Here is a 60,948-nt window from a genome sequence, read left to right on the forward strand (position 1 = left end):
GAAGCTGCTTTAGCAAGGAAGAGATGTGAAAATTACATTTGCGTTCAGTGGAGATAATGAGGCCTAGAATGCCAATAGAAAGAAGTTGAGCCATTGAGGTGTGCAAACTGAAGGATGTTGATTAATATAGAAAGGAATCAGGGTGGAAAATGGTGAATCATGTGGGGAGAGAACAAAGTGAAAGAGCAATATTCTGGAGAATCATGAGTGATTAGAAAATGATCAATGGGGGGAATCATTAAATACAACACAGGTAGAGATAGGAATTTAAAAGGAAACCAGAGCGTCATGAGGATATATATCTTTGGTGGAAGATCATAAAAAGGCCACTTGTTTATGTGAAGATGTGAAGATATCTGAGGAAATGACAAATGAGTCATTAAAGTGGGCAAGCGTTCGAAGGTACGCTCACATACAGGTACCAATGCATTACCAGTGGACTGTCTCAGCTGGCAATCAAGGATGGCCAGAACTGATAAGGTGATGGGTAACTTAAGATTTGGCAACATCTTCTATAATTTTCTTATGGTCAAATGTAAAAGCAATTGGGCGATGGTTTGTAGAGTAAGAGGAATGGCTTTTCTTAGTCATAGGATAAACATGACCAAATTTCCAAACAGAAGGAAACATAAAGTTGGAGCAGGAGTGTCCGTAGGAATGAGAAAGGACTGGGTTCAGAGGTATATATTATAAGCACAATATGAGAGATGCCACTCGGACCTCATCTGAGTCCAGGAAGTGATAAGACAGATACAGATACAATTCTCAGAACACAATGACTGCTGTTCATGAGGTGTTTGTGGTCAGTCGCTTGTCTGACTCCTGCAGACCCATCACCATGTTTTAAAACAATAAACCAAATACCCTAATGAGAATTCAAGAAAAGATTATCTTGAATGAAGTGCACTCTTTCTCCCTGGAGGGGTATACTGTACTTGAATAATCCAAGGAAGTGTTAGGCTGGCAAGAGCCTAGGCATAGGGACACCAAGGGTACTGCTGAAGTTTAACCACAATTTGTCATTGTGAACACTGACTGTTAGGGTTATTAGAAGTTCAATACATAGAAATTTCTGCATAGAACATGGTTACTCCATTCTGCAGTCCTTCCGCCTTACCCCCTCCCTTGCCTCCTTCAAGACCGATCTCAAGACCCTGCTCTTCGACTGTGCTTTTGATCTCCCTGTTTCCCACCCCCACCCCCGCCCTCCACACTTCCCGACCCCCAGCTCGGATTCAAAACTCTGTCTGTCCAGCGTCTTGGGACATCCTCCCAATGTGAAAGGCACTACACAAATGTAATTTTTTTGTTATTGTTGTTATTTGGACTAGTTGTAATCTGTATCTGTGTCACTACTACCTGTTTTTACAAATCAATCTTTTTTTTCAAATCAATCACTGAGTCCTGAAGCTCAGTGGTTCGTGCACTCGCCTCACAAGCAAGAGACCTGGGTTCGATTCCCAGCAGGGCGAAATGTTGGGCAAGTCTCCTTACTCTGCATGCCTGATAATAATCCCTCAAGCAAAAATCAAAAAAATAATAATTTGGTCTCTCAATCCACGACTGTTTGTGGGACTCTGCTGTGCGCAATTGGCTGCCGCATTTCGCAACAAATATACAGTCAATTCACTTTACAGTATATTCTGTGAAGCACTTTGAGATGTCGAGAAGACGTAAAAAGTACTATATCAAATGCAAGGATTATTATTATTATTACTATTATCTAAAAGGATACAAATTGACTAAAAATTTTGTGGGCAAAACGCAGCAGCCAATTGCACACAGCAGTGTCCCACAAATAGTCGTGGATTGAGTGACCAATTTTATTATTTTTTTCTTGAGGGATTATTATCATTTATGTGGAGTAAGGAAACTTGCCCAAGGTTTCATCCTGCTGGGAATTGAACCCAGGTTTCTCGCTTGAGAGGTGACTGCTCTAACCACTGAGCTACAGGACTCCCTGGAACAAGAAACAAAGGAACTGGAAAGTCATAGAAGTGCAAGGGCAAGAAGCCAAGATGACCACAACCCAAAGACTGCAATCTTGCCAGCAGGTCAAAGCAGTGACTAGACAATGAAAATTTAACAACACCCGAGAAACCAAGAGATTGGCCTGACTTCTCTCATGACGTTGTTTTACGTATTGTGGTCTGGCGTGTGGGTGGATGCTGCTAACTGAAAGTTCGTGATAATATAGCAGTTACTGGAATTGTGGAGTGACTAAGCTCAGCTGGTCTTGTTTAATATAAGATAATACTTGAGGTGAACGTTTACTCTAGATGCTGCTACAAACTGTGGAGTCCTGTAGCTCAGTGGATAAGAGCACTCTCATTGCAAGCGAGAGACCTGGATTCAATTCCAGGCAGGGCGAAACCTTGGGCAAGTTTCCTTACTCCAAATGCCTAATAATAATCCCTCCAAAACAAAACAATAATAAATTGGTCATTTTCAATCCACGACTGTTTGTGGGACACTGCTGTACGCAATTGGCTGCCGCATTTCGCCCACAAAATATACAGTCAATTTACTTTACAGTATATTTTGTGAAGCGCTTTGCGACATCTACAAGATGTGAAAAGCGCCATAACAAATGCAAGGATTATTATTATTATGATTATAAACTCATCTGAGAGCTGTGATTTTCTTTTGAAGGGGGGAATCCTCTATTTCCCCCCTTCTGCCCCAAAGGTTTAAATATAGTTCAAAGAGAAAACGTTGGTACCAGAGGTCTTATTTGAGTTCAGGAAATGAAGAATCCAACAGAGAAGGTGACATTAAAAGTGGATGTTGCTCATAATTAAACTGAAGTAGCCAATGATTACATAATAATAGTAATTCTTGAGTTTGATATGTTGCCTGAAAATGTTATTGAGACATTTCAAAGCGCTTTCCCCTGCTCTCTGGAACTTCATCTCTGAGTATTTGCATCTTGCCCCTTCCTTTGTCTCCTTCAAGACCTTCCTCTTTGATCACGCCTTCAGTCACTTTATCCCCCACCGGCTAGCTCCTGCCCAGCTCAGATGCAAACTCTGGACTGTCCAGTATTTTGGGATGCCCTCCTTACTTGTAACTTTCTTTTCATTCCTTACTCATTCCCAGTCCTTCTTCCTACAGGATTTCCCAGTGCAGTATTACAACTCCCTTAAAAAGATTCTCGAGTTCAATATGGGGAGAGGGAGTATAGTTATTGTTAAAGTATTAGTGAAATGACGTGTCTAGAATGGGGAGATCAAATGTTAATTTTGGACAGTGGACAGCTACATATTTAGGGCAGCAAGTTTATTTTCATTAATTATTAAATGTATGGCTATTTAAACCACAATCTCTCAGAGGAGAACCAACATTGCAGACACAATCACTATTACGTATAATCTTTCCTCTATTATGCATGTTGCAGCTGGCGCCTCAGGTTGGACTATAAAAAGAATGACCTGAAAATTTATCAGCAACTTCTCAAGAGTCACTGATAACTGGAGACACAGCAAACCAGTAATGGGAAATTTGCTTTAAGCGAGTCAACCATCTTCAGGCAACATAACGTCACAGAGCAAATACCAGTACCTCTATAAGCACTGAAGCCTTCTTCAGCTGTGAAGGCAGCAGATGTGTGCTGTATCTAAAGATAATACATTACCCTTCTCCTATATATGAAGAAGAATATTACTGCAATACATTTGCACCATACACAAACTGTAATAATGAAATGCTAGCCTGCATTTTACAAAAACTACAAAGGATGTTCAGCACGGAAACAGTTCAACCAGCCCATGCTGGTGTTTACACTCCACATGAGTCTTCACCCACTCTTTACACCTCCTAAATCCTCCAATTCTCCTCTCCTTCATGTGAAGGTCTAATTTCCTCTTAAATGCATCTATACTAACTGATCCAAACACTGCTTCAGACAGCAAGTTCCACAATCTCCCTACTCTCTGCATGAAGTAGTTCCTCTAATTTCTCTTTTAGATCCCCCTAGTCGCTATCTTATATTTCTGTCGCCTGTTTACAGAGTCCCCAACCATTATCTTAATGAAATTTCCCACTTTATTATTGAATTATTCTTCACTAAACAGCATTCCTATTTGGTTCATTTTTAGAACTGGCAATATATCAAATTTAGAACAGCTACTAAAATAACATTCAATCAAGAAAAGCTCATAAGGTCCAAAATATATAGAGCATGGTGAACAGTGTATTGAAATTCAATTCTGAAATGGTTCAAATTTGACCAGTTTAGGCTAAGTCTCCAAACACCTAAATATGAAGACAAAGTGCCCTTGATTCATTGTTACAACTCTTCTTCCAATTATACAACACTCTTTATTTAGAGCAATGTTACAAGGACAGTGCTCGAAACCGTGTTGGGGTGGGGAGATGAAAGGGAGAGAATGAGTGGACCTTGACATGGTCATAGAAATAATTTTTTAAACAGCTTTTAAAGACATATAGAGAGTGGGGAAGTCGAGATGGAGAAGCAGAGGGTGGGGCATAATGCCGACCAATGGTGGGACAAAGTGGCGGGGGACATACAACAGGTTTGCCAAGCAGAGGAGGTAAGCAAAGCCACTAGTGGCCTTACAGAAGGAATATGCCTGTATTCTCAGTAGACAAATTTTTACAAATAGACAAATATTGGCCTGCAATGAATGGAGAAAAATGAATGGATGCCACCAGTGAAGAACGGATGGAATGATGTGAGGGCAAGCAATTAGCTAATTTTTAGATATGAATAATAATATTCCTTATACTTAACATAGAACCTTTCACGTTGGGAGGACATCTCACATTGCTTCACACAATGTACTTTAAGTGTATTGATTGTAAAGTGTATTTTGTAGGCATAATGTATATTTTGCATTTTGTATATGGAAAATATCAAGAGAAAATGATAGAGACAGTTATTTGAATAAAATAACGAGATGAATTTGAGAATAATAATCATATAATAATCCTTGCATTTGATATAGCGCTTTTCACGTCGGGAGGACGTCCCAAAGCGCTTCACAGAACACACTGTAAATTGACTGTATATTTGTGGGCGAACGCGGCAGCCAATTGCGCACAGCAATGTCCCACAAACAGTCGTAGATTGAAAATGACCAATTTATTATTGTTTTGGGTTTTGGAGGGATTATTATTAGACGTGTGGAGTAAGGAAACCAAGGTTGCCCAAGGTTTTGCCCTGCCTGGAATTGAATTCAGGTCTCTCGCTTGCGAAGCGAGTGCTCTAACCACTGAGCTACAGGACTCAGGACAGAATAATTATGATTAATATTTCTACTGTTTTTTTAAACATCTGATAGTAAGTGGGGACAGAAAGAGTTGGAGCAGAAATAAATACTGTAAATAGATGTGCAATAAATGTTTGGTAAAATTGCTTGTGGATCATCAGATGATGTAGACACTTAGAATTGAAAAAAGATGAGGCAAATTGGATAGAGGAACTCAGAGTATATTGTGAATATTTACTTAATACACTGTTAAGCACTCTGAGATGTTGCCCTGCGTGAATGGCGCTATATAAATGCAAGTTGTTGCTCTTGTATCGCATGTAGGGCTCATGGCCTCAGTTCCAGAGTAGGCAAAATTCCCCTGTTATCCTGTTTGAGAAGACTTGACTCACATATTTTTCACAATACAATTGTAGCGATTTAACTACATGTGGAAAAAAATAATAGGCAGTGTACATTTAAACAGTTTTCTGTGAAATAATAATAATAATTAAGTCACTCAATCCATGACTGTTTGTGGTGCACTTCTGTGCACAATTGGCAGTCGCGTTTCGCCCATAAAATATAGTCACTACACTTTACAGTATATTCTGTGAAGCACTTTGAGACGTCTCAATGATGTGATAGTAATAATAATAATAATTCTTGCATTTGATATAGATCCTTATCATGTCTTCAAGACGTCTCAAAACGCTTTACTGTAAAGTGAATTGACTATTATTCGTGGGTAAAATGCAACAGCCAACTATGCACAGCAGTGTCCCACAAACAATAGTGGATTGAGTGACCAAATTATTTTTTATTTATTTTGAAGGGATTATTACCCCCGGAAAAGTGATTCGCTAATCGACTAACAACCCGGTTACTACTGGGCTTTTTAGTGTGGGCTTCTGTGCATTTCTCTCCACCACAATCTCATGATGATCTCTCCCCCAAAATATCTCTCCCCAAAAATGTCCCTCCCTGTACCCCATGTCAAGCCTGTGGGTGTGTGTCTCCCCATGTGTTTGCTCACTGTTCCTTTCACCCTCCTCCACATCCCCCAGTGACCTTGTGTCTCATCACCCCCCACCCCACCACCCCCCACCCGGTATCTCCACCTAATGGTCCCTATCTCTCTCCCGCCCTCCCCGTTGCTGCCACACATGCCTGGGGAATGGCGGGGGAAGTGGAGGGTCTGGCCGCTAGCGGACGCCACTCCCCACAGTCTCGGTGCCAGAGAAGGCGCTATATCAAATGCAAGGATTATTATTATAAATATATACACTCCATCATAAAGCAGTATTGTGGAAATTCATCAGACTGTAGAAAATATCTTAATATATGGTATCCGGTTAAAAGTTTTGTTATTCTTGTTTCCACCCTCTCAGATGGATGAAAGGATGTGTTCAATGCTATGTTACCGATTGCTCCCAGAGGTAGTTAGGATTGACTTTCCAGGAAGACTTTGAGAACATCCTATTCATTCAAAAGCAATCAAGCGGAGAGCCTTGCAATTTACCAGCAGACCAAACCGTAAAATCTTCAAATAATATATTTTGTGAATAAAATAATTTAATACTCTGTTGAAGCTAAACACATTATTTTACTTATTTATATCAAATATATTTTGGTTGTGCTGTGAAGTGCTCTCTGGTCTTAAGTTGATTTTCCACATCCTGTATTTAATTCTGTTCCAAACCACTCTTTTGTATTTTTAATGGCTATTTCATATTACCAAGATTGTCTCTGGAGTCAAACCTGTCTCTGGAGAGAAGGGGTAAACTACAACAGCAGTTTTACTGACTCTGGAGTCTAAATCATGCTACAATGGATTTGTAATTGGATCATCTGTTTGTTTGGGGTGAGTGCTGTAATCTAGATTGAGAGCTCTAATCTACATTGAATGCTATAATTTAGATTGAGTGCTGTTGAAGGCTATAAACTGGGTTGATTTTAGCACCTCGGGACGTCCTCCCGACATGAAAGGCGCTATATCTAGGTCACATGCTGCCATATGGGTCGAGTGCTCTAATTTGGGTTCTGGGCTGTAATTTTGATCAATGTCAGTAATCTAGGCAGGACTGTAATCGGGGTTCAAGTCTGTAATCTCAACTGATGCTGTGATATGGTCTGAGTGCTGTAATCTGGGACCAGGACTGTAATCCGATAGCCAGTTCACTGTTTTGATGAAAAGTTTAAATGCCATGATATTGGATCATGAACATGGAAGGCAATAAATTACTGGCTCTCTGAAACAAAGAATGCATTTGCATGACCTAATAGAGGTTTTCAAAATCATGAGGGGATTTGATAGGTTAGAAAGGAAAAAACTGTTTCCACTGGTGGGTGTGTCGGTGACTTGAGGTCACAGATTCAAAATAGTCTCTAAAAGAAGCAGAGGGGAGGTGAGAAGAAATTTTTTCAGGCAGCAAGTTGTTCGAATCTGGAACGCATTGCCTGAAAGGGTGGTCGAGGCCGATTCGATAACAGCTTTTAAAAACGCGGTGGATGGGTATTTGAGGAGGACGGGTTTGCAGAGTTATTGGGAAAGGGCTGGGGAGTGGGATTGACATTACATTGCTCTTTTCAAAGAGGCGGCACAGACTCGATGGGCCGAATGGCCTCTTTTTGTGCTGTACGATTCTATGATTCTATGATTGGACTCCAGATTCTCCGATATGAAAAAGATACTAAACTAGTTCCTGGCCATTACTTTTTTTGAGGCAACATAACTTGTTACTATTTAAGAAACCCTCGCTGTTTGTGTATTATTCAGCCTAATAACATGACATGATAATTATATGAAATAATAATAATCCTTGCATTTGATATAACGACTTATCACATCTTCAAGACTTCTAGAATTCAAAATCCTCACTCTCACTTTCAAGGCTCTGCATGGCCTTGCACCCTCCTACATCTCTGACCTGCTAACCAGCTATCAGCCTTCCATACCACTTCCGTACCATTGGCCCCCACCCTTTGGAATCCCATCCGACAATCCTTCGCCTTGCTCCCTCCCTTGCCTCCTTCAAAGCACGACTCAAGACCCTCCTTTTCAACCATGCCTTCAGCTGCCCTCCTACCTCTCTGCCCTCATTCAACCCACCCCTGCACCCCCCTTGCTCGGGTCCTGATCCTTGACTGTTCAGGGCCTTGGGACGCCCTTCCGATGTGAAAGGTACTTTACAAATGTAAGTTTGTTGTTGTCTCAAAACACTTCACAGGATATACTATAAAATGAGTTAACTGCATATTTTGTGGGCAAAACGTGACAGTCAATTGAACACAGCAGTGTCCCACAAACAGTTATGGATTAAGTGACCAAATTATTATAATTATTTTTCATTTTCCTTTTTTAAGGAATTATTACCCCATGAAAAGCGGTCCGTTAATCGACTAACAACCAGGTTCCTACTTACTGCTGCGTAAACAGAGGCATGATATGTGTATGTCAAAATATTAGGGTTGGAAAAGCGTTCCTCAGGAGAACAGTAATGTTACTGATGTCTCGCCACCAAAATAAATCACTTTACTGTGTAAACTGTGTTTTCTGCAGGGGGACACTGATTCATGTGAATTGACCCTGAAGTGATCTGAGGTCTGCGATTGGCAGCCAAGTGCAGTTAATAATAATAATAATAATCCTTGCATTTGATATAGCACTTTTCACGTCGGGAGGACGTCCCAAAGCGATTCACAGAACACACTGTAAAGTGAATTGACTGTATATTTGTGGGCGAACGCGGCAGCCAATTGCGTACAGCAATGTCCCACAAACAGTCGTAGATTGAAAATGACCAATTTATTATTGTTTTGGGTTTTGGAGGGATTATTATTAGATGTGTGGAGTAAGGAAACTTGCCCAAGGTTTCGCCCTCTGCCTGGAATTGAACTCAGGTCTCTCGCTTGCAAAGCAAGTGCTCTCACCACTGAGCTACAGGACTCCACAGTTCCAGTCAGTCAGTTTGCAACACATCTAGGATTCACAGATCCTTTTGCAAATCTTTTAATTTAAATTGGCTCAGAGGTGGTTAACAAATCTCCAGCTCTATGTCAACGGAGTAGAAAAAAATAATAAACCTGAGGCTTAAATTGTCTAAAATGGGCCAAGCAGATATTTTTAAGAGAATTATTTAAGAGAGTGCGATAATAGCTGATATGTTTGCTAACAAAAACTACTGCACCTGACAGAAATTTTCTGAGACTTGATAAAGTGAGATTGTAAAAACTGCAAGTTCTCTCTTTCTTTAGGGTTAAATGGACTGTGGAAAGAGTGGCCTTTTTGAGTTAAATGGCCTTTTCTCATTCAATGCGTTTTTAGATTAATTCCTGTGTTTTGTGCTAGAGCTAGCAGAGTTTTGATGATGTAGTTTATAAACCAACAGACTGAAATATTTAATTACATCAATGATTTGACATAACTAAATATTTCAACCTGGCGGTATTAATATTTCAGCCTCCCCTCTAACTCTGCGACCTCCTAACCCCCTACCATCCTGCTCGCTCTCTCCGCTCAGCGGGCTCCAGCCTGCTTCACATTCCCCACTTTGCTCGCCCCACTATTGGCGGGCGGGCCTCTGCCACTCTGCCCCAACCCTCTGGAACTCCATCCCGCAGTCCCTCCCCGTCCCTTGCCTCCTTCAAGACCCATCTTAAGACCCTTCTCTTCGACCATCCATTTTTCAATCTCACTGCTTCCCACCCTGCCCTCCAGCTTCCCCATCCCCCAGCTCGGGTCCAAAATTCCATCTGTCCAGTGCCTTGGGACATCCTCCTGACATGAAAGGCGCTTTACAAATGTAATTTTGTTTTTGTTGTTTATTTGCATATTTATTGTTTTGTTTCCACTATGAGTCTGAGAATGGGTCAATCAGACGACATTTCTGTGACTCATTCCTTCAAGGGAAACAAATAGGTAGTTATGGTGCAGCAAGAACTTGTCTTTGTTTTTTCAAGCACTTTAGATTGTAATAATGTCAGAGAATGTGCCCTTTTGCCCAAACTGCACATCCCAGCTGCTTTGGCACAATAGTATTGCCCAAGGGAACCCTGCACTGAACTCAGCCTGAAATTAAAGTTACCATCAGTTGCTTTTGCATGTCTGGCGATATGTGAGCAGCTTTTTTAGTTTAAATATTTTGAAGACTATGAAACTCCCTCTGAATGACTCCACATGCCTTGTGCAAACCATACACTAGGCTGCAATGCTGGTCAACATGTATTACAGTTTTAAGTTGATCATTGGTGCTGTAACCAAATGATTTAGCTCAGATGGTAAAATCGTGTAAATTTTAACATTATTTTTTCTATTATTTGTATTCCAGACAACACTCATTTTCACTTCATTAGTCTTCACAAAGTGGCAACACAAAAACACATTCTGGCAAAGATTTCTTATTTTTTAATCACTAATTGGTACTTTTTATTCAATTTATTCCCTTTTTTCCTGCTTATTTTGTAAAATAATACTGTGAATTAATGTTGGTTTCCTTTCTGCCTTTCTGTTGCCTGCTCTGTGAACGTTTAGGTTAGTGTTCCGTCAGCGGCCTACGCATGTTAGCGAGGAGTTGCTAAGAAATGCAGCACTCGTCTTAGACCAGAGAAAGAATAAAATATTTGCAAACATTACCAATGGATCTGCAAGTAATTAGACTTGCAATGTGTGCCTTGTTAACCAAAAATGAAAGTAAAACACACAAAACAATTTTTTTCTGTCATTTAGACCACTCAAGTGAAACCTTGACAGAGTTCTTACAGCTGTTACTTAAGGACTATGCCAATAAGATGTGACTCACAGATCACAAAATTATCTCATTCATTGTCAGTTTGGCTCAGTTGTTAGTAGTCTTACCTCTGGGTCAAAGGATGCGGGTTCGATCCTCACATCATCACTATGCTGATGTTTGAGACTGGCACTAGTGCAATACTGGTAAATGCTGCATTGTCTAAGGTGCTGTCCTTGTGGAGTCCTGTAGCTCAGTGGTTAGAGCATTCGCTTTGCAAGTGAGAGACCTGAGTTCAATTCCAGGCAGAGGGCGAAACCTTGGGCAAGTTTCCTTACTCCACACAGAGCCTAATAATAATCCCTCCAAAAACCAAAAACAATAATTAAATTGGTCATTTTCAATCTACGACTGTTTGTGGACATTGTTGTGCGCAATTGGCTGCCTCATTCGCCCACAAATATACAGTCAATTCACTTTACAGTGTGTTCTGTGAAGCGCTTTGGGACGTCCTCCCGACGTGAAAAGCGCTATATCAAATGCAAGGATTATTATTATTATTATTTTTCATTAAATCAAAGCCCCATCTGCTTATTTGGGTGATGTTAAAGCGCAATTTGAAAAGAGCATAATTTGAAAAGAGAAAGGAGTTCCTCTTATCCTTGGGCCAACAATCCCACAAATAAAAATGTGTACAAACTGGCTGATGTGTTTGTTGAAAAAATATTGTCACTATACTTGATCACAATTACCTGTGACACACTTTCAGACATTCTTATGTTTAAAGGCACTATATCTTGTTCTAAAATTATTGCCAAAAAAAGTTAATTATTTTTTAAGCATTACTCATCATTGTCATCAGTCCAGGAGTTCTTTACAATTGCATTGGCACACAAAGTTGTATCATGTGAAAAGTCATCAAATAGCTGTCCACAGGAACAAAGTCCTGTTGGCTTCTGCCAGTCATTCTTCTCAATGAAATGTCACTACACTCATCCCAGCCAATAATATTTCTCCCTTGGAAAGAGCATGCCAAAGAAATTAGGCTATTTTAAAAGTTTCAAAAGATTGGCATGCCTTTAAGTGGTACTATTGATGCATTTACTACTGTGAAGTGTGATTGAGCAGAAAGGACATCACAGATCAATTTAGTGATAATTCAATATTTATTCTCCCCGGTGCTCAACAGAAAGGTTACCAAACCAACTAGCAGTGCTCCTCACTACAAACCATGATCATTGGTCCATAGTTGTGGCCAACCTATGGCCTGTGGGCCAGAAGTGACCAGCGGGAGGCATCAAAAAGCAGGCCTCCGAACATTTGCACGAGTCTAGGTGAGTCTGTGTTCGATCGGTAACGTGTTTTCATTTTTTTCCTTGATTAAATATTTCTTGATTGATGGCATAAGTCAAGAAATATTCAATCAAGAGCATTTATTTTGCTGGCTGACCATAAAGGTTGGCCACTGCTGTTCTATATTGAATTCCCAGTGCAGTTCTAGCGGATAGTTGCATTTGTCAGAGACACCATGCTTCAGATGAGACATTAAACCCAGGTCCCATCTGCCTGTTCTGATTGATATTAAAGATCCCATGGAACTAATCAAAAAGAGAAGGGAGTTTCTTCCAGGATTCTTCAAGGAGTTCTTAATACGATTTCACAGAAAACAAGCTTCAAAGTTAAGGCTGTATTCAACAATTTACCAAATTGTGGATGTTCCGAAATGATAGATATAGAGTAAATCTAGATCCAGATAGAATTTCTCCCTCAATTAGGCTAAATGCATATTGCACAGAAGGTCAGCTACTACATCACACAAAGGCAGTAAAAGTTGGGAATATGGATCTACTTGGCTCACTCTTGTATACCTCTCTTTTTTGGTCAGTGGGTGTCTGATACATGAGGAAACCCATCACTATGCTTAAGAGAATCCAAACCAAACAGAATTCCATGCATCCCACCTACACATGGACATTCCATAGGTATTTGTTAGAATAGAATGCACACTCTCTCGCTGGAGGGACATATCCTGCTTACTTAATTCTGGATATTATTAGGCACAGGTTGGCAAAAGCCAAGGCTTGGGGACCCCAGAGTGCGTTGGGTTGCCCTGGAGTTCTGTGGACCTGCCTGGCTCAGGAACAGGATTACCAAGACTGCCACAGAGGATGGGCTTCATTCTGACATTTCATTGCTAAACTTCACCTTGGAGGCAGTTCAGTGCCAAGGAGCTCCCCAAAGATAGCATATCACCCAGCAGTCAACTAAAGAGCTGTGCTGGTAAAATGTTGACAATGAGCCAGCTGGATGCTTGCCTGTTGTTAGTCAGAAAATTGTGTAAGCACAGAGAAACCTATCAGATAAAGAGATGGGGAGAAAGAGAACTAAATTATTAACACTGCTAGACTATTTTCTCTTTTAGTTCTATTGAATGATTGCTCTCATGCCCTTGGATATATTCTATGAGATCTATTCTATGTTTTGTTCGCTTGCAAGAACAAAATGTTGAAAAAAATTGCATTTTACAACACGGTGCTGATTGAAAACTGAGGCTAGTGCCTGCAGAAACAACATAATCCATTAACATTCATGGTATTTAGTTACTGGGGCATTTTACCATCTTGTGTTTGAAGTGGTCCCAGCACCAGCCTTTGATTATCAATGTTGCATCAGCTTTTGAATATTAGTAAATATACCCAACAATGCTGTCTTACCATTTTCACTCCACTGAATTGCAACCATTCTTAAGGGAGCCGCTATTTTGCACATGCTGAGGAAATATTTTGTAAAACATAGCCTATTATCCATTTCCCCAGTATACTGGATAAAATAGTTGTGGAAAATAAGATAAATCTCACACTAGTTGCTCAAAAGTGCAACGTTTTTCCTACAATAATATTTCTCATTATAAAACCACATACAGTATTCCATTATAAAGATGTAGCAAAAGGTGCTGTATTTGTACCATAAAGCCTTCAGGAATTCAAGCGTTCTTCAAAACCTGCTTTCTATCAGAACATTGTAACACGATTCCTTAAGAAAATTAGGCCACTCCACACTAACGCATTTGAAACCTACATCAAGTGGGACTAATACATGCTCAGTTTGTTTAGCCCAAAAAATATAATGTTAAAAAGCAGAGTTAAAGTTGCACATGTATTCCAAGTACAATTTTGAGTTGAAAATGTTGCTGGAATTCATCAACTCTTTGCTTATTCCATACTCTACATTCTGTATTCATCACATCTTTAATTATTCTATACTGGTGGGAAACGGCCGAAATATAACTCAGTTAAGAGATGTGTGGAGTTGTTGGATAAATCACCAAAACATTTTAACTGGATAATCTGAATAATTTGCTTTAGGTAGTGACAGAAGAGAAGAAATCTCCCTATTTTCCACCACTGACACTGAAACTCCATTTCAGTTAAAAAAAAGGGTCCTCCAACTTTACCAAACGTTTTTGGTTCAGAAAGTCAGAAAGTTCTCATGTGTCAGAAAGACTAATCAAGCTTCCTATATTCCATTCAAGATTTAAAAATCCTCATTTCAGGAATAAGGAGCTGTTCTATCATGTATAGGAGGGATGCTTGGAATTCTCAGTTTGGTCTGGATACTCTTAAGCATGGTGATGGATTTCCACATGTGTCAGACACTCACCTGACCAAACAAAATCTGTACAGATATGTATGAGAAGAGGAAGCAGTAATTTCCCTCTGTAATTGTGTGAGTGCCTACACAGTGGTAGCCAACCCATGGCCTGAGGGCCAGAAGTAGCCTGCGGGGGCCGTCAACAAGTGGTCCACTGAACATTCGCTTTAGTCTAGGTGAGTCTGTTTTAAATCAGTGTTTTGTTTCCAGTTTTTCTTGATTGCATATTTCTTGATTTACATTAGTAAAAGTTGCCTTATAGTATTGCCGACAACACACACAATAACTAAGGTACCAATTTAAAGAATCATTGGTTAGATTAATATCAAAAGGTATAGAGAAATAGCGGGAGCATGGGACTCAATAATCCTTGTATTTGCATTTGCTATAGCGCCTTATCACGTCTTTGAGACGTCTCAAAGCGCTTCACAGAATGTACTGTAAAGTGAATTAACTGTATATTTTGTGGGCGAAACATGGCAGCCATTTGCACACAGCAGTGTCCCACAAACAGTTGGATTGAAGTGAGCAATTTTTTTTCAGAAATTATTACCCCAGGAAAAGCTATCGGGCCATCGACTAACCACCAGGTTCCTATTTACTGCTAGGTAAACAGAGGCGCGTGGAGTAAGGAATCTAACCCAGGTTCTCTCGCTTGCGAGGCAAGTGCTCTAACCACTGAGCTATAGGACACCCAGGATAGTAGTTCCTGAGAGCAATCACAGGTACGATGAGCCTTCTCTGCTCTAACTGTCTTTAGGTCTATGGTTCTTCATCATTTTAATAGAAATCATCAGTATGTGATGAAACAACTTCATGACTGAAGCAGTTAAGGGGTATTTGGATAAGAAGGAACTTTTAATATGTTTTCTTTCAGGTTTGTGGTATTTTTCTTTTTTTGCATCATATGTAAGAATTCAATCACACCCACATTAATTAATAGAAAGACTTGACCCAAACTTGGTCTGGTGGGATTTAACAAGCCATAGTTATCGTATTTAACAAATAACTATGAGAATAAGTAACCGCAATGATTAATAGCACTAAAGCCTCAAATTATGGGCCAGTTCGATAATCCTGGTTGTCCTCATTTCCCCCTTCTTTTTAAGTGTCTGCCTAAACGCAGCTCTTTATTCCTGAAATAAGAATTCCTATCTCGATTGGCACATAGGGAGCCCAGTAAGTTTGCCTTATACATACAAAAGTCTTCAAGGAGCATTGGCTTCCTGGAAAAAATGTTTGTAAACCTTTTGCATTGTTTCTAAAGAAACAACAAAATTGGGGTCTAATTTGTGGTATATCTTATTCGAGATTCTTTGCTCCAAAGCAATTTGCTTCCCTGATTTCCCACACTTGGGTTGAGATGGAAATGCTAATGCGACTCCTTGTTAGCTTTAATTCTTGGCCCGAGTTAACTTTGTTGATCTCAGCCAGTATAACTAACAATAGAAACACTACAACTAGTCTCTGTGCCCCTGGGCTAGGGAGGATAAATATCAGTTCAAAATGTTGGTTGTGGTGCAATGATATTCTGGAAAATGAATTTGAATGGGCATCAAAACTAACAGGAGGCAACTCAATTGTAATGTTTGGTTCAATACCTACCCTATCATCTCTCACTGGCTAGGCTTACACATAATGATTGGATGAGGTGCAGTCCTGGAGAACAGCTAGCATCTCACACCATGGGAATCATGTCCGTACTTGATGAAAATAATATCCCTTCAATATTTTCCTTCAAATTAATGCCTTCAGGGTGGATATCGTAATTTACAGAATACAGGGTACTGGATATGAATTGTAAAATATGTGTTTACTACACCAGATGGTTGCTCTAACCTCTGCCCTTTCTTGATTCCACGTTTCCTGTCCACCTTACCTATGTCTTTCTTTAACTCCAAATACAATATTTACATGACTGAATGTATATCGTTAAAGAGTTCAGTCTGAGACTGCTGCAATATGAACTGCCCACTGAGGTATTGTGTGTATGTGTATGTGGGAGTGGGGGAATCAAGAGGAATTCATATCCTTCTGTGTAAATGAGTTGTAGGTTGAATTTCCCTCACCCACTCCCCGTCTCCCCCACCATGTAAATCAGACACAGATTGCAAAGTAATGTCTGTGTCCTGGTTACCTCTTTGGTTCCAGAGCAGAAAACATTGCAACATCACTCATTGCTCTGTGCATATGTTTTCACTTACCAGGGTCGCTGCCATACATTCCACTCAACCTACTTTAAATTACACACACTTTTACAAATATTCCCTTTTACCCCATTCTCTCCCAATGTTAGGCTCCCTCCCCCCCACCTTCACTTTATTATTCTCCTTATAAGGAGATGTCAATGCAGACAGTGTCTTTGCACGCCCTAGGGTTATCCGAAGGCAGCAATCCATCTGTAATAGAAATGGGGCCCCCTCTGCCAGACTTGAATGAGGAAACCAAGTCAAGGACGTGGCTTTATGAAAAAGGTGCAATGTTATATAGAGTACTGGGCATCTGGGAGTGAGATTCAAGGTCAGTCGGTGAGCTCAGAGAACATTACAATTGCATCAAACACCAATTCACAAGTTCCATCCCCATGACCACAACTGGATGAGGCAATCTGATGATTATAATGATTGAAAGAATATTATTTTAAAATAAATGTCATAGATTGTATAGAGATGGGCAAATCCTGCTTTGATCGTGGCTTTGTTCCTATTGAGTCACTTCTGTACATTCTCGAGCACAGACTGTATTTAATGGCACACAGTAAAAGCTATTAATTTTCCTTTTGGTTAGCCAGATGTCTAATACATGTAGTAACCCATCACCATGCTTAAGAGTATCTAAACCAGACTGTGATTTCCACGTATGCACGCGACCTACACATGGAAATTTCCCTGTGTCTGGAATGGAACATAAACTATCTCTCTAGAGACATGCACCCTACTTACCTAATTCTAGAGAGTATTAGACACAGCTTGGCAAGAGATAAAGACTGTGGTGCCCAGATCATTGGATGTTTGTGTGTGGAATTTAACTAGCTAAAACTGTGTAGCTTGCCATTGAAGGCACTACCCTATTTTCTCCTTTGACTTCCTTGCCCTGTCCCCCCTCTCTGTTAGCCCTTAAAAGCGTCTCCTTCCCAACATGCCCCAGTACTGACGAAGGGTCGTGGACCTGAAATGTTGACTCACTTTCCTTTCTCCATAGATGCTGCCTGACCTGCTGAGTCTTCCCAGCGACTTCTGTTTTTGTTTTCCGATTTCCAGCATCTGCAGTATTTTGGTTTTTTTTCTAAACATTAGGGCTTTGACTTGCAGGGTTAACAGGAGCTGAGTGGGTAGAATTCCGCACCTAGTGACTGGTCTGCCCCTCCAAATCCTGCAATGCTGTGGCTGTGCTGTCATCAGTGGTACTCCAGAGAACTGTGGACCCTCCTGGCTTGGGAATTGGACTACCGAGACCACCATAGAGGGCTGACTCCATTCTGACATTCTGTTGCCAGGTGCTCACTTTGGAGCCAGCTGGGCTCCAAGCTTATCACCCTTGAAGCAGACAGTAGCTATTAATTGCGGGCCACTGCACTGGCTCATTCAGCTTCTCCAAGTATATCACTAGGCTGTTTTGTTTTAACAGGAACATCATTTCAGTTTGACTGAGAGGCAAGATCCAAACATGCGGGATGGACCTCCCAAGCCATTGAAGAGCCCTTGTGGGGAAAAGTTCTACTCAGCTCCAGACTTAGGCTTTTTTCTTAGCATTTCAGAGCACACAACATTTAGACAATTCTTAAGATTCACTCTTAATTTTCATGTCAGTTTTCTGCAGATTTTTTTGAACCAGCTTGAAAATTCGCACTGAATTTATGAATTGTCCAAAATTCTGTCATTCTGAAATAATAAGAAAAAGTCTATAAGTCTGTACCGAGGTAGAATTTCTGTTTCATCCCCTTCAGTACACTGACTGTCTCCAGTACTGTAACCCAGCAGGAGAGAAAGACTTCAGGAGAAGATCCCAACACCAAATTAATTTAGTTATTGAATAATTCCCTAACTTAAGAAATAAGGAATTGGGCATAATAACTGCCTTGAACCTTGAATATCCACACACTCCATTGAGAACATTATTTGTCAAGTACACGTGCAGAGGTCTAACAGAGGGGAGTCATTGGATAGTGATCAGGAGTTGAAACTAAAGCTGATTATCATATGCTTCCAAGATGATACCCTCTAAATGTACTCCACTGGCTCCCAAACGGATCGATATTAAGAACCTCACATTTGTCTTCTTTTCATGCCTACCTCTCCGACCTGCTTACATCGCAACTCACTACCCGATGCCTCCGCTTGACTGGTTCCAGCCTCCTTTTGCCCCTTGTGCCATCCGTTCTACAATCGGTGGCCATGCTTTCAGCTATTACACCACAAAACTCTGAAACACTCTTCCTCTATCCCTCCCCCTTGCCCCTTCCTTCCCCATCTTCAGGTCATGCCTGAAGGCCTTCCTCTTGTTCTGTGCCTACAATATCCTCCCTCCTCCCCCTGGCTCGGCTTCATGCTCCACCATTGTCAATCGCTCTGCGACGCTACCCTGCGTGAGGTGGCACTATATAAATGCAAATTGTTATTGTTATTGACGATTACTGCTTCCCCAGCTGAGATCAGCATTTTCTCCTTTTGTGTTAATTTTCTGCCAAAATTTGCACCTCGAGGTAGACTGTTTCTTGGATATCTTGTTTTTATCAGTCAGTCACATAAACATTATCCTATAATCTATCTGCAACTTTAAATTGATGTTGAAAAGTTCCTTTCATGCGTTGCTCAATATAATAAATGCTTTGGGTCACACTTTTACATGGGAATCTGACCCCTTATTCATAATTTATTCATTGACATTGGTGACCTGCCCTATAAACGGCCTTTACTGGGCAGCCTGCTCCTCACAACTTGTCTCCGTGTGCTTAATGAAGGAAATACTTGTTTACTGGGGCTTGGGAAAAGGTCTCGTTCTCTTTATTATATGTTAATTGATTATTATTAAAAAAATTACAACTGAAATATATGTAATTGTGGGATAAGATACTAACTACAATATTCTCTGCATCATTCAATTGAATAAATCCCAGTGTTGGTGCTTTCTCAAAGTGAAAGATGCTGTATAAATGGAATTTGTTGTTTATTGATATTTGTTGTTGTTAGACTGTAAGTTCGACATAAGTCAATTTGTTATTTGCCCATTTGCTATAACATCCCTACTGTGAAAAAGGTAGGGAGGGGAAATGGTGCTTGTTCTTTGATGTATTGTGGAAGATAATTATAGTCTGGACTGTCATTGCAGTTTATGTCTTGCCCCCCTGGGGCAAACCATCAATAGTCTAGCATCTTGGGACGTCCTCAGTTTATAGCACTTTTACCTCTGAATCAGAAAATTGTGGGTCCAAGTTCTGCCTGGACTTTGAGCTCAGAGTCTAGGCTGACACTCATACGCAATACTGACAAATACTGCAGTGTCAAACACTCTGTGCTTTGGATGAGATCCAAAGCACTCCTGCTCCTACATGTTATGTTATGTTATGAAAGGCGCTATATAAATGTACATTATATTGTATTGCTTCACTTTTTAATAAGAAAATCTACATGTTTAATCCCAATCGTATAGTTTCAAAATACCTGTGCATTACAGTTCAGAAACAACAGGAAGTCTGGTTAAAAGATTGCCTCCAAATGATATACCTGTTTATTTACTCTAATTCTCTCCATCTTTCCAGTGAGTGAAACTTGATAATCTCTGAAATGCTATATCACTTTACCCATGTACAACAGCAGGTATATTCCTGTATGTTTATATTAAATTAATCAGTTTTCAGTTTCAAAATGTTACAATGTCAAGCTTGAAATAGCCCAGTGTGAATAATTAAAAGTTCATGTAATTTCAATCATAAAGTATTGTAGCTCCATTATTTTCACCATTAATGCAAATTATAGGCAGGATTCTGTAAATGGTATGAAAGAGCTCAGGGCATATGTGGTGGTATGTAGAAAATCATTAAATCTTTAACAGCTGGATATGATTTTAGTGCATCAGAGGGAATGAGAAGGAACACTGAAAAAGAAAAGAATGCATCTCCAGCTCTGCAGAGATAGGTACTCTGTCATTTTTACAGATGCCTGGCTCAGTTGGAAGCACTCATGCCTTTGAGTCAAAAGATTTTGAGTTCAAACCCCACATTGGGATTTTGAGCTCATAATCTGGACTCATATACCATATTGTTGGGGAGTGCAGCAATATCAGGGATAGCATCCTTTGGATGAGATGGGAATTTCCATGTTTAGGTGGCATGGAAACATTGGTCTGGTTTGGATACTCTTAAGCATGGTGATGGGATATTAAACCAAGACCCTGTCTGCCTGTTGAGGTGTTAAAGCTCCAATGACATGAAAAAAGGGAATGTTTTCCAGTGTCCAGATGAAGTTGGTCATTCACTTCAGGTAAAATACTCCGGATGCTGAAAATCTGGTATGAACACAGAATCGCTGGGAACACGCAGCAGGTCAGGCAGCATCCATGAAGAGAGAAAAGTTAATTAACGTTGCATCTATGACCTTTCATCATAGACCTGAAACGTTAACTCATTTTCGTCTCTCCATGGTCATTCACTTCATTGCTGTAAGCAAATTGGCTGCAGTGTTTGCCTAAAAAGTATAGCCAGTACATTTTACAGTAAATTCTGTGAAACACTCTGAGAAGTTTCAACAATATGATTAAGTGCAAATGCAAGGATTATTAACCCTCACGTGTTCTAGTGATTGTCTGAACTCAGGATGGACGGGTCCTAAGATCATATTCCTCACCACTACTTTGTGGTTTCTGACCCCCCCTTGACCTGTAAGGGGAAACATACAGCTCATGTCACAAAAACAGTTTTGAATACATTTCCAGAAACATTTCACAATAAACAGGAGGCAAATATGTGCAAATCTTGCCCAATTATTCAATTTGGCCTCTAGCTGAATAAACTATTTATTTAAAAAAATGTTTGCAGCAAATCATATTTCATTGCTGAGAGATTTAGATTGTACTGAGCTTCTTGCTGAAAGTCTCTCTGCTGGTTGCTTGTTTTGCTGTTGTTTCTGTGCTTTATTTTGGCTACGGACTTTGTGTCACAATCCACAGCTGGATTAGTGGATACTGGCAGTTACCAGACTTATTCGGCTTGTTCAGCAACAGCTTGAACTTCCATAATACCTTTCACAAAAGAGAATATCTCACAGCACTTTGCAGAGATGGAGTAGGAACTAAAGCAAGGAGGGAGATAATAGACAGACACTTAAGGTGGCTGAAGGCACAGTCAAAGACAGAGGTTTTTTTTGGATGAGTTTGAAAGCAGACAGGGTGAGGTGGAGGGAGTCAGGGAGAAAGTTCCAGGAGGCAAAGTGCCTGGAAACTCACCCAACGAATCCTGTAAAAATGGATGCGAGAATTATCGAAGGTGTTTCCTCACTAGTTCCTGAGAAGGTGCTAAAGGCAATGACTTGGTATCCTTGTGCCAGGTGTGGAGTAAAACGTATATGTGACTCGCCCCTGGGAGAGATTTGCAAGCACGCCCTAGAACTGGTACACTTGACTGCTGTGAATTATCTGCAACTGGAACTGGGGATTTTATAACAGCAAAAATTGTCTATGCCAGTCAAACCTTCACTTGAGAAATAAATGTAACTCCTGCCTGCTAGACCCTAGCCTGACACATGATCACATGTGTTGTGCTCATTTTCCTTCTTGCTCGTGAATTAAGTGGTAAATCATCCCTGCAATCACTTCCACTCCCAGCTCGAGCCTGTTCTTGTATGCTAATCTTCGCAAGCTAAAGTGCAAGTTAGAGCTAGTGGTGTGCTTCACATGGCTCTGCTCCCAGCCCAACCCCACTCAATACTGCACATGTCTGTCAATATTTTGTGGTACATGTATGACAATTATTGGAAGAATAATCCCAATTAACAATATTAGGATTTTTTTCAGCATTAGATTTTACAAATGGAAAAGTAGGATTTTATGAAGCTTTACTTTCTATATTGTAATTATAATAATCTTTGATGCTGCACCTTTCACCTCAGTGTATTCACTGTACTTTTTCAATGTATTGGCAAATGTATTAATCATCTTGCTCACAGCAATGTCCCATAACCAACCATGAAGTAATTTTTTTTTGTGTGGGTGATTGTTGGCCAGGACAGCGGGAGAAACTCCCTTCTCTATTTGAATAATGCTATGGAATCTTTAATGTCAACCTGAACAACAGGCTTATGGGAACTTATTCCAACATCTCATCTGAAGGACAGTACCTCTGATAATGCAACCCCCACCCCCCCACCACCACCATACTGCATTGGAGTGCAAGCATGGACTGTATCACAATATGGGGCATAACCTTCTGACTCAGAGACAAGCGTGCTACCAACTAATCCAGGCTGACACCCTGCATTTATAGGTCAGATCCTATAAGCTGCTTGATCTACACATGCCACTGCAATGTCCCAGGCCACTGACTATTCCTATGGAATTGGCCTTGTTTACAATCCTGGAGGGAAGCCACAACAGAGAACAATACAACAGGTCTTTGTAACTTCAAAGGAAAAGGATTTCAGAAAGCAATTAAATAGGCTCCTGGAAAGGATTCTGGTTTATTAAATAACAAGGCAGCTGTGTTGAAGGAAGCTTTTAGGAAGTCGTATTGGTGGTTGGGTGAACCAATCGTCTACTCAAACCTGAACCTGTTACTGTTGTATCATGGGGTCTGGCATGATCCTAAACTCAATGTTAAAACCAAAATTCATTACAATACAATGTACTTTTATGCAATGCCTTTCATGTTGAAAGGACGTCCCAAGGTGCTTAATAATACTGACTTCTCCACAGGGAGAGGAAAGATGACCAAAAGCGCAATCAATGAGGTAGGTCTTGGAAAGGACCTTTTTTTGCACCACAAAAGAGGAAACTGATTAAATTAAGTTACTTTTTGCTCCTCGTGAGGGGATAATCTGCCTCTAGGAAGGTAGATTCAAGTAGGGTCAGGTCATGGGGAGTATCAAAAATGGTGGTGGAGCACAAAGACTGTATTGAGAAAAGAAGTCATTGATGACAGGGTATCCTTAAAATAGGATACAGCAAGCTATTTATTTTAGGGTGTCTAATATTTTTCCAATCTTCTCCCCAGTGCCACTCTGATCTTGGTCTGGCCTGCTCTTGCTGGGGTTAAGTTTCATAGGCTCTGATTGTCCTCCGGTGCCCCACACAAGTGATCATTGATCGTGGCTGACTGTCGCAGGTCACTCGACTTCAGAGGGCGTTACAGCCGATCCTGACTTCTCCACTGCGCACGTGAGTAGTGGATGCTAAAGATGGACTAGGAGAAGGAACCCAGACAATTTTACTCTTCCCCAGTGAGACTGGCAAGCTCAGCAGGGACCAGAATTTAAACAAGTGAACTTCTGGTCTATAAACTGCAGCTCTGCGATGTTTCCTAACCTGATTCCTTGAACACAAGGAATGCATTACGAGACACTACAAATTTTAGCCCATTAGTATTCAGAAAGTTCTTGTTTTCCATCACCCAAAGAGTGAAAACTTAGGTGATCTGGATAAACATCCCGTATTGATGGAAACCAGCTGGCAGGCTAAGTTGCATTAGTTCACTTTGCTTGTTTGGATAACAGAGTCTTCGCTTTGCTTCTTTACTGTTTATTTTCACTTGAATGTTTAAGGATCATGAGTGAAATGAATCACTGGCATTCTCCGCTTGATGTAAGTTGCCTGGTGTGAATGCTCCATGCAGAAGGTCACCTCATGCTCACAGCTAGGAGTAAGAAAGGCATTGACAGAAGTGCCACTGATTGCAGAGCAACCCCCTCCCACCCCCACACCTACTCCAAATTCAGAATGAGAACAGTTACTAATACAGAGCAAGATACAGGAGTCTAAAATGCAGGAGTGACAGGATTTGAGAAAAGATTTGCAAGGATTGAATTCTGCAGGCAACTGGATGTTCAGGTGGAAGCTGTTTTTTGGGGCAATCTCCTTCCGCGTGGCACTGTGTCATGTGCGTTCATATAGAACCAGAGAAATTTATAGCACAGAAGAAGGTCATTTGGCCCCATCATGTCTTTGCTGGCCTTTTTAAAGAACAATCTTTTCAGTCCCGTTTACTTTCCTTTGCCCCATACACTCATAGTTTACTCCTTTTCAGCTATCTATCTAGTTCCCTTTTGAAAGCTAATATGGATTCTGACTCACAGTGGTGCATTCCGTATCTTAACTACTCTGTGTGTGAAAAATATTCTCCTAATCTCTCCATTTACTTGTTTGCTAACTGACTGAAGTTAATGCCTTCTAGTCACTGAATCACTGAATGGAGAGGTGAGAGCTAGAGTTAGTTATAACACACAAATTAGTCTCATAGTTGTCTATAATATTACCTAGATCTTCTGTAGTTATTCTGCTTCTACTGCTTCAAGTTCTAAAAAGTGTCAAACCCAAAGTAAACAGGTCAATTGAGAGTTATTGCTCTGTCAGCATTGCATGACTCGTAAAGTGGCCAGTGCTCATAAAACAGCCGTTTCCCTCAGTTGGTAAAACACTTATTTATCCTCCATAAATAGCATCCTTCTCGACTCTAACAAATAAAATTCGGAAAGGGCAATAAACTCAACAAATTAATTTTGCTACTTAAAAACTGCAATAAGTTTGCCAGGGACGTACTGGGCAAAGGCTATGTATTTGCAGATTAATGATAATAATCCTTGCGTTTGATATAGCACCTTATCGTGTTATTCAGACATCTCAAAGCACTTCACAGGGTATATTGTAAAGTGGATTTGACTGTATTTTGTGGGCAAAATTCAGCACCAATTGCACATAGCAGTGTTCCACAAACAGTCATGTTTATGTCTTGTTTTTTTATTACTAGAATATATAATTTTAAAAAAGTATATATTATATAATATATAAAATACAAAATATACAATAAAAGACATATATATCTGCCTCAGTCGGGGTCCAGCCTGACCTTTTCCCACACAGTGTCTCTCGCCACAATGGGCCATAGTACCATGGTACTCTAAAGCATATGTATGTGTAACAGGGGTCACACAGTTTTGCCAACTGATTCACTCAGCACTTAGCGAGTTGGTCTTCTCATTGCTGGGTTTGGAGAGAGCGTGTGGGTGTGCATCATAAGCAGTTACATACAACAACAATGTTATGCCATTACGAGATTCTCCAATCATTACAGTCACATGAAGTTACGGCAACACAAGTCCAATGACGTACTTCAGTTGCTATGATTTCCACTCAATTAATAACAGTTTGTTAAGTGTGTGAATCAATGGCTGAGCCTCCGGCTACACAGTCTAGGCTGATAATCTAGTGGGGGTGTGCTGCATTGTTGGACCTCCTGTCCTTCAGATAAGATGTTAAACTGAACATCTGTTCAGGTGAAAGTAAAAGTTCGCAATGTGCTGAGAGCAAATTTCTCTGGGTGGCTACATTGATCTAATGGTGGGCATAAATACTCATTCTGACATTTTTACAATCCAAAATGTTCAGGAAGACAAGAGATTTAGTTCTCTTGTTGCACCTTAACTGCTTACTTCTTCCCCTTGAAGAAATGGAGTCCTGTAGTTCAGTGGTTAGAGCACTCGCTTTGCAAGTGAGAGACCTGAGTTCAATTCCAGACAGGGCGAAACCTTGGGCAAGTTTCCTTACTCCACACGCCTAATAATAATCCCTCCAAAACCAAAAACAATAATAAATTGGTCATTTTCAATCTACGACTGTTTGTGGGACATTGCTGTGCGCAATTGGCTGCCGCGTTCGCCCACAAATATACAGTCAATTCACTTTACAGTATATTCTGTGAAGCGCTTTGGGACGTCCTCCCGATGTGAAAAGCGCTATATCAAATGCAAGGATTATTATTATTAAATGAGTCACAGATATGTTGACTCAGAAGTTGCAAAATACACAAAGTTTTGTCCATAAATAAACATTTAAGACTTTTTTCTAGTAACGAAACCTGACTCATTGGAACTCTGCTGGCTCTAGCAAAAGCAACAACAAACTGCATTAATAAAGCACCTTTCACATTACATAAAATATTTGATCAAAAAAAACCTTAAGAAAACTTGAAATCAAAAAAAGGCTGTTTAAATCCACTGCTCTGTTGGTGGAAAATATGCTTTTGATCTTTTATCTCACTTGAAGCTGAGTGATTTTACATTTTTAGCCATTAATTCCACACTTACAGACCAAGTTAAATAAAAAACCCTCACATCTGCTTTCGAGTCCTTTTGTTAAAAAAAAAGTCATAACATTAGGATGTATATTTTAAGTATTCTGTTTGAATTTGAAGCGCTGGAGTCTTGAGGCATTTCCTGCTGCTGTGTGTGGGTTTGAAGTGAATGCCCTGAGGGATGAAGCCCTAGTTTTTTTATGTGAAGCTGTCATCTCTGTGCTTTTCCCCTGCCCATCTTTGCCTCAGCTGGGGTCCAGCGCTTTTCCCCACACAGTGCCCACACTGGGCCATAGTCCCATGCATGTGTAACAGGGGTCACACGGTTTTGCCGGCTGATTCATTCACCCCTGGCCCCAGTTATTAGTGAAATACCTGAAAACACAATGCGAGAGTAATACTGTTACAGTCATGAACATTTTAAAAAATTCTTTTTGTTAATCCCTGGCCTCCACAACAAAGGTACCATTCGCCTACAAAACATACTTCACTATAAATCCTGCAAAACACTTTTAAGACATTTTGATGACATGATCACTATATCAAATGCAAAGATTATTATTTAATGGTCACAACATTAAAGATAAGGTGGTGGAGTAGATAGAAGGATGACAGAGGGACAGAGTGCAGAGAATAGAAATCATTAGGGATTTCAGATTGAGAGCATGTACACTCGAGGGTCTGCACTGGGACTGTTGTTTTTCTTACAATATATGTTAATGCTATGGAATCGACATGGAGAGAGGGGTTTGTCCACATTTGCGCAAGCTGCTAAATTGAGTGGATTGAAAAATCGTAAGAATGATTGCATAAGACTTCAGGATTGAACTGCCAGATAAAAAGGTCAAACAAGTATCTGATGTAGCTTAATGCTAATGGATGCAAAGAGAATAGAATTATAGCCCAACAGTTCAAATTAAATGGAACTCGGGAGCAAATGGATTTGGGAGTACAGAGTGTACAAATGAGATGTTAGACCTAGGTCCTGCCTGCCTGTTCATATAGACATCAAAGGACCCAATGACACTAATCAAAAAGAGTTCCTCCCTGTGTCTTGCCAACAATCCTCTAAATAATATTGGACATTAATTTCATGGCTGTTTGTAGGACATTGCTGTTTGCAATTGTGCTGCCGTGTTTGCCTACAAATACAAGTCACTCCATTTCATAGTAAATCCTAATAAGTGCTTTGAGATGTCCTTCTGATATACGGTGCTATACCAAATGCAAGGATTATTATTGTTTGTTGTATAACATCTCTTTAAGTGCCATTCCCTGGCCAACAGGAATGGTAGGCGACCCTTGGCTCTGCAACAGGCTGCTTGAAGCTGACCCCGACCAGTTCAGGGTTCTTTTTGGTCCTTCCGATTTTCAAACTCTCTCGAGATGGGGGTTGGGGGGTGGGGAGTTGCTTTTCTTGGCCTGGATAAGATCAGGAAGTGCGGAGGTTTGCAAGCCACTGTGGGAAATCGGAACACAGAGAATTTCCAAACTGGCCTTTACTTTTGTAAACACAGATGCTGTATTGAACAGAAGCTATGGCGTAAATATCACTTATATGTGTACTAGAATTCCAAGGGGCGAGCATCCGGATCAATGTAGTTTTCCCAACCATGTAACATTGATGAAACAGTGTGTTTTGCTGGTGTGGCTGTAAGTTCACAGTTTCTGATATATTTAATTGCCTACGTTTCAGGTTAACTCATTTGACAGCATATGCACATGTGCTCGCAAATGACTTGTAGGTTCAAAGTCTGTGATTTGTGGGATTTGAGCTTATAGTCCACAGCTGACATTCTAGTACAGTCCTGGAGATCACTGCGTTGTCCGAGGTGCCATTCTTCAGGTGAGATGTTAAACCCGAGTGCTGTTTGCCTGCCTTCAGGTGGATATTAAAGATTTAAAACCTCGAAGGAAGTTTCTCCTGTGTGTTCCAGCTAACAATCCTCCAGATACTCATTCATCTCATGGTTGTTTATAAGACATTTTGTTGTGAGCAAAATGACTACTATGTTTGGCTACACTTGACAGTAATTACTGTAAAATATCTTGAAGTGATAAGGTATTACAAAGGGGCAAGGTTTTTTTTGCTTAGATTTTATGCACCTATTTCCCCTTTTTGCCCTTAGCCATTTTTCCTTCTGGATCGCTGACCTACCCCATACGTTTACCCCATTTGTATACTACAACTTACATTTATACAGAGCCCTTCATGCAGGGCAGCATTTCAGAACGCTTAAAATACCATTGGGTATGAATTGCCAAACGCTGACTGTCTTTCCATGACTGAATTAAAACAGGTCCAGTGCCCAAATGTATTCTACCTCATAAGACATGAATATAATAATAATCCTACAGTTTGATATACAACCTGCAATGTTTCAAAACTTCCGTGATGTGTGCAGTGTACTTATAAATGAACATAGCAGCCCATTTGCTTACAACAATGACCCACAAACAGCCATGAAGTGAATGATCCGTTTTATATGGGGGATTTGTTGATTAAGACACTGGGAGAAATTCCCTATTTATTTTCAAATAGTGCAATGGGATCTTTTAACATTCATTCGATCAGGCAGATGGGATCTCAGTTTAAGGCCATATCTGAAGCATGGTACCTGTGACAATACAATGCTCCTCCAGCACTATGTTACAGTGCCAGCCTAGACTATAAGTTCAAAGTTTCAATGTGGGGCTTGAACTCGCATCTTTCTGACCCAGAGGTGAGAGTGAGCCAGGCTGACGCCATATTATTACACTTAATTATGCTCTCAGTCTCATATCATGTTCTGATTTCTTTATTGATGACATTACTTTTCCAGAACTACAGAAAAACAGCTTCCAAATTAACAATTTCAAATGAATGCACCTCAGCCTCTGTAATGTTACTCAACTCACACTACTCGACTTCACTTCACAGTAAATCTTGTGTAGCGCTTTGAGACCTCCTCTCAACTTGAAAGCAAATGCAAGGATGATTATTTTAATCTTTCCCCTTCTCCCCTCTCGGCTTCCACCCTAACTCGGGTGCCCAGCCAAGCTCTTTGAGACATCCTCCAGTCTTGAAAGCCGCTATATAAATGTAAAACAAAAACAGAAGTCACTGGGAACACTTAGCAGGTCAGGCAGCATCTAGGGAGAAAGGAAAGTGAGTCAACATTTCGGGTCCACGACCCTTCATCAGAACGCTATGTAAATGTAATTTGTTATTGTATATAAATGTCAACTGAATCATAATTGTAATATTTTAATTGTCTTGCATCCTGGTATGAATCATATGACATATCACTTCAGTAGAGTCAAGGTTCATCCCAATACAGCAGAAGCCAATCCCATCGCACACTATATGTCAGGCAACTGCCGACACTCACCCTCTCCACAGTTATTTGCTTTCATCCGTTTCGCTCCCTAGTTAGATTCTTCAGCAGTACAACTACTTGCAAGTTAAATCGCCTGTAGAATGTCTTAGAATTGCATGTTAGAAAGTACAATACTTGGCACACTAGGCTCGAGTAAGTCAGTAATGTAACTTTATAAAACCTAAGAAAATATAGAATGAAGAAAGCCTTTCAGTCATTGAGCGACACTGCTTTAACATCCACCATCTGCACCTCCCATTACTGGGCAAGGTTCTGTAAAGAAACTCCCTGAATCCTGAGACATATATTCTCAACGTCTCTGAACAGGAGTTATTTATGTTGTTGCTATTGTTTTTCAAACCGAATTGGACATTACTGGATAGACATTATATTATCCATGTGGTATCGCATTATGGAATCTTGCGTTTTGACAGGAATTGATCCAAACCCATTTCCACTGGGACATATCCCTACTCTTCCCAAGGCAGAACCACAACAGCAGAAGAAGTCATTCTAAACTGACCTGTACATGGTACCTTCATCCTAGGTATAATTGATTATCAGTTACAAAATCTTGGGTCTGTAGTTAATTATATTCCTTGCTGCTGTAAGAGGTTTTTTTGGAGGTTTTTTTTCAACTTTAAGACTTTTTATGACTTTGGGCTATCTCTGGGGATATCATTGACCTGTTTCTTCAATTACTTGTATTTTCCTTCCTGTTCCAGCCACAGCATATTTTAATTCATTCTTTGCTTCACATTCTTGGCTGGTGCAACATATTTCATGCCATTTAACAATAATCTTTACCAACGTTTCCCCATATCTGCTGTGCCCTATAAATCATTTAACTGCACCAAAAAGTAATTCAGCAAAACAGTTCTGGTTTACACTGGAGTTGCGCATGACAATGTTTTGTGGTGAGTGGACTATTGTTAGAAACACTTTATTGATTTCACAGATCTCGTATAAAGTAACAAAGCACATATGGAACATAGGAAAACACAAACAGGAGGAGTCAATTCACCCATCAAGCCTGATCCACCAGTTTATTAGATCTTGTCAGATTATTTTAGTCCTACTGCCCACACTTTCATTATACTCCTTAATACCTTCTCTTCCCTTGTATCTGTCTAGTCCCCTTTTAAACCATCCTCAGTTAAAACACGATGTTAAAGTAAACTGTGCAGTTAAACTTTCAGCAACTTAGGACATCCTCCTAATGTGAAAGGCGCTATATAAATGCAATTATTTGTTGTTGTTATTGTTTCATCCACAGAGATGTGAATCTTCAGGGGAGCGAGTTTGTAATCTTACTAAACTTCCGCTTCACAAAATTCATGGCCCCAAATCCCGAATCCCTGGAGGGCATCCTGGAGTGGAATTCCCGTAAACTGCCACCTGGAAGTTGCAATTATAGCTCAAACAACTTGGAAAATCTCAAATCAGACTTCTATGAATTTTAAACTGTGAGCTTTCAATATTTGATTTTAGGCATTTTAAAAATTATTTTTTGTTCCAAACACATAAGAATTCCTTCATAACAGTTACCTCAAGCTGCCAGCACTGTAGTGCTGCAAATTTAAATTGCCTTTCCTCTGCCCTCCCCATAAACAGACAATGGCTTAGCAAGCAAACATAATGAATGCAATGCCATTATGAAATTAAATAATATTCATTCCATATGCGATAGGGTTATTATGTCCTGTTCAAATTCTATACTTGTTGGTACCTTTGGCACATTTTCCAAGTTAATTGCAGAACCAAAGTGCATGCAGATTGAGAAACACCAAGGTCTTAAAGTTGAATTTTGCTAAAAAAATTTGGAATCAAAACTTCACAGGACATAATAGGATAAAAATTTCACCTACCTAGACAAAAGTAATAATAATAATACATGCATTTAATATAGCACCTTATCACATAGTTGAGACGTCTCAAAGAGCTTCACAGAATGTATTGTAAATTGACTGCATATTTTGTGGGAGAAACGTGATTTTCAAAGCACAAACAAAGCACGCGTTGCATATAGGAAAACAGAGAGAGGAAGAGGCCAATCCACCCATCTTACTAATACACTAGTTTATTAGATTGTGGCAGATTTTTTTTTAAGCCCAATGCCTCGCCATACCTCTTAATACCTCTACTTCTTACCTTTAATTTCTTCCTGTTCTAGCATTTTCCTTAATTTCTGCCTAAAAACTTACCTCTTGCCTTCAGTATGCTCCCTCTCCACCTCGCTCCATGTTCAACAACAACAACAAATTACATTTGTACAGAACAGCCAATTGCAGCTTGGTATACAAAGGGCCCTCTGACTGGGTAACTAACTTTCTTTTCCCCTTTGGTGGCTTGATGATACAATATCACAAATACCAAACTGGCCTCTCAAGCTGCTCAACATAGGTTCAAATTAATACTACCGATCCCATATGCAAATATCACAAATTCCATCCCAATTACACTTCCTGACATGTTTGCAAGTAAATTGGTAGCACTCTCACCTCAGAGACAGAAGGTTATGGGTTTACACAGCAGGTCAGGACTTGAGCTCATAGATTACACTCCAGTGGAGACTGGAGGAGTGTTGCACTGCCAGATATGCTATCCATCGGATGAGACATTGACTCAACTTCTTGTCTGCCTGTGTTAAGATGGATGTTAAATAACCCGTGAAATTATTTGAAAAGAGAAGGACATTTCTTCCAGTGTCCTGGCCAACAATCTTTCAGATAAATAGCTATTTGGAGGACTTTAGTATTTGCAAAATGGAGATTGCATATGAATACCAAATACAGCTATATCAAATGCAAGGGTTATTATTATTATTATTAGAGGTATTACTCTTGACATTAATTCCAGTAAAGCGTTTTGAGGCATTTTAACTTATAACACACTATAAAAATGCAACTTCTTTCTTTCAGTCTAAGTTTGCTTGCCACATTCTTTGGGACCAGCACTGTTTACAGGCAGCTAGATGTGCCAATCAGTGAGAGACTCACTGCTGAAGAGAAAAGTCACTGGTAAATAGTTCGACAGTTGAATAAACAACAGCCTGGAAAAAATATCCCTTAGAACTGATTTTCCACCAAACCTGGTACAATTTAAAGATTTATTTTCTTGTATTCGAAACTTTATATCACTGGCTCTGAAAATTAAATATCTAACACTTTATTGTAATTTCAGTTTTGTATCTGTTATATTTTCAGTTATAAAATAACTAAAGACCTTCCATTGTTTTAATCAGCAAATAAAGCTGATTGTCATAATAACAGTGAAAGTGGGTAATGTAGAACAGTACAACCCTTGATGGTCCCACAGGACAGGAAATTGAACCATATCACTAATCAAATCTTCTCAAGATTTTGAAAATGGTATTAAAAGCATTGCTGCAATAACTGCATTTTATTCATAGTGTCTTTTGGTGTGTTTATACTGTATATTAAACATATAATTATATAAACTATAGAGCATAGCAACAGGCCATTCAATTGAACTAGTCTGTGCCAGGGTGTATTTTCCACATGTGTGTGAATCCCTTTTTGTCCCCTTTCCCAAATAATAATAAATAATAATCCTTGTATTTGATATAGACGTCTCCAAGTTGTTCACAGGATATACTGTAAAGTGAATTGACTGTATTTTATGGCCAAAACGCGGCAGGCAATTGCGCAAAGTAGTGTCCCACAAACAGTCGTGGATTGAGTGACCAGATAATTATTTTTTTTTTTGTCTTTCTATTCCATTCCCCTTCATGTGTGCAATGAGGAAGAAGTTTGGCAAAATAAACATGGTCTACAGTATCTTTTCCTGTATTTATACTATATGGTTGATAGAATAACAGTGTTTTGTTTTTTGGTGTCTCCTGCTTTATTTATACTGTATGTTTGACAGTAAATTGAAAAGATTTGCAACATAAATTGGGATGGTTCCGATGGGAATCATACTCCAGGCATTGCCTGTTGGAGGTGGTTTCAAGAACAGTGCAATTTGTACCAATGCAAATATAAACACAACAGGAGGCTATTGGACTGAACTTACTCCCACATTATGCCTTGAATGTTCCCAGGCAAATGATTGTTAGTCATTCTTAAGAAAGTCCAGCTTCCAATTTAGGACTGAATTTAAGAATTTTCCACTATTCTACTCAATTTTAAGTCTTAAGGCAAAATGATTTGACGAGCTATAAAACTAAGTGGTGTTTCAGACTTTAGGGGTCATAACATTATAAGAGCATAAGAACAAGAACAACAACAAGATTACATTTGTATAGCACCTTTCACGTCGGGAGGACGTTCCAAGGCGCTGAAAAGCCATGACTGAGTAAAAGCCGTTCAACTTATTGGGGTACAATCCTAAAATATTATGGTATAAAATTGTATTCTGAATAACCCTTTTTATGTCTATATTCCCTTGCTTAATAAATTATTCCAAACCTTTATAGTTCTTTGAGTAAAGATGTTTTCCATGATGCCTGTTCTAAATTTGCTTGATGCAAATTTCCATTTATGTCCTCTGCTTCTGCTTTCTGTGGCTTACTTTAATAATGGATAGTTTGTGTTATTTCTGATGGGATTCCTCAAAGAATTGTGACCTGCTGGAACACTGCTCCGGATTTAGCTCCCATTCGATGGGCATCAAAGACTTTGCACTGCTTCTGAAACCACCTCCTACAGGTAATGCCTAGAGCTGGCTTCAGTGTGAATCTCATAGGAATGGAGTTCCCATGTGAATGAGTCAGATTTCCTATTAAATAATTGTGTTACAAAATACAATAGAATCCTGGTATAACATGGGTTTTCTTGTTGGGGTGTGACATATACTTAGCTAACAATTGGAGTCAAATTGGGGTCATTGTTGCAGCCAAATGCTGCCTTTCAAAGTAAGTTTGTCTGCCTGCTCAGGAGTCTGTAAAAGATTCCATGGCACGATTGGAGAAGAGTGTTTCTTCCCGTATCCTGGCTAACAATCCTCCAGATAAAAAAATATTGGTCATTCACTTTGTGACTCAAATTGGCTGCTGCATTTGCCAACAAATATAGAGACAGTCCACTTTAGAGAAAAAAGTGTTTTTCAATATAAAGTACTGTATAAAACGCAAAGGTTTTAAAATAATTTAGAGTAAAGTTGGCACCTGCTAGTTGGCAGGATATTGCTGAGGCTGAGATGCTCATTGTGCACTGTTGGGCAGATTCATGCCCAATTGTTATTATGGAGTCGGGGGAGGGATCGGACATGGATCGGACATTGTCTTTAGATAGGACAGGATGGAATTTTCAATAATGCGCTAAAATACCTCCTCTGGCTTTTTGGGTTTTAAGCAGGGGGTGTCAGAAAATTACCATGGGATAGCTGGCCTGCGGTGGCCAAGCACTGATAACCACATTGCCTTTTGATCCTTTGAAGTCGGCCCTTCCTATAATTGTTTAGCAGAATTCACCGAACGTTGGATTGTTCACCCATGAAGAGTCTTTAGAGCGGTTAGACAGGTTAGTTACTGATGTTTTGTTGTTGCAATAATAATCTGTACAATCCAATGTTGTAAGTGCGATCTGACATGTGCATTTCAAAACATTAGCAGAACTTCTGCAGACACTGCTCTGTTATATATCAGGCTGTACCAGATCCTGTACTCACTTGACATGAACACCATCCAGCAGGATCCCTGGATCAGAAGCAGCAACAACAACGGCAGGGCAGCATCTCAGAGTGCTTAACAGCGGCGGAGTATGAATGCAGGTTATAATAATGTATAATAATCCATGTATTTAAAATAGCGCCTTATCACGTCGTTGAGACGTCTCAAAGCTTTTCACAGAATATACTGTGAAGTGAATTGACTATATATTTTGTGGGCAAAACACAGCAACCAAAATGCATAGCAGTGTTCCACAAACAGTCATTGATTGAGTGACCAAATTTTATTTTGAGGGATTATTACCCACTGGAAGAAATCCACCAATCGACTAAAAAGGGTTCTTATTTACTGCTAAGTAACCAGACATTTGGAGTAAGGAAACTTGTTGAGGTTTCACCCTGCCTGGGAATCGAACCCGGAACCTCTCACTTGTGCTTTAACCACTGAGCTACAGATTACCACAGGTTGTACTTCATGGACCTCAAATAGGATTAGTTTTCTACAGCATCGGCTGAGGATCAGATCTGGGCCTTCATGTCTTATATTCTCCCTTAGTTTCTCTCAACTACAGTCTTACCGTCTAAGGAACCAAGCAAGCCCTCCTGAATAATAACCTTAAAAATTGAAGAGTTAAGAAAAAAGCACTATTGTCGAATCTGCACTACTTTCTTCCTAATTCAGACAGCACAGCAGTGGCTATTTAGCTGGATGGTGATTTTCCATTGAGAAGAAGGAGAATTCCTGGACAAGCTCCAGACCCAATGATCATGTGAGGGTTTAGATTAGCATCTAAACACAGATGGGATTCGTTAGCATCTTTTGTAACTTGTAATATAATAATCCTTGCAGTTGATATAGCGTTTTCACGTCTTCGAGACGTCTCAAAGCACTTCACATAATATACTGTATAGTGAATTGATTATATTTGTGGGTGAAATGCCGCAGTCAATTGCACACAGTAGTGTCCCACAAACAGTCATGGATTGAGTGACCAGATTATTTATTTATAATTTTTTTTTTGAAGGATTATTATCCCCAGAAAAGCAATACACCAAACGAGTAACAACTGGATTCCTACTTACTGCTAGGTAAACAGAGGTGTTTAGAGTAACAAAACTTGCCCAGCATTTCGTCCTCCGGGAATCGAACTCAGGTCTCTCGCTTGCAAGGTGAGAGCTCAAACCACTGACATACAGGTCTCCACTGTAGAGTCTATGGGGAAATATATTCAATCTCCCGGGGATAATGAGGGAATCTCTCAGAAAAGCAAGATTTCTACAGCTGGATGGATCCCCAGCACTACCTGGGACTGGGAATAGCAATCAATAATTATAATAATAGTAAAAGTCAGGCTCCGCCACTGTTAAGTGCTCTGAGACACTACCCTGCATGGAGAGTGCTATATAAGTGCAAGTTGTTGTTGTAATAATCCTTGGACTTAATATATCGCCTTGCAGTGGCAGAGTTAATAGAGGGGGGAGGGGTGGCAATTGCTTCTCTGTCAGTCTTTAAGTGTATATATGGTGCCGTTATGGTGCGGGAGGTATGAAGCAGTTTAGGAGCTGCAGCGGGAGGTATGAAGCAGTGCAGAGAGTGGCGGGAAAGTGGCACTACTAATGGCCCATTGCCCCCCACTCCATCCCCAATTGCAAAACCAGTGCCTTGTCATGTTGAAGTGTCCTACATGCTTCTCAGAGCTTTTTCTGTGATGTGCAATAGGAGAGAAAATGAGATGGGATTTATCAAGTAGAAGAAAGAACTTGTATTTTTAGAACACTTTCTCAGATCATCACTGTCAATTGTAGTGACTGTGCATTTGTAGACAAACTCAGCAGCCATTTGTACCAGCACGGTCACAGAAATAGCCAATCAATAGACAATTAATCTGAAAGACCAATTAATCTGAAGGACACCAGGAGAATCTCCATTTTCTCTTCAAATAGTGTCTTGGGATTTTGAATGCATATTGGCAGAACAAGCAGATGGGACCTAGAATTCCATGTCTTACCTTAAAGCCAGCACCTCTAACAACAACAACTTGCATTTATATAGCACAGGGTAGCATTTCAGAACGCTTAACAACTGAGCTATTGAGAGAACTGGTGTGATGTGGTTTCCACACATTGAAGATAAAGAAAGAAGATCATATAGGATGGGATGTTTGGAGCTTGCGAGCAATATGAGACGATGGCAACTGTAGGCTTGAACCTGTGAGAGAGCTGCTTCGTACAATTGCAGGGCGTCGAGGAGATCAATATTTGATGTTTCAACTATTTTGCTGAGGAGGATTGAGCGCTATGTACTCTGTGAACGTGTGGTCTGAAGAAGGAATATGTTGTTTCCTTAAAAGATAGGTTTTATACTAGTTCAAACTAGACTAACCCCAATCTGTATGTAAGCATCTTAATGTTTACTTGAGAAAATTTCCATATGTGGCGACCTACATATGTGGAACTCTCAATCTGGTTTGGATACTCTTAAGCATGGTGAAGGTTTCCGCCACCCGGCTGACCAAAAGAACTGATCTGTTACAGTCATTTTCAGAGAGTAAGTCTATCTTGTCTGGAGCCTAACATTGTATTATTAATACAGGAATATTTAACCTTGTTGCTTGAAACCCCAGTTATTTTACCTAGTGAATTTGAACAACCTCCCTGTGAAATATTTTTATTTGGCCTATAATTTTCATAGATTAAATAATATGGTTTAAGGATATTCACAGTCCATACTCAAAGAGCTGGAATCTGTGTGGTGAGTGAGTAAGAATGAGTTGCGCCTCTCTCACCAACAACTGGAGACTTTGGATGTGTTCCATTTGGTCAAGCAATCCATTGAGTTTGAACAGGCGCCCTGTGAAATGTTTCTGTTTGGCCTGTAATTTTCATAGTTTAACTTTGGCAGAACACCTTGGTGTGGGTCATTTCCACTGCACTTTGTAAGATTAATTATGCACATTTTGTTCTAGTTTGTTCATAACATAAAACTATTTTAGGAAAGGATAAAACATGGGTCTGCATACCTATCCCTTGTGTTAGTTTACACATCCAGCCACATTGAGAACAGTGAATTTTCTATTCTGAATTTATAGAGTGAGACACTGTTAATCCATAGTGCCAGTGTAGTGAGAGGCACTGCGATAATCTACAGTCGCAAAAACGTGTTAATCTCAGTACCAATGTAGTGTGAAACACTTCCAGGCAAAGAGGGTTCCTGTGTAATTTGTATTACCTAAAAGTATAGGGTGATATCCTGGGTTAATCTGCTTCACCAACACAGTATAGTGTGAGGGTTCTGTACCAATCTACATTATCATGCATCCACTTTAAAATGGAAACAATGGAGCAGCAGCAGCAATCGCGGAGGTCTTCACTGTCACATACCTCCATGGCCTGGCTCCACCCTACCTCTGAGTCCTCCTGCAATCCACTGCTCCTAGCACTCCCTCTGCTCAGCAAACACCAGCCTGCTTCACTTCCCCCACCTGGTCTACCTTAACATCTGTGGGTGAGCTTTCAGCTATTCTGCCCCCATCTCTGGACTCTACCGTAGAGTCCCTCTGCCATTCATCTTCTTTCTCAGTCTTCAAAACCTTCCTTCAGACTTATCTATTTTATTGTACTTCCAGCCACGTTTTCTTCACCCTTCCACCCCAGCCCAGGCTCCCAGTGAGTAGCGTGAAGCACTTTGGGACAGTTTCCTGACATGAAAAGCTCTCTGTATATAAAATTTTAATTGCTATTATTGAACAAACATTCCATCTAAAATACCTACCTAAATGTTTCATATCTGCATGTGAACTAAGTTTGGGTTTGACACCCATGACCTTTATCTCACTTATTTCCATCATTACCAACTTGACCTTGTGCCTTTCAGTCAGTCCTTTCAGATACAGTCAGATGCCCACTCCTAAATCACAAAATAAATATTGTATATTCAACCACCAATTCCTGGTAAAAGGAGTTGAAGGAAATTGTTGGTACTCTTTGACCTGAAGGATAAAGCTATGTATGTTTGAACAATGCTGTAATCAATTCAATATGAAACTTTAGCTTAGCATGTGCGAACCATTTATGACAACCATGCTGTTCAAATAACCCCCAGCAGATCCTGAAAAATTTCACAATCTTATTGAGGTTGGTAGACAACCTAGAGTCTGAGGTTAATTAAAGAACTTTGAGACATCCTCCCAATGTGAAAGATGCTTTATAAATGTAAACCATAATGTAGACATTCAACCCCCCACTGTAACAGTGAAAGTGATTCTAATTTTAAATTAGGAAGGCTGTGTTTATTTATGAGGCAGCAAAAAACAATAAACAATGTTCTGTTTGTAGATTCTAAATAACAATTAGCAAGAAGGGAAACTTGAAACAATTTAAATGGAATATGACATCTGAGTTATACACTAAAGGAGAACTCACATTGCAATCTGATATCCAGTCATGATCTCTTAAAGTATATAAAACAAACACGTCTCAGGTGCTGGTTATTTTATACAATTCTTACGGATATAATAATCCTTGTATCTGATATAGTGCCTTGTTACATCATCCAAATGTCTCAAAAGCACTTCAAGGGAGTTACTTCAAGGTGTAGTGACTGCATATTTGTAGGCTAATGCACAACCAACTTGAACACAGTAATGTCCCACACACAGCTGTGAAATGAATAACCAATTTTATCTGGAAGCTTGTTGGCCAACGACACTGGGAGAAATTCCCTTCTCTTTTTGAATAGTACCATAGAATATTTTATGTCCACTTGAACAGGCAGATACGACTTTAGTATAATGTTTCATTTGAAGGACATTTGCAGCACTCCCCAAGAGCACTGTCAACCTGGACTGTGAGTTTAAAGTCCCAATGTGGAGCTTAAACCAACAACCCTCTGACTCAGAGGCAAGAGATCTAGTAACTGAGCTAGGCTGACACCTGAATAGTCAATAGTACTGTAGTTGGTTGCTTCGTCTTTTGATAAAAGTCCACAAAATACAGAGCTGGAAATAACAAAGATAGCAAAGAAAATATTTTTTGCTTAAAAAGACCTTTCCCAGAGACATAAAAAAACTTTGGAAAGTAGCTCAGATTATTATTTCCTTTGCTTATGAGAATGTCCCTCAACATAATTTCTCCTTTCCCCAGTGCCTCTCTAACCATTCACTAATATTCTTCCAAAGTTAGTCCTTACTGAGAAATTGCAGGCAAATATTCCAGCACCTTCCTTTACTGCAGAGAAAGTTTTTCTGGGGCATGACTTTTAATGTTCCTGATTTCACAAAACATTTTTAATCAACTTCAAATACTTACCCACCAAATGACCCTTTTTGACATCACAACAAGCCCTGCTGCTAGCAATAAAAGCTCTGAGAGGCACAGGAAATGGAAACTGCTTTGTAACTGGTGCCAGAGGAAACCTTAATACTTTTAGTTATCTTTAACAGACGTAATGGGAACCAGATGCACAGAAACGTACTCTATTGCATAGCTAATTTGTCCCACGGCTTCTAATTCTTTCCCTGTAGCTGCTTTCCCTGATGCGAATTAGAAACATGAGGAAAACAGAACCAGTTGTAGGAGTATGTGGGTCCTCAGTGATTCTTGGCACCTCTCTGGTCAAATTTCAATCTCCTATTTGCCTTTTTTTACCTCACCCAACATAACTGCACACAATTTTGGGGACTGACTTTGCGGATTTTTTTTCGATAGGTTTCCTTCAGTGGGCAGCTTCAACGTTTGTGGCAGCTTTGGATGCAACCATTTTTGTAAAGTCTTTGCCTTAAGATTACTGTTTTGGACAGTATTTTTGCACAGCTTTCACAACAGATACAAGCTAAACACCTAATAACTGCACAAAAACAGCTGCCAAATTATAAGACAATCTTAAAATTTAAGAGTTAATCTTAAAGTTAGGACCATGGTGAGAAATGTCAGGTCTTAGATTTCAACCCCTTGTTTTGCACTAATATTACAAAATCAGCAATTCAATATAAGGTTCAATCCAGCTTGTTCATTTGACACTAATATCATCAACTTTATCTTATTTAAAAGTCTTATTGCTGGAACTTTATCAAATAATTTCTGAAAATCCAAACAAATGCATGGGTCAAAATTGTGGTTTTGTGTTATTTAGCTTGTTTATCTGGGTGGAAGCTGTGCAAAAATACTCTAAAATTCTGAGTTTTCTGGAGAGAAATGAAAGTCTTGCTGCTGGCGTACAGGCCCTTTTTAGGAAATGGTTTACAGTGATATGGTGCTGTGACCATTTCTGTTCCTACCTCACCCCCAGTACAGCCAAAGCCTTCATCCATAGCTTCATTGCCTCCAGATTTTATTTCTTCCAATGCCCTCCTCACGAGTCTTGCCATCTCTAGATATAGAAATAGCAAGACTGAACACTCTAGATCTCTTTCAGCTTCCCCCTTGCCAAGTTCTGTCCCTTCCCATCAACCACCTCATCCCTCCTCTCTGGAATTCTTTCCCTAACTCCCTCCACTCTCTGTGAATCATCCCAAATTCCACAACCTGTATCTGTTCCTGTGCCAGGCTCCAATGGATCTTTATCCTCCAGAGGATTGACTTTAAGATCCTTGTTCCAAGTGCTCTGGGATTCTACCCTCGAGAAAGGCACTGTATAAATACAAGTTGTTGTTGTTCTGTCCTTTAAATTTCTCCACACACTTGCTCTACACTAGCTTTGTGATCTCCTGCAGCCTCCTCTATCTCCCAATCTCTCTACCTCTGGCCTGCTCCACATCCCCCACCCCCCCTGTTGCACTGTGGGCATGCTTCACAAGATTACAAGATTGGTTTGGATGAAGAAGACTCTTCAGCCCATCTCTTCAGAATATCCACCCTACCTTCTTCACATCACAGCATCAAGCTGTGTTTTAAATGAATCCAGTGTCCTGGCATCAACCGCCCTTCCTAATACCTTGTTCCAACTGTTAATAACCAACTCGGTAAAGAAATATTCTCTGGTATCTGTCCTGAAATTGCTCCTTGCAACTTTAAATCTATGTCTGCTTATTCTACTGTCCTCCATGCATCTGAAAATATTCAGAGTTTACTTTTTCAATCCAATTTAAGATTTTATACACCTCTATCATGACCCTCTAAGATGTCTCCTTTCAAGACTGAAGAGTGCTACCTTGTCTAAACATTGCTCATAGTCATTCCTCCAATGCTTGGGATCATCCTCATTGATCTCTGTACCGCCTCTTGGACCTGGTCCTTAAGTCACGGTGACCAGAATTGTATGCAGTACTCTACTCGAGTTGCAGCCTGAGCACCACACAGCTTGAATATGAATTGTGTGAGGATCAGAACTATACTAATATGATGTGTGTGAGGATATGATGTGTGTGAGGATCAGAACTATACTAATTTGGCAATATAGCCCAACATTATGTTTGCCTTGTTGACTGCTGCCTCTACTGTATTCACATGGAAAGCGAAGAGTCAGTTAACACCCTAGATCTCTTTCAGCTTCCCCTTGGCAAGTTCTATCCCTTCCCATCAACCACCCTCCTCTCCAGAATTCTTTCCCTAAATCCCTCCATTATGTTTTCAAAATCCTTCGAAAGCATTACCTTTTTTACTGTGTTCTCGGTTATCTCCCTCCAACTCTGACTCCCACTGTGCTCGGGCTTCTACTCAATTTATAGAATCATAGAATCTTACAGCACAAAAGGTGGACTTTTGATCCATCGGGTCTGTGCTGGCTCTTGGAAAGAGCTATCCAACTAGTCCCAATACTCTGCCCTTACCCCATAGCCTTGCAATTTTTTATTTTTCAACTACATATCCAATTCCCTTTTGAAAGCTACTATCACATCTGATTCTACCACCCTTTCAGGCAGTGTATTCCAGACCGTAACAGCTCTCTAGGTAAAAAAAATTCTCCTCATCTCCCCTCTGGTTCTTTTGCCAATTATCTTAAATCTGTGTCATCTGATTACCGACCCATCCGCCAGAGGAAACAGTTTCTCCTTATTTATTCTACAAAACCCTTCATAACTTTGACCATCTATCTTAAATCTCCCCTTAACCTTCTCTGCTCTGAGAACAATCCAAGTTTCTCTAGTCTCTCCACATAACTGAAGTCTCTCATCCCTGGTATCATCCTGGTAAATCTCCTTTGCACTCTGTTGATGGCATGTGAATTTGTACTGCATATTTTTGACACCTGTCATTCAAAATGTTTCTTTTGCAGAACACATGGGGAAGAAATTCCATCTCGGTTCCTGTTTGCTCTATTCATGTACCATTTCAAACCAGGATGAGGACTAAAGCTGATAGAAGGTATCCCTCTCAAATTAAAGGACAACTACTAACTTGTAGGAAGCACAGTGTCGCCTCATACTTTCCTACTGAGGAAACAGAGGAGACTGTTGAAGACATGTTCGACACGGATAAAGAAAGAGCGCTGAAAGGACATTAAAGGGCACCTCTTGGTGTTACCAGCCTTACATCTTGCTGCTGTGATTAACTTAGAAGAAAGTTTGAAAAATATGTGTTTTAAGGCACCTTTATAGACTTTACATGATTCCACGATACTTTGAAAAACTGGACATTGTTATTCTATGCAAATGATGTTATTATGTTCTTATTTTATACAATTACTCATAACCTATCACCTTGTAATACAAATAGTTTTAACATTGCCTTTATTACCATAAGAGAATTGGATGATGCTTGTTAAGTTTTCTAAAGAAATGTTTATATTGCATATCTGTTGCATTAATGTGTAATATGTGGGAGTGTGCCCTATGGTTTCTTTGTATTTATTACTTACTAGATCTTGTATTATGAATAAGTGTTGATTATTAATTTCTGGAATGTTAAAACACAGTTTAATAAATAAGCAACTATTTGTATGGCTGACATATTATTGAAGATCACAGGGTAAATTTTAAATATGATTCTTTTCTATTCTATTCTTTCCACGTTTGGTGAAATAAAATCGAATTATATTGCATGAAACTTAGTTATGCCTCATTACGGGGGTGCAGGCAGGGAAAAGTAATGTGAAGTGATTATCAGAATGTGATTAGCACATTGGGAGTTCTTGTAACCTCTCTTTCTTGCCGAAACAACACTCTCTATCTACTCGTTCAGCACGGGCTGGGGGAACAGGAGCAGTTGCCAATTATCATTTTAATGCCCTTCCCAATACTAATTTTTACCCAGATTGCTTTATTAAATAGTTACCCAATTGCTGTATGTTGACTCATTTGAACATAGTCAGCTATCAGCATCGAAGAGTTTGTGTATTCAGATAATTTATCAGTGTTTGCATTGCAACATTTCCCTCAGTTGGGTAGCTATGGTGTGCATACCTGCAATACATTGCGGATGTCTTTTCTGATGAACATTTGCTTTTCAGCTAACACCCAATGACTTTTATACACACTCACAACGCAGAGAAAGCAACTCTGTGGAATCCCTTCTGAAGGTAAGAAGTAAAATCTTTGCTAATTCGGATTTAAAAATAGTTTTACTGGTATAAGCATAATGTGATAAGGAGTTATTTATCAATAAACTTCAGTTTTAGGCCAAATTGCTTTGATATTTTTTGTTGATAATGTTGGGTTAAAATTCTAGGAAAAATGTAAACTTTTTATACATTTCTAAAGAAGGCAAAACTAAAAACAAATGTTGGGCTGCATTATGTCTTTTTTGAAAATATTTAAATGACTTCATATAGAAATGTAGGTTTTTCATATGTGCACTCAAAAAAAAAGAACTAAATGATGACATGTCAATATGTCTCTGCTCTTCAGAAAAAGCTGCAAAATATAAATATTTATTAATAATAATGTTTCATGTAAAAAAATAAACATCTTGAAATGCCTTATAAAATAGAAATGAAGTGAATGAAATGAAGGATTACACAGGCAAAGGTGGCAACTAATCTGCACCAGAAAAAAAACCGTGAACAATGAAATGAGCAGCCAATTCATTTATAACTTAAATGAAAAAAAATGAATGATGAATCTTTAGATGAAGGAATTATCTTCAATGGTATCACAATCTTTGAAAATCTATTATATGCGCGTACATTGCTCAGACTCACTTGTAACACTGAATTTTTAATAGTTTGGTTACACAGTATATTTGGTCTGGCGGGTTGCCTTGCAGTCTTTCACCTGCAGGACTGGAGTTCAAATCAGGACCCAGACTGGTGGGACTGGTGTCCTTAAGACTATTGGCTGATATGAAATGAGTTTGGGAATTTCAATGCCATTCTTAAAAACTCTTATGAGAGTGATAAACTGGCAATCTCAGCCAGACAAACTACATTGATGGTAGATGGTTAGTCTAACAAATGAAAATATTTATGATATAACCCTTTCATTTGATATAGCACTTATCACAGTGAAATGTCTCTGAAGAATTCACTGTTAAGTGTAGGTATTGTGTATTTGAAGGCTATTGCAGCAATGTCTCACCAACAACCATGAAGTAAATCACCAAATTATCTGGAGGATTTTTGGCAAGGACACGAGGAGAATAGTACCACTTTTTGAATCACACCAATAGTTTCTTTGACACTCAATCTGAACAGGTAGATGGAACGTTGGTTTTCTTTTTGGTCAGCTGGATATTTGACACACGTGCAAACCCCTCAGCATACTTAACAGTATCCAAACCAGACTTCCTCATTATCCGTCTGGCTCAAGAACCAGACTACCGAGATCACCACATCATTAAGTGTTGAATAAATGTTGAACCATTTTGTGCACTACAAGTTTCCACAAACAGCCATGAAGTGAATGAATAATCAAATAACCAATTATCACTAATAGTTGAATGAATGCAACATAAATATTGCAATCATAATAATCAAATGCATTTGATATAGTGTTTTATCATATTTTTGAGACTTCCTAAAGCATTTCATAGGATTTACTGAAAGGTGAAGTGATTGTGTGTTTGTGAATACTTCACTTTATAGTAAATCCTGTGAATGTGACAGTCTATTTGGTTAACAGCAATGTTCCACAAATAATAATAATAATCCTTGCATTTGATATAGCACTTTTCACGTCTTCTAGACGTCCCAAAGCACTTCACAGAATATACTGTAAAGTGAATTGACTGTATATTTGTGAGCGAACGCGGCAGCCAATTGCGCACAGCATTTAGCCATGAAGGCATCAAATAGCCATGAAGTGAACGATCAGTTTTATCTGGGAGATTTAAAGTGAAGTACATAATAGTACAGTTATAGAACATAATAGTACTAAACTAGCAAGCAGAGCACATCATAAAGAGCTCTTATTATTGTAAAGCTCTTGATCTGCTTTGTCAGCTAATTCACACTCATAACGTTTTTTGCACAGCTCCTTCCAGCTCCCATTTTTCAGGCATATAGCATAGCAAGTAAAATGAAACAAGATTCAATATAAATACAAGCTTATCAAACAGAGCATTTTTCCCATTTTTTTTCTTCTGTTCCTCTCTGAAGCTACTAACTCGTGTTGAGATATAAATACATTCATCTCATTTATGAGGCTGTAGGTATAACAGCTTTACAACTGGGAGGGGTTCCAATATTAGCATCAAGCATAGCAGAGTGGAGTTTTTCCTGGTTTGCCCCAACAATATTCCTCAGACTCAAACTCGAAAAGAGCACCAATGTGAATTTTTTTCATCTTGCAGACCCTCTGAGCAAGACTGCCAACTGAAGGCCAAATTATGGATCTGTGCTGTGGGAAAATGCTTACTATGAAATGGAATAAAACTATCTTCAGTCCCATTGAAACATGTTTTTTTGTTCCCCAAAGAAGCCAAGTCATGTATTGCAAACTACAAGGGAAGGCCCATGAAATTCCAAACCTCATTCCACATGCAGAGTGAGCCAATTATTTTAAGCAAATATTTGCACTGATGAATCTTGTTTATAGATTCTGAAGGTTATTTTTAATTGTTAAATTGTTCTAACCAGACAACCTAGCTCCCAGGCAGGACCTCATGTCTAACTGTATATGAGTAAGATTTACTGGCATCAAGAACAAGCAACAAATTGCCCTCTGATATCAGTAGTGCATCATGTCTGAAAGTAATGGACCAACCAAATAAAGGAACAAATGCTCATCTGATTTCACTCAACCACTTAACTTGTTTATTACAGTTCAACCCTGTTTAAACAATTTTGTTGCTGAGAAACAATTGATGTTTGCTTCTCAGTATAAACATAAAGCCTGGAAAATACTGTAAGACTCAAAAACTATTTGGAAAGTCTTCTCAAAGTGTCAGCAATCATCATCGTCACCATCTGGATTTTCTAACTATTCTTACAGTACAGAGTACAGGCAAAATCTAGCAGCACATAGAATATTGCAATGTTTCCATACTTTGAAGAGAGCTATAAGCTTCCATCTAGATTCAGTCCCAAGTTAAAGCAGTTCTGCTCGATTGGCTCATGGGATAGATGCAATGTCACTGTAGCATTGAGCCATGCCAATCTGGAATCAATACTGAGTTTGTTCTGGTTTAACTGATCTCTGCCAAGGTGACAATTATAGGAGGGGCTACAGTTGGCTTCAGTATCCTGGTGCTAAGAATACAAAATGTTTCTGATCTTGATCAGGGCCATGATTCCCTACAAAATATACAGTCACTACACTAATCTTTTGAAGCACTTTGAGATGTCCTCCCCATGTGAAAGGTTGTATGTCAAATACAAGGATTATTTTATATGTGAAATAAAGCAAATTAAAATGTAAACAATACAAAGTAACAGGTAAGGTGTGGTAAGTGCGGGAAATGTACCTTAATTTGAATTAACCATTCAGAAGAAGCTGGTTCCCTTTCACTAGATCTCATCGATTGAACTTTCAGCCAATGAGACCACCAACCAATCAGAATCAGCACTGTTTTGTAATTTATTAATAGTTAAATACAGTTCCCAGAGGAGACCTTATGTAGGTACAGAAGTATCTTCACATTATAGGGAAATTGTGATGGCTGGTTACTGGTGTTAAGTTGTCAGTGTGAAAATAAAGGACCTCACAAGCAGCATGGCCAAAAGTGAGCTCAAATATCCCATTCCGATTAGGGAATTGAATCCAGTTACAAGGCCAGAACACTGCTTCACTACATTCTTTTAGAAAACAAAATTAGTTAACATAATCGAAAATATTTAGTGTACATGAGGGAGAAAAATGCAACAGTGATGTTATCACATTGAACAAAAATGTTTTACTCCTGAGACTAGTGGTAACTGTTGTCTGACTGTGACTGCATTTTTGGTCAACGGGATAATTATCACATGTGATAAAATCACATGTCGCATTTTTCAGAGGGAGAAATTTCACCTGGGACGAGATTTAATCTGTTTTCCTAACATTTCATAGAATCCAGGATTTGGGAATTTCTCAATAGGGTCTTAATTGTGAATCTGTTTCTCTGTAAGTTTTTTTAAAGAACCGAGAGAAAACCACCATCAAAGTTAAGACTGTGTTCAAGAATTTGCCAAATTCAGCACATTTTAAAATGGTCAGATAATGTCCTCCTGATGTGAAAGGCGCTATACAAATATAATTTTGTTGCTGTTGTTGATAAAGTAAATTTAGATCCAGGTGGAATTTCTACCACTATCTTAAATAGTGTTTTTTTTAGGGATTTTAATCTTCTATTTGTAATGTTGATCTGTCTCTGGTTAGCTTTCTGGAACTCATCTCAGATGCCATCCTCATATCAGCTCCTTTCGTCTTTCCTCCTCCTAACAATGTGCTACGAGTCCAATTACAATCAACTGAAATCCGCCAATTCAGCTCAAGTGATTTTTCTTATTACAAGACCTATAGAGTCTTTGAAGGCTAGAAACTCAGACAAAATAATACATGGTATAAAAATTCTCAATTTTGTACATCTGTGGAGGATAATAAAGATGCTCACTGCACAGGTGATTCACAACGTATTGTGTATGAACTGTACCATTAATATACAACATTGATTCAAAAAGAGTTATCTGTAAGTATAAGGCACTGCTATGTAATTCATCAAGAGTTAAACACATTTCTCAGACGAAACCTTATATAGGTACATAAGTCACTTCACATTATTGGGAAAGACCCCAACACAAAGTTATACCAAGGCACTGGGACAAGAGGGCACAGGTTGTATTGTAAAGCATTGTAAAGGGCACATTTAGGATACACACCAGGAAACATTTCTTTACATAAAGATTTATCACCATCTTGAAAATCAAGGAAAATTGGTTGAGGCCCTTTCTCTGGACTCATTTAAGAAACAGCTTGATGCTGCAACAGGAAGATGGTAGGGTGATATTCTAGAAGAAGAAAACCAAATGGGCTGAAAGGCCTTTTTATGCAAATCTCTGTTGTATTCTGTCATGTCATTCGTCATTCTCTGTGTAGCAGATATATGGGGAGAAATACCACCTGGGTCTAGATTTTCACTATTATAGTATGTGACAAAATGTGGAATTCAGTCTTACCTTTGAAGACAGTTCTTGGAAAAACATACAGAAAAACGATTTTGAAAGTAAAACTGTCCTTAAGAATTTACCAAATTCTAAATGATCTAAAATGTGACATAAATGAAGTAAATCTAAACCCAAGAGGTATTTTTCTCTTTCAAGGCGTTACTGTATCTTCATATGATTAAAAGTTTTATGTTGTTATTATGCTTTTAGATATGTTGAAAACAACCAACAGATTTTATAAATTATCACAATACTTAATAGTGATATTTCCTTCCCAAAGCCTGGAACGCATTGTTGCAGGTAAACTTCGGTCATACTTCTCCCTTCTCTCCCTCCTCGAGCCCCTGCAGTCTGGTTTTCGCCCTGCGCAGAGCACAGAGACAGCGCTTGTTAAAGTCCGCAAATTCTATTTGTGACCAGGGATTCCTCTGCCTCCACGTCCTCCTGGATCTCTTTGCCGCATTCAACACAGTCGACCAAACCATCCTCCTCCACCACCTCTCCTCCCTCATCCACTTTAATGGGACCAAACTCGCATGGTTTGAGTCCTACTCCAAATTAAACTTCCTGCAGCTGAAGTTGGATAAGAAGGAAGCCATACTCCTTGGCTCCCATTAATGTCCACTCCTGTGGATAAAAATAAGAACTTGCATTTGATATCGTGCCTTATCGCATCTTCGAGACGTTCAAAGCGCTTCACAGAATATACTGTAAAGTGAATTAATTGTATATTTTGTGGGTGAAACACGACAGCTAATTGTACACAGCAGTGTCCCACAAATAGTCAAGGATTGAGGGACCAAATCATTATTGTTTTTTTCGAGAGATTATTATCAGGAGTGTGGAGTAAGGAAACTTGCCCAAGGTTTCGTCCTGCCGGGAATCAAATTTCGCTTGTGAAATGAGTGCTCTAACCACTGAGCTACAAGACTCCTCAACCTCCCTGGGCTCTCCCTCAGACTCACCGAACCAGTGTGCAATCTAGGCATCCGGTTTGACCCCCAGCTGTCCTTCCTCCCCCACATCCGGTCCCTGACCAAGCCCGTCTTCTTCCACGTCCGCCACATTGCCTGCCTTCCACCGTACCTTACCCCAAATGCAGCCGAAACCCTTGTGTATGCATTTGTCACCTCTCGCCTGGATTACTCAAAAGCACTCCTCGCTGGTCTCCCCAGCTCCACTATTCAAAAAATCCAACTCATTCAGAACTCTGTGTCCCTCATACTGGCCCGGACCAAACTCCATACCCACATCTCACCAGTTCTGGCCGGGTTTCACTGGCTCCCATCACTGAACGAATCGACTTCAAGATCCTAACACTCGTGTTCAAATCCATTCATTCTCTGACACCTCCCTACCTCTCCAACCTCCTCACTCCCCAATCCACCACCCGGCACCTCCGCTCGACTGGCACCGACCTCCTGCTCGTCCCTTGTACCCTCCGCCCCACCGTCGGATGTCGCACTTTTAGCCACTACACCCCGAAATTCTGGAACATTCTCCCTCAGTCACTCCATCTTTCTCCCTCTCTCCCTTCTTTCAAGTCCTGCCTGAAAACCTTCCTCTTCAACCGTGCTTATGGTCATTGTTTCATTCATTGTTTAATTTAAATTCCGTGAATCATTAACTTTAAGTTATCTGCTTTCAGGTAGAAGGAGCATGAAGTGTGAAGGAACTATCAATGCTGCTTGTGCTTGCGATCGACCAGAGATAGATTTTCCAATGAATGTAACTGAACGCTCTTCCAATGTCACTCTAACAGGCTTTTGTGGGGAACCGTGTGTAAACCATGTGCTACAGTCCTTCTCCATCATCATGTACATCTTGTGTCTTCTGTTCAACTTCTTGGTCATCTTTGGAGTCTTTCTTTCAAGACAACTGAAGAAACCAATGTACTTGTTGATGTTAAACCTTGCCATCACTGACCTGGTGGGATGCAGCGCAAATGTGTGCCTGGTCTTTGATATGTTCTTTTCAGGGGAACAGTTTGTGTCAAAGGAGGCCTGCTTCGTTCAAGTGTTCTTTGTGTATTTATTTGGTGGATTGTTGTGCGGAGCCATCACCACGATGGCAGTGGATCGTTTCATTGCCATCTGCCATCCTTTTTCATACCTTCACATCTTCAAGTGGAAAAATATATTGAAAATAATGATGGCGGTGTGGGCTGTATCTCTGGTGATGGCCTTTGTGTATGTGGGACTGTGTGTGAAGATGTTGAGACAGCCTGTGGTTGTTCGGGGCTTGATGTGCGATCACCTTTCTCTCAGCAACGTTGTGCAGGACCGGTTAAACTTTGATTTTATTTACAATGTTTTCATGTCAGTCGGTCTCATTCTAGTCTGCAGTGCTTTACAGTGTTACACGTACCGTCAAATATTTGCCGAAATCAACAAGTCCAATGATCGTGAAATGGCTCAGAGTTCAAAATCTAAATTGGTGAAGCACCTCTTCATACCATTAAGTACATATGTTGTTGGCTTTTCCATGCTCTGCGTCACGATTGTCGACCATTTTGTTTGCCATCCATATGTGATTAACACAAAGGTCATCTTCCAGTTTATTTATTACACTACAGTTCCTGTGCTGAATCCAATCATTTATGGTCTTCATATCACAGAGCTGAGAAAACATCTGTTGCACTTTCTGAACACCCAGATGGTTTCTTTATTCTCATGAAATTGGGATGGATTAAACCATTTTGGAGTCAGTGTTAGGATTTTTAACGTGCATGTGGAGAAAAGTAAAATTCCCCTAGCCGCTGCCAAATATATCCTTTCAAAGACAGTATGGTTTTATTGCTCTTGGATTTCTTTACATGTGAAAACCTTCTTCTTCTCTGAATAATAATTAATAATAATAGGGTGTGGCAAAGGGGATTTGCACACTGTTCTTAAATCTCTGAACTCTGGATCTACTTCCAGTCCAGGCTCATTAGACAAAAGTCTCCTCTCTTAGCCTTTTGTGAATATCCCATTTGAATCTTATTAAATGTCAGGGCAGGCTCAAGGGACTGAATGGCCTACTCCTGCTCCTATTTCTTATGTTCTTATGTTCTTGTGAATTTACTTTGGTTGATCTTAACTCGATTCTTTGCAGTACAGGAACTGGGTTAATTTGATCTAAATTGGCAACCTGACTGAGCAAGACCACAAGAATGACTGTAAAAAATTGTGGTGGTGCAGTACATAGGAACACATAGGAATTTAAGAACAAGAGAATGCCATTTGGCCCATGAAGCCCATTCTACCACAAAGCTCTCTAGGGTACCACGCTGTACCATTTACCTTAATTCCATTCCCTGCCTTCTTGCTGTATCCTATAAATAAAGTTTTGTCACTTTAATCTACGACTGTATCATAGAATCATAGAATCGTACAGTATAAAAAGAGGCCATTCAGCCCATTCGAGTCTGTGCCGGCTCTTTGAAAAGAGCAATGTAATGTCAATAATAATAATAATAATAATAATCCTTGCATTTGATATAGCGCTTTTCACGTCGGGAGGACGTCCCAAAGCGCTTCACAGAATATACTGTAAAGTGAATTGACTGTATATTTGTGGGCGAACGCGGCAGCCAATTGCGCACAGCAATGTCCCACAAACAGTCGTAGATTGAAAATGACCAATTTATTATTGTTTTGGGTTTTTTGGAGGGATTATTATTAGGCGTGTGGAGTAAGGAAACTTGCCCAAGGTTTCGCCCTGCCTGGAATTGAACCCAGGTGTCTTGCTTACAAAGCAAGTGCTCTAACCACTGAGCTACAGGACTCCACACTCCAATCCCACTCCCCAGCCCTTTCCCCATAACCCTGCAAACCCGTCCTCCTCAAATACCCATCCACCGCATTTTTAAAAGTTATTATCGAATCGGCCTCGATCACCCTTTCAGGCAATGCGTTCCAGATTCGAACAACTCGCTGCGTGAAAAAATTTCTTCTCACCTCCCCTCTGCTTCTTTTAGAGACTATTTTAAATCTGTGACCTCGAGTCACCGACACACCCACCAGTGGAAACAGTTTTTCCCTTTCTAACCTATCAAATCCCCTCATGATTTTGAAGACCTCTATTAGGTCTCCTCGTAACCTTCTCTGCTTCAATGAGAATAATCCCAGCCTCTCTAGCCTTTCCTCATAATCAAGGTCCCTCATTCCTCGTACCATCCTCATAAATCTCCTCTGCACCCTTTCCAATGCCATAACATCCTTCCTATAGTGTGGTGCCCAGAACTGGGCGCAGTATTCTAACTGAGGCCTAACCAGTGTATTATATAGGTTAATCATAACCTCCTGACTCTTGTACTCTCTGCCCCTATTTATAAAGCCTCGTATTCCATATGCCCTTTTTACAGCTTTATCTACCTGTCCTGCTACCTTCAAGGATTCATTTACCTGCACCCCAGGTCTCTCTGTTCTTTCATCTCCCGTAAGATTGATTGTATTACCAGCCTATATTGCCTCCCCTCATTCTTTCTACCAAAATGCATTACCTCGCATTTCTTCACATTGAAATTCGTCTGCCATGTGTCTGCCCATTTTACCATTCTGTCTATGTCTTCCTGCAGTTGGATACTATCCTTCTCACTGTTTACCACCCTACCCAACTTTGTGTCCTCCGCAAGTAGGACACTTTTGTGCGCAATTGGCTACCACATTTCACCCACGAATACACAGTCTATCCACTTTACAATATATTCTGTGTAGCATTTTGAGATGTCTCAATGATATTTTAAAGCTTTATATCAAATGCAAAGATTATTATTATTATTTATGTCCTTTCTGAAGTACTCTTCTGAATTGAGAATGTAGAGAGCTTTACTCTCTTTACACTCAAAAACTGACCTGGGTGACCTGAGGCTAACTTACACTGAGGACTGAAAGCAGGGTTCTTTTTCACTGAAGTACACACTAGAACAAAGAATTTAGAGCCTCAAAGTGCAATTTCAGGACTGTCATCGGGGAGTATTTCTTATCCAGAGGTTTATCAATGATTGCACCAGGTCACCAGGAAGTGTAGTTGAGGAAGGGACACTGGATTCATTTTATTTTAAAAATCTTCTTGTTGCTGTAATGGGAAGGCAGTAAGGTGGATGTTCTGGAAGGATGCAATCAAATCGAGTGAAAGGCCCTTCTTCATCCAAACCAATGTGATCTTGTAGGTACTTTAATCTGAGATAACTCACCAAAAATGTAATGACACAAAGAGAAAGTTTAATCACATTATTATTGCAATTTTAAAAAGGTGCATCCAAATGCCACCCCCCGACCCCACACACTTTATATTATATCCTGTGAAGTGCTTTGACATATCCTCTTGATAAGAAAGGCGCAAGGATTAACAGCAACAACAAATTGCATTTATTACAGCGCTTTTCACGTCAGGAAGCAGTCCCAAGGACAGTCGAGGATTTGCACTCGACCTGGGGATTGGATTCGGAAGTTGTATGGGACAAGGAGAGTGGTGGGGGAGTCAGATGTCTGAAGACATAGTTAAAAAGGAAGGTCTTCAGATGGACCTTGAAGGAGTGAGGAACTCCAGGATGGAGTTCCAGAGAGTGAGTGCAGATAGGCTGAAAGCCCGAATGCCGATGGTAAGAGCAGGGGATGTGGAACAGGCCAGAGTTTGCCGAGCGGAGGTAGCTGATGTGTTGGTAGGAAGCATTATATTGTTATTATCCATCATATCAGTGGTTTCATATCTTAAGAACAATGTGTTTAATTTTTAACAATGAAATATGCCTCTCGTCAAAACTAATACAGCAGTTCAGTAAAATATACCGCAATATCCATTATGGTGAGTTCTATAGGATTTATGAAATACAATTTCCTCCTGTGTGATTGAACACTATATACCATTATATGACTCCAGATATCAACTTTAAGTGTTGGGCATATGCTCTGAAAATGAATACACATTTTATTGTAGCATTCATTATAACCTGTTAGAGTAATGAATAATTCTTTGTTAGCAACCTGTTGTCACCATGTACTTAACGAAGGAATAAGTTAATATCTACTGATTGAGATCTTTCCTCTTGGGGAGTAATAATAATGAGTTGCAAATTAAATATCCTTCCTTGCCACTTTTATTAAACGTTTTTGAATTAAAAAAATTTAATTGGAAAATAGATTAGTGTCTTTTTTATATTCTGTCTTTATAAGATCCATTGACAAATAATGACTTCTCATGAGCAAACAAAATGATCTTTCATATCCTTCATGGCAGATGGTTAATGTATAAATGAATTCTAGAAGTATACATGCTAATGGAAATTCATTAATTTTTTAACTTCATAAAAATTCAAACTATGTGTAAATATTTGGCTGTGTTTTCATCCTGGCATCCATAAAAGAATTCTCGGATTTTATGAGCTTTTTACCACCACCACTGGATAAGGAATAGAAAGAGAGAAAAAAAACTATTTCCATGGCACATCCGTCTAAGGCCACTCCTCGCTCCTCCCTTACCCAAACAACAATAGCTTTCCTTCACTGTTGACTCCCACCAGAAGTGTGAGGAGGAGCCAGATGTACAATATTCTGCCATTGTGCTGGGAAGGAGAGTGAGCGACAAACAGAACAGGCAGAAAATCAGGCTGGAAGATCAGGCTGAAGATGAGCAAAAGGGATGATTCTGTAGAAGAGAGACAGATAGATGGGCAGGTAGAGTGAGCAGCAGTAATATTGGAGATTTTCAAGTATTTTAAACCATTTACAAACTGTTTTCTTAGTATATGGACAATGGTCCTATCCCACATCCAGGACTGCTGACCAGGATTGCTTTCCTCCATCTCCGCCACATCGCCCACCTCCAAAATACCTAGGACCTAATGCAACTGAAACCTTATATTTGCCATTTCCGCCTCAATTTTGCCCACGGTGCTGCTCGCCTGTTTCCCGAGTTTCACCTTTCATAAAATCGAACTAATTCAAAACTTTGCCGCCCGTATCTCTACCCATACCAAACTCTGTACCTTCCTCTTTGACCATGCCTACAGTCACCTCCCCTCTCTCCCTGGCTTGGCTGTCAAGCCCCTGTTGAGCTCTCCGAGATGCTACCCCACATGAGGGGTTCTATATGAATGCAAGTTGCTGTTGTTGTTGGCTCTTAGTTGCTTGAAGAGCAGGAACTTGCAACACAGAATGGAGGTCAATATAGGTTTTAAATATTTTGTGCTATGATCTGAATCTCACCTGGAAAAACACTACCAAAAGGATTGCACCCTGTGCTGGCCTGAATTTTAAATAACTTTGCTTAAAGATAAACTTTAAAGCTGTGACATTCATTTGTAGGACACTCCAGTTTTCAAGGTTTCCACTGTAAGAAAATTAATTCACCTTGAATTAAGCACTCAGCTCCACAGATGATTCATGTAGTAAGCCACCGCCTAGTGTGCAAAACATATAGAAGCTCCAGGCACAATGTCTGGTGGGTGCTGAGTTACCTGATCTCACCTGGGGTGTCTGTAAGAGAGCTTTGAAGATGAAATAATCACTGCTAAATCACTGAAGGTGGCAAGTGCGTGTGTGTGAACGCCTGGTGAGTGCGAGATAGAACTTTGATTGTAATCCTAGCCGTGCAGCTGCCAGCACTCACTGTTCAGGCTCACTCACACACGAAGAATGTCCATTTGAGAGATCAATCTTAGTAGTACTATAGAATGTGAGGGCTGAAATCTCTTATGGTCTTAGCTTCAATGTTTAGATAAAATTGGTCATTCACTTTATGGCTGTTTGTGGAATATTGCTGTAGAAAATTGGCTGCCGTGCTTGCCTACAGATACACAGTCACTACACTTCATTGTAAAATCCTGTGAACAGCTTTGAGATGTCCTCCTAATATGATAAGGAACTATAATAATAATCCTTGCATTTGATATAGTGCCTTATCACATTATACTCTAAAGTGAATTGATTGTATATTTGTGGGCGAAACATGGCAGCCAATTTTGCACAGCAGTGTCCCACAAACAGTCAGCTCCACAGATGATTCATGTAGTAATGACCAAATTATTAATATTATTTAATATTTTTTGAAGTGGTTATGACCCCCGGGCCACAATCTGCCAATAGACTAACAACCGGGTTCCTACTTATTGTTAGGGAAACACAGACACCCAACCTGCCCAACCTGCCTGTGAGATGAGCATGCAAACTACCACGCAACAGGACTCCACAAGTCAGGAATTAGGAGGCAAAGGACAGCAGTCAATTTGTGCACAGCAATGTCCCACTAACAACTAGGAAATGAATGAGCAATTTTATCTGCCCAGCACAGCAGGAGAATCTCTCCTCTCTTTTTGAATAGTGCCATGGGATCGTAATTTCCACCTGAACAGGCAGCCAAGACCTTCATTTGAAAGACGGCACTTCCTACAATATAGCTCTTCCCTAGTGCTGCATTGCAGTGTCAGCCAGAGTGTGCATTTAAATTCCCCAAATTCCCAGTGTTTTGAATTCACAACCTTCTGATACCACCTTCTGACTCAAAGTCAGAAAGCTAGGCTGAAATTTTCTACAGTGCATTTCTTAACCTTTGCACTATATTCTGCATCACCTTAAATTTTAAGGCAATAGTGGTTTTAAAGCTGAGACCATTGGACATATCATGCCCCTGGAGTCTGCTACAGTTTTCTGGGATCACTGTAACTGTGGTTCATTTTCAAGGGAACTACAAATCTTACAGACTCCTGTCATTTATATTTCTGTATGTCATTCTATACATACCACTTGTTAGAATAAATCAACAATTTTACAAATAAACAGCTTAAAAAAATAAATACATTGCAGGAAAGCAAAAAGATTGGTTCCCATGTGCAAGTTGGAAAAATTCCCAGGATCCAAAATGAAATGAAAGCAATTGGAAGAGGTTGAAGTCCCAACCAACATTTAGTAGAGTTTGGATTCTTTGAAGGCATTTCTAGTAGGTTACTAGCTGGGCACTCATTGAAATTGTAAGATATAAGAACTGGGACTTGAGATTGTACTGTAGGTCGATACACCAGTGAACTGCAGGAGAACGCTGAACTGTCTATGTGTCTTTTGAAAGAGATGTTGAACTGAACACCCGACCGCCTGATTAGGTGGATATTAAGGAACCTGCAACACCATTCAAAAAGGAAAAGTGGTCTCTTCCTGTATCCTGACTAACAATCATTCAGATAAATTGGTGATTCACCTCATAGTTGTTTGTGGAACCTCGCTGCTCACAAATAGCTGTCACATGTGCCTAGAAAGAACAGTCACTGCATTTGACAGCAATTACTGTAAAACATTTTGAGGCATTCTGACATGATAAGGAGCTGTATATATATATGTCTGTCTGTCTGTCTGTCTGTCTGTCTGTCTGTCTGTCTGTCTGTCTGTCTGTCTGTCTGTCTGTCTTTCTTTCTACAAGGTTGATCCAATCTTATTTGCAATCTATTCTGGCTCAGAGGCAGTAAATCCTGTGAAGTGCTTTCAAACGTCCTCCCGCATGAAAGGCACTGTACCAAATTTAAGGAATATTATAACAATGGGCTCTTTCAGAGATAAGTTACGTTTCTAACTTAAAGGTAAGTTTCTAACTTTGTAACTGTTGATTTTATAATTATGCCTGATGATAACTATTACAGGCATTAATTGTTATATGAGACAGAATTTGTTGTCTTAGAATTGTACAGCACAGAGGAGGCCATTCAGCCCATCATGTCTATGCTGGCTCTTTGAAAAGAGCTATCCAAATCAATCCCACTCCCCCGCTCTCTACTCATAGCCCTGCAAACTTGTCCTCCCAAATAATTATCTATGTCTCTCTTAAAAGTTGCTATTGAATCGGCTTCCACCACCCTTTCAGGCAATGTATTTCAGATCCGAACAACTCGCTGTGTGAAAAAATGTCTCCTCACCTCCCCTCTGTTTCTTTTAACAACTATTTTAAATCAGTGTTGTCGGGTTACCGACCCTCCCGTCAGTGGAAATAGCTTCTCCTTGTTCACCCTATCAAATGCCCTCATAATAGTGAAAACATCTATTAAGTCTCCTCTTGACCTTCTCTGCTCCAAGGAGAATAATCCTAGCTTCTCTAGCCTCTCCTGATAACTGAAGTCCTTCATTCCTGGAAGCATCCTGGTAAATGTCCTTTGCACCCTCTCAAATGCCTTCAAATCCTTCCTAAAGTGTGGTGCCCAGAACTGAACACAGTACTCTAGCTGAGGCTTAACCAGTGCTTTATAAAGGTTATATAAAAGTTCATCATAATTTTTATAAAGGGTTATCAGTTTTTTAGTGGTAAAAAATGGATATGGTCAGTGCAAGCCTCCCCCGGAGCGGTGTCTCCTGCCTCCGATGTCGTTGGTCGATTGGTGAATTTCTGGATTCCTTTTAGTTCATTTTCTTTCCAACTTCATTTTTTTGGCCTTAATATTTATTTTCTGGGTGTGATCTGAGAGGGAACTCTGTGCTCTCCTTAGACACTAAAAAGCACAAATTCAGTCCTATATGATAATTAGTGCTGATGATAGTTACCACTGGTGATAAAAAACACATTGAACACTTTAGAAAGTCACACATTTACCCCATTCTGTTTTAACATTTCCAATTCCTCAATTCAATATCACTGTCATTTCATACAGCTGAACAATTATAACCATGAAACACTA

The 60,948-nt window shown here is 39.8% G+C and overlaps 1 protein-coding gene and 1 non-coding gene across 2 annotated transcripts; one reads left to right on the top strand and one right to left on the bottom strand.

Moving 5' to 3' along the window:
- Positions 1-51,904: 51,904 nt before the first annotated feature.
- On the top strand, positions 51,905-52,988 carry LOC103182869 (olfactory receptor 52K1-like). Its single transcript, XM_007900043.2, has one exon. The coding sequence runs from the start codon at positions 51,972-51,974 to the stop codon at positions 52,986-52,988; it is 1,017 nt and encodes a 338-aa protein (XP_007898234.2). The 5' UTR covers positions 51,905-51,971.
- Positions 52,989-54,009: 1,021 nt separating this feature from the next.
- Positions 54,010-54,081, bottom strand: trnat-ugu. Its single transcript has one exon. It is a non-coding gene; the product is annotated as a tRNA-Thr (tRNA).
- Positions 54,082-60,948: the final 6,867 nt, after the last annotated feature.

The sequence above is a fragment of the Callorhinchus milii genome, unplaced genomic scaffold (genome assembly GCF_018977255.1).
Source record: "Callorhinchus milii isolate IMCB2004 unplaced genomic scaffold, IMCB_Cmil_1.0 Scaffold1, whole genome shotgun sequence".
Lineage (NCBI taxonomy): Eukaryota > Metazoa > Chordata > Chondrichthyes > Chimaeriformes > Callorhinchidae > Callorhinchus > Callorhinchus milii.

Coding starts and splice junctions, on each gene's coding strand:
- LOC103182869 (XM_007900043.2), top strand. CDS start 51,972: ATGAAGTGTGAAGGAACTATCAATGCTGCTTGTGCTTGCGATCGACCA.